The 72,089-nt window shown below is 42.9% G+C and overlaps 1 protein-coding gene across 3 annotated transcripts; it reads right to left on the bottom strand.

The window, feature by feature from the left end:
• Window positions 1-31,827: 31,827 nt before the first annotated feature.
• On the bottom strand, window positions 31,828-59,922 carry LOC100054358 (solute carrier family 28 member 3). 3 transcript variants are annotated; one of them, XM_070248517.1, is made up of 18 exons: window positions 59,523-59,813; window positions 57,876-57,968; window positions 53,696-53,844; window positions 52,570-52,661; window positions 51,684-51,873; window positions 50,473-50,617; window positions 49,106-49,219; window positions 48,412-48,489; window positions 46,266-46,346; window positions 44,559-44,639; window positions 42,514-42,639; window positions 41,244-41,374; window positions 38,333-38,501; window positions 37,735-37,932; window positions 34,626-34,707; window positions 33,807-33,905; window positions 33,460-33,580; window positions 31,828-32,579 (listed from the first exon to the last, which is right to left on the bottom strand). In XM_070248517.1, the coding sequence occupies exons 3-18, from the start codon at window positions 53,785-53,787 to the stop codon at window positions 32,453-32,455; spliced, it is 1,926 nt and encodes a 641-aa protein (XP_070104618.1). In that variant the 5' UTR covers window positions 53,788-53,844; window positions 57,876-57,968; window positions 59,523-59,813; the 3' UTR covers window positions 31,828-32,452. The 3 variants fall into 3 exon arrangements, with proteins under 3 accessions (XP_070104618.1, XP_070104619.1, XP_014590883.2); XM_070248518.1 differs by lacking the exon at window positions 57,876-57,968 and adding an exon at window positions 55,916-56,064; XM_014735397.3 differs by lacking the exon at window positions 57,876-57,968 and having other exon boundaries at window positions 59,523-59,922.
• Window positions 59,923-72,089: the final 12,167 nt, after the last annotated feature.

Here is a 72,089-nt window from a genome sequence, read left to right as displayed (position 1 = left end):
GAACCACCATTGATCCAGCAGTGCCACTTCTTGGAATACAACTGAAGGAAGTGGAATTATCATAGATGTCTGAGTCCCCATGTTCATTGCAGCATTATTTACAATAGCGAAGACATGGAAATAACGTAAGTATCCATGTATGGATGAATGGACAAATAAAATGCGTATATATAATGCAATGGAATATTATTCAGCTATAAAAAAGAAGGAAATCCTGCCATTTGTGAGAACATGGAGGACCCTTGAGGGCATTATGCTGGGTGAAATAAGCCAGTCAGAGAAAGACATATACTGTATTATTTCATCTATATGGGGAATCTAAAAAAAGTTAACTCAGAGAATCAGAGTAGATTGGTGGTTGCCAGGATTGGGGGTGGAGGTGGGGAACGGGTGAAGGCGGTCAAAGGGTACAAACTTCCAGATGTAAGATGAATAAGACCTGGGGATGCGATGTACAGCATGGTGACTACAGTTGACAATACTGTATTGTATACAGTATACATTGTATACTTACACTTGCTAAGAGAGTAGATCTTAAAAGTTCTCACCACACACACAAAAGCTTAACTATGGAGGTGATGGATGTGAACTAAGCTTATTGTGTAACCATTTTGCAGTACACACGTCTATCAAATCATCACCTTCTGCATGTTAAACCTGCACATTGTTATGGGTCAATTATATCCCAATGAAGCTGGAAAAAAAAGATGCTCGCTTAATGGCAGAGAGCAGTTATTCAAAGACTAACAACAAAATAATATTCATCAGACATTGAGCACCTTGAAAAACTTTAATATATGTCCAGGCCATGGGTTGATTTTCTTTTGATTTTACCATGTTTATAGTAAAATGTTGTATTTCCAAATATGACATTTCATTCATTTTCTCATATTTGTGTAAAATATAGTGTATATATCTGAACATACACATGTATTTATGATTACCTGTATCTCACCTTCTGGCAATCGGTTTTACTGCGACGCCCTTGGCATAAAATTCTGTAATATCCCCATGCCTCCACTAGAGGGTGGTCTGTACACATTTAACAGTAATTCGGCGTGGACAGGGGATAAGGTCATCCTCACTCAGAGCTTTGTCATAAAGATTAGTGGCTTAATCTCAACAAGTAAAGTCTGACCTTGATCATAGTTTCTCCTTTTTTTCTCCTCCAGAAATTCTACACTGGACAGGACCTCAAAAAAAAAAAAAATCACCTTGACCAAGAGAATATAGTGTCCATCCTTCCAAAATTAACTATAGCTCAACCACGTAAAACGGGGGTTCTTTTTCTTTAAATTTTTTATTAAATAAGCAATACTCACCTGGTTCAAAATGTGGAAAGGCATATACCATGAAGCTCCCTCCCAATCCCTTCTCCACCCTTTTTATACTAACTGTATCTGTTCACGCTGTTTATCCCGTTCCCTCCCTTTTTTTGTAAGAGTATATTGTGGAGACTGTTCATCAGCCCGTAAGGAACCTCCTCGTTCCTTCAGATGGCTCCTCAGTACCCGCTGTATGGATCTATCTTGCTTCGTTTTGCTCCTCTCCTGTTGGTGGTCATTTAGTTGTTTCCAGTCTTTGCTGTTTCAGATAAGGCTGCCCTGACCGGGAAGAGAAAAGGTGCTTTCTCAGCCTGCTCTTACAGACGTGCGAGGACACAGGGTTTTCCTGCGAGCCTCCCCCAGGAAAACCACTTGGCACCACAGGAACGTGCATAATTGTTGGAGAAGTCTCCATGGCTGAATTTCCTCCCAGTCTTTCCCCTCGGGCGCCCGCTGACATTTTATGCGGTGGTCGTGTGTCGTCGGCGTCGTCCTCGTCGTCCACCCAGGCCCCCGCCCCGGCATCGCTCTCTCAGGACCTCTGCATCCCCGCTTGCTCTCGCTGCCGCTGCCCAGCTTCTTGGCTTGGATTCTGGTCACGGAGACTCCTGATTGGCTGTGACGGCCTTCTCCTCCCTCTGGCCCTGTGATCTCCTGTGACTTGAAACTTCCGCCGTCGTCGCTCCTGCAGGGGGCTCTTCACCAAAGATGGGCTTGCAGTGGGCACAGGCTCTTTTTTATTAAAAGAAATAAAGTCTTTTTTAAAAAATACATTAAGGATAAAGAGGGAGGTAAACTTTTATAGATAATTTTACCACTCAGAAATATCTTCTGTGTATATTTGTTTACATAGATTTCCCATCTTTATATCGAATATGTGAGTATAATAACGTATGTGTATATATGCGTGTAGCCATTTACATCGTCTACGTATGTTATACCAACCCTACATTTTGCCTTTAACATTATAAATCTTATAGGCATTTTCTCTTGTCCTTAAAATTCATCATGAACGTTATTTTTAATGGTTTGTGTATTTATTTGCGTGGACTATAACTCTCTTAATTTTTCTTTTGTTACACTTTTAGATTGCTCCCCTCCCTTTTTTGTTTATTATAAATAGAGCTGTCAGCATCTTCGCAAGTACACACTCTTGGTTGAGTCGAGACTCTGCCTGACTGCTGGGCATCCCAACGGACCATTAGTTGCCGCCTTCCTCCTGGGATTGTCTCTCCCAGACGTGTATTACTCTCTAGGCCCCACACTGCCTTCTCTCATGAGCTAGGGAGGCTGTTTTGAAAGTGACCCAGTGTTTCCTGTGGTGAAACTGGACCAGGTAAAGGGTTAGGGAACAGATTACCTTTTACTGTGTCGTATTACGTGCGGGGAGCTCTATATGTGTTCTCTCATGTAATTCTCAACATGACCTTGTGTGAGGTAGTTTCACCTTCTCATTTTATAGACGAGGAAACTGCGGCTCAGAGAGGACGAGTAACTTGTTCAAGGTCACACAGCTAGTAAAGAACGGAGCCAGGAGCTGAACTCAGGTGGGCCTAACTCTGAAGCCTACATCCACCGGAGAGACGTTTCAGTAATTAAGGTGGATTTTAAAATAGTTTGGTAGAGGCCAAAGCAGTGCAGTGCTGGTAAAATGGCTTTTTGGAAAACAAAGCAAAACAAAAAGCGGATCTGAAGTGTTTGCCAATTCCCAGGGTCTAAATACTCTCATCATCGCTGATTTCAAGCTGCCAATGGTTTAAAGATCCGCTTATGAAATTCCTGGATATGTAAGAATCAGGGCGCCTGGACACACCTGGCTCCTTCGTACCGTGGGGCAAACGTTTAATTACTTACTTCCCCAGAGGCGTGTGTTTCTGCACTCTGAGTTCTGATTGGTTAAGTAAGTAAAATGATGTCCTCGTTTCTAAGTGAGGCAACTGTAGACATCCACAAAGTCCTTCTAAAACTCAGATTTTCGTGGCATCTTTAAAGTTCTCTAAACTTCAGTTACTATCAGGCAACATATCTCCCCACTGTTGAGAATTTCTTTTCCACACGTGAGTGGCTCTCAGTGTGTGTGACTGACTCTGAGATTTCAGTCTCTCTCAGAGCATAGGAATTAAGATCAAAAGACAGGCTAGTGATAAATTGTAGGATGTGGTCAAAGCAAAAAGTTAGTTCACCGAGTCCGCACTTCGTAGATCAGACTATCCACAGACTGTGTAGTTAGAGCCTGCACAAACATGGTTTCAGTCAGTGATGGAAATAGGTGCGTGGGGGAATGTGCAGGAATTATTCCTAGGACTTTCCAGCACTACCAGGGGGAACCCACTTGAGAAAATCCAAGTGATTGAACGGTAATCCAGTAAACAGTTTCCGTTCCCAGCAGTGGTTTCTGGAAACCAGCTGGAGCCAATATCTTCGTTCAAGGCCCGTGGTCTGCCCCGTTGAACATTTCCACGCATGGTGGGTCCGTGTGATGCCCGAGGCCCTGCTGAAGCCATCGCAGCCTGTTTAACACTGGTTCTGTCACTGCCGTGTAGGGACACTGGATTAAGTAATGGTCACAATAGCTTAGTGACTGGGGCAGGGGTCTGGGCATGGTCTGTACTTTTGTGCAGTGACTTTCTGGTGGTGGGAAGAACAGAGAGCCGAACAGCCATCTTTGGCGATTACTGGATCTTGGCTGGAGGATTTCCAGGCGTGGGCTGACGTGTAGGGAAATCTCCGTCCTGGACAGGGTAGGAGGAACTCCCACTCTACCGGCGGCTGACAGAATGGGGGCCTCTCATCATTGCCCCCCTCCTGGTGATTGGCCACCTTATTGGAAGAGGAGTCAATGAACTGGTTGGATTTTATTTCAAGAGTGTTTCCCCAGCACGTGCTGGCTAGACTCACAGGGTGGGTCACGGTCTGCGGCTGCGAGCGCCATCTTTTGTGCTGTACTTCACTGGGTGAAGGAATGGAACTCCCGTCTCACCTTTCCTACCTGGATCTGAATCCATGTCGAAAGCAACAGCAACAAAGCCTTGCTGGTACCACCCAGGCAGCCACCTTCTCTCATGAACACTCTGTGGTTTGTCTGGGCCCCTCTAACTAGACCCAGGAGGACTGCAATCTGCTTTCCATCCTCTTCAGGGTGTAGCCCTTTCATGCTTGCTCTCTGGAACCCTCCGCTCTCCTACCAGACTCTCAACCTTGTTTGTAAGGAAAGAAGGCAGGGGAAAGACGTGGGGACGGCTCCCATCCTCCCAGGGCCTTATGGAGTGTGAGTCCCGTTCACTGTCCATTTCAGCGGTGCCTAAACTGTGCGGGGGAAGCTGAGCTATGGCCTTACCCTGCTCAGTGAAGAAACAGCCTTTTCTCTGTGTTAACAGCCTGCGTGTCTTATTTCCTAGATCGCGGGAATGGAAAAGTGCACCCCCATCATGGACTTGATTGCGTTTGTCCAGCCACGAGAAACATTCCCATCTGCTCCCAGAATCCCTTATTAGTGCAATTGGAGTGACCCCTTCTCTCTTCAAAAGCATTCCTTTTTTATTTATTTAATTAAACTTTATTGAGGTAACATTGGTTTACAACGTTATATAAGTTTCAGGTGTACATCATTGTATTTCTACTGTGTAGACTACACCGTGTTCCCCACCCAAAGTCTAATTGCCACTGGTCACCGAACACATGTGTCCTTTTACCCCTTTCGCCTTCCCCTCCCCCACTCTGGTAACCACCAGTCTCCTCTCTGTGTCTATGTGTGTCTGTTGTTTTTGATTTTTGATAGCAGAAAATGCAGAGGGGAGGTGTGTTGTTTTGACAAAGGGGAACAATCACAGCCTGATTTCTGCTTGCGACATGCGGAGTCCAGTTGAAAGGGACGTGTAATCACTTGGGAATCAAGTCTGCTCTGACTCTTGGCTCCCTGGACCTTTTCATCATCTGGACGCCAGGTAAAATACACATGTTCTGAGCTAGAAACACAGCACCAGACTATTGTCCTCTTGGCTGGCGCTGCCCCTCAAATGCCTGAATGCCAGAGAAACTCATTTCAGCATTTTGGTTCAGCCATAATTCACGGAAGTGTCCCAATCTGGATTGAATGACTTTCTTCCCTGCTATGTCTCTGAAGTCAGCCCCTTGTTCTCTGTGTGGTTTGGCTGCTGCGTCTGTGACCGTCTCTGAGCTGTTCTTCCTTTCAGTTGCATGTGCTACACTATCGCAGTAGACAGCAGCCATGACATCCTTCCTCTGAGACCCAGCAGGAGCCTTTTGTCCCACCCCAGATCTCTCTCTCTCCAGCCCTTAGAAGACTCCCCCTGAGCAGACCTCCTTTCAGCTGCTGTGGCTTCTGCTCTGAAATGACCTTTTCCACCAATCCTTGCCTCAGAATTAAAGAAGATGATTTTGTTTTTACCCACCTCAGACAAGGAGAGGACCCCGAAAGATTGTAATTACCTTGCAAGGAAGCCTGTGACCCAAGCTCCAGAGAGAGGGGACCAATCGTGCAGACTCAGGTAGGAGTGAATACGTGCAGTCTTACTGTTAGAGTCCAGGCTCTGGCACTTTCCTCCTTCCTGCCCCCTCTCAAGCCCTCCCCTTCCTCATCTGCAGCTGGAGAGGGCAACTTTTAAAAGGCAAGCTTGCATGATGGTGAGTTCTAATCATCCAGCCAGAAAGAGCAGCTGTTTTCGCTTCAGTTCCAATACTTTAGAGCAGGTCTTTCTTGTCTAACTGGAAAAGCCGACCCTACCAGTAATGTTGTCCTTTATCATAATGAAGAGGAAGATGAATGTGATAGAAGCTATGCTGAAATCTTAGAGAAAATAGTAGTCTGGGCATTCCCCTATATGACTCTCTCTACCTGCTCCAAGTTCTATGCCAGCCAGGTGGAAACTCAAGTGGCCAGGCCAATTGTTACATTGCCCTTTGGATTCTCCCTCCTGACCAAATGCCAACCAACCACAGCCTCCTGCCCTCTCCCACTGTGAGCGTCAAAGAGGCCCCAGGAGTGGCCCAAACTTGATTCTCACTCCAAACATTTGTTTCACTGCCCAGCCTTCATCTCTTGGAGATCCCAAAGGCAAGACTTAAAAGCGGAGGGAGGCAAGGAAGGCAGCTAGACGCCTGGATGTCTCTCTTGGGAAATACATACCATTCGAGAATTTTCCTTCCACCTGGGTCTGGGCAGGACCCACACGTCCCATGCAGCAGCTGCAGTCCTTCTCGGCAGCTGCTGCACTTGTCATAGCCAAGGCCTGTGCGGGTTTCCTAAGCTTGGTGGCAGGGCTCACATTCTCCCACCTCTGGGTCCCCGTGGAGGCCAGGGCCACAGTTCCTCACACACTGCCGCCTACCCAGGAACACAGAGAGGAAGCACAAAGGCGGAACTCTGGCTGGCTTAGCTCGGTGCTCTAGGCAAGGCCACGTTCTAAACAGGCTGAAGAGAATCTCAGGAACACTTTTATTTGAGTTTATTTTAAAGAAACTTGCATTAGTTTGTTTCATCCAAGAAATGTGTCTTAACAAGTCCAACACTTTAACTCCTCTTTCAACTGAGAATTTAAATCAAGTATCAGCTGGAAGGGGTAAGAGCATACAATAAAGAACTTTACATTCTCAAGGCCTCGAAAAACTACACATAATGAATCTCTACATAGAGAACCAGTGGAGAAGATCGTGAGCTGTCTGCTCTGCTCTCTCTCCCACAAACATTCGAGCGCACTGCCCTATTATTCTTCAGTTCACTCAGTCTGTTTTTTCCTAATCAGTAATTTCTATCAAAGTTAATGAACTGACCAAAATTGAATCCAAATCTGCATTTTAACAAATCCCTCACATGATTTGTATGCAAATTAAAGTTTTAGAGGCATGACTTAACCAATCACAGGGCTTCAAGGAAACTCTATGAAGAGAAAATATTCCGTCCATCTTTAATTTAGGTTGAGTTTTCTTTCAAAATTCCAAAGACCCAAGTGCTAATTATTTTCCATATCTTGCATAAATTTACATTAAGATAAATCTTGGGATTTGGTGGCCTCCCTACTTTTCATTTTACATCCAATCCATTGGTGCTGTGTGGTACAGACTGTCCCCACCACCCACCACAGGAGAGCCATCTGTGAGAGAGGGGAGAAAGGAGGAGCCAATGGTTTGAATTAGAGAATCACATGGAAGACTGGCAAGTGCTTTTCCTTGTATGGTGGGATTTCAAAATCTACTGTCACCAGGTTCTTTTTTCTCAAAGGATTGTCTTAGGCTCCAAGCAATAGAGTCACTTTTGCAAAGGAAGATTCCCCAAGCTCCTGACAAGCTTTTGTCTTTCACATACAGAGTGAGTTGGAACCGTCAGGCGTTTCTTTGCTTGAGTTCATTTCTCTCCCACCATTTCCCATCTTCAAATTTGTCACCGTGAGAAGCTAAGGAGAGGCAGAGTCCCAGGCACCCTGAAACACAGCAGTAGGCATCCCCTGCCAACCAGCTGACAGCCAGAGGAAAAGGTGACACTGTCCCTTCCTAAACTTGAGTTTCACGGAGACAAGCGACCTAGCCATTGTCTCAAAAGGGAACGTCTTTCACTGTGACCCTGTTTGTGTGGGAGTGAGCCTACTTAAGGGATGTTGATGGTGACACTGATGGAGACAGCAATGACAAGAGTCCCTGCTGAAGCCATGACAGCGTGAGGATGTGTGGAAAAGCACACAGCTATTTCCACTCTTTAAGTAATAAAGGAAAATGGCATACCCACCCTGCATCTGAGACATCCTTCTGCACAAGGCATGCGTTCTTCATAGGCTGGGTCTTGGACTTCCCCTATGCAGTGAGAGGAGTGAGAAACACAATTCTTTTCTCTCTCTCTCTCTTTTTTTTTTGCAGGGAAAGATTCGCCCCAAACTAACAAATAGTTGCCAATTTTCCTCTTTTATTTTTTCCTCCCCAAAGCCCCAGTAAATGGTTATATAGCCCAGTTGTAAGTCATTCTAGTTCTTCTATGTGAGCTGCTGCCACAGCATGGCAACTGACAGACAGATGGTGTGGTTCTGCGACTGGGGAAAAAACCTGGGCCACCGAAGTGGAGGGCGCCAAACTTTAACCACCAGGCCATCAGAGCCGGTTCCACAATTCATTCTAACTGAGTGGAGACACATTAATTGCTATGAAAATATGTGAGTGTGTAGCTTATTTTCAAGTAAATCATAGAGTAATTATGAAACCCAAAGCTATCCTTGAGGATATATGTGTCAGAACTGTTTTTATCTCCTTCTATTAATTTAATAGATTGCATCAGCTTGATTGGGTACACGTAGAACAAGGTTTTAACTCTATGCCATGCAACTAGTTTTGAAGTCCGGCTTCTTGTGCCAGCTACTGGTACAGGGCGGTGGCCCCAGAGCAGCCTTACCTCATCCACACTCTACCTTCTGGCAGGTGGGGTTGGTGGGCACTCTGAAGTGGCCGCCCATGCATCGCGTGCAGACATGTGCACTGTGGCAAAGCTCACAGGTGTCTGGGCCGGGCAGCCAGGCGTGCCCCTTGGCAGAGTGGTGGCCTGCTGGGCAGCTCTCCAAACACTCTTGCTGGGACAGGTAGTGCACCTGGCCATGCTTATCTGAACAGATGGAGGGGCAACCAAAAGAGGGGAAATGTAGCAAATTAACCATGAGGCTAATATAATACAAGATATTTTGTTAAAAAAAGATATAATCAAGTGCTTTGCCCCCCAGGGGACCAGGAGTATAGGAATGCATTTAATGAAAAGTGCAATATCTATATACTTATAGTTGAATAGGGAATCGGTTTCTAATATTTAATATATTGGAGTGAACAGCGACTACTCTCTGGGATGTCACCGCAAAAGCACGAACCACGCCTTGTGGATAACTCAAGTCACAATGTGGGTGACTTTCCCAAGGGCTGCTTTCTGTGTCTGTGGAAGCCCGCAGACTTGGGGGCTACAGAGATCCCATGAGAATAAACAAATGCTCACCGATAGACATGTTTTTATGACAGAATAATCTTTTAGACTGATTCTGAATTCTGTTCTCGATATCGCGTGCTTGTGTTAACTGTCTAAGGTCTGAACTTTGGCACAGCCGCCAATTCCAATGATGACAGCCTACCGAAGCACAGGACCAAGCACACCCCTCTGACTCCTTTACATGCATTCCAGAAAGTTCCTGAGCTTCTGTCAACACTGGACTCTACGAGGAAAGAATCAGCAGTACCCCCAGAGGGAGACTATGGGAATTTGCTCCTGGAGGGAATGGAAAATTCTAATCAAGTATAAACTATCACAATTAGTGGAAAACGATTATAATCAGCTACATATATAGATCAACAAGATCAACATAGATGCACCTAGAGGTCTCCTACCCCCACCCCCTCCTGGGGTTTTTGTTAGTGCTGAGTGTGTTTAGGGTACACGTCTTCTCTGAATCAGGTCTCTCATGTGCCGCTGCCTCTGAAGAGCAGCCGATCTGTGTTACCCAAAACAACTGGGGTCGAGTGTTCACTCATCACGTGATCTACCACATGAAGATCCCCAGACACTGATCTTCAAGATGCAAGGCTGCTGAGTCTGTGGGTAAAGATAGCGCTAATCCTGTGTTGCAAGCGCAAAAACTGAAAAGTTCATTTAATATTAAATTGAGCCACATGAAATTGCCAACACTGGGCCGTTTTTTACCCATAAACTCAGCACTCTCAAATGGTCTAACCTAATGTTTCTTATTTAATTAAAGCCCTAGTTCAAATGTGAGTTGAAGAGCACACCCTTGGATTATGGCTCTGAAGCTACCTCTTTTCTGTTGGTGATTTCACGCCAGAAGTCTGCTGGTTCCCGTGGGACAGAGAAAATAAAGAGGGCTTCCACAGAGGTGGGGGAAACAGCGTCTGCTGCTTCCAAGTTTGACTTAGAACATCATCCTCTAAGGGAGGGAGAGTGTTCGGGAGGACGTAATCACCAAGATGCTTGGTGATTCTACAGCTAAAGGTCAATGCTGTGGAGGACGAAACCCTGGTCTGGTGGAACCTGGAATCTAGGAGCCCACAGAGGATCACCCTTCCAAGTTGTGTTCTTCTCAGGCACTTTACGAAACCCTAGACAGCCCATTTCCACCAAGACTCAATCAGAAAAGATCCTGTCTTTCAGAGGGCAAACTTCTCAGACGTCAGTGGGAAGATCTGAGGGAGAGCGGGGGGAGTCCTCCCCTCTCCTCCATCCAGCAGTTGCTGTACCTCCCCACCCCCTCACATGACGTCAACTCAGGCTCCAGAGGCCAGGGGCAGCCTGGCCTAGAGCGAGCTCTAAATACCCGGCTGATGAATGATGAGTGAATGAGTGAGTGAGTGAGTGAATTACTATTTGGCAATATTCCTATTTTTCCAACATATCCAACAGACTCAACAATCTTAAAATAAAAATGAAGGATGCCTTCAGATATCAGAGGAAATGCTCTCCAATCCCATTTTTATTGTTCAGCTGCGGCTTTATTATTTGGACCGCTGTGGGTATTGTAATTTGGATTTGAAAGACTGAGATTTGAAGGGTCTTGGTATTTAAAATATACGGACTCTGCAAAAGGAGGTCCCTTAGATGGCTTGACCATAGCCACCTTTTGCCACAAGTTTGTTCCAGGATTATAGATTTGGTCACACTGCTAATAGCCTGAGTAGTATAGTGGCTCACTTTTGGCTGATAATTTGGATACTCCATTGAATTAAATACTTGAATAAATTTTTGACTACTTGCCCAGAGTCTCAGAATTTAAATTATTCTAATGATCTGTAGGAAAGGTGGTTGTAGTAGTAGAAGGGCTGATATTTTTGTTAGGTGCCAACCCTTCCATGTGATAATATGAGACGAGAGTTAAAATGTAAGGAACTCCAAAAGAGGTTCAGATCGGCTTCATTTATACTGAAGAGTAATTAACTGTTTCCAGAGCATTTCTTGGCAGCTGGTTTTGTTAGGAGAGAAGGTGGACTGATGTGAAGGCATTGGATGTCTGCAGGAGGAAAGGAGGGATGAGAGAGGAAGGGAGGAAGGGATAAAGATTGCTGGAAGGGATGAAAGGAAGAAAGGCCGAGGGACTCTGAACATAAACTCGATAAAGTTTACTTTAGCATGCTGCTTACTGTAGCTGGTGTGCGACTGGTAGAGTCTAGCTTTGGGTCCAGGTTGGTAGAGGATACATCTGGAAGAGAATTCAGAGTGAATCTTCACCAACATTGCTGGAGGTCTGCATTTCCAAAAGGATTCGGATCTGAATCTTAACAAAATGACAATTAAGCAGGAGGGGAAATTCCTACTGATGGGAGAGGCGTGTGTGTGTAGATGGGACTCCCTCGCCAGAGGATCCAGCCTTTGATTAAAGCCTGTTGATGTGGAACTGCCTCATTCAGTCGTCTTCTTTAGCGCTGTCTGCTGTACGATAGCTGTGCTAACACGTGACCTAGGGACATCGTGCTCTCAGGAGGAGAGAACCCTGCTAATCGGAGCTTCTCAGCGACACCCTCTCCAGGAAGCCTCCTCTGCTCACTACAGCTGAAAGCCATGTTTCCTCTCTGACCTGCGGTAGGATTCCCAACATCCATTTGGTCTTTAATATTTTCTTGTTTTATCACACGAGGACTCACCCCTCTGTCAGACTGTAAACTCCTTGAAGCAAGTATCGTGTTATCATTTCTTACATTTTTACGGCAACTGTTTATAGAACTTGTACATGGGAGCGGCACAATAAGTTTTTGTGAAGAGAGTGGATTAGACACATACGTGCAAACAGAAAGTACAGAAGAAGTGTCAAAGCATCTATGTGTGGATTGTCCAAGTAGCTGTGGGATGCCTAGAACATTTTAGACATTTATTTAGCATTCAACCCACTCCTTAATTTTGTCCTATGCATGAAGATTGAGTGTGTTTTAAATGTGAAAGGAATTTAAGATGCCATCTTGCCTATGCTCCCCTTTCTACAGCCAAAGAGAGACATAAAGCGGCAAAGTGCCTGGTTTGACATGGATGTACTTTGTTTACATAGGAAATATAAAGAAATAATTTTAATTTATACAAAGAAATGTTTTCTCCCATTTTTCTGAAAATGGCTGATACTCTCAATTTGTTTTTCATTTTTCTGGGTTTTACTACAAGAAGAATAAAGATAAATGGTTCTCCTCCACCAGCAAAACCATGTAAGTATGATGATGGTGGTAACTGACAGCCTCAGGATCAGTGAGACAACTGGGAAAGGTGAGGACCATGGAGAAATGGAGAGAAGCCACCTCTGGTCTCCAGCTAACCACTTGGGGAATGTAGGCCCAGGTGCAGATCTTCCATGCCTTTAAGAGAAACAAAAACCCACGTTTTAATTTGAAATGTCCCAATTTGTAAATTTGGTTCAAATTTTAAAAGTATTGCATAGGTAAAATAAAATATGAATCTGTCCCACAAGAAGTCAAACTGGGGACAGACATATGAAGGGCTGCTGGAGAGGAGTCAAGGATCAAATGATAGAGGACCTTTGAGATCATGGAATATAATCCAATGACTGCAAAAATGTTCAGAGTTTTTAAAACGGTCACAGGGCTGGTCCAGTTGCATAGTGGTTAATTTCATGTGCTCTCCTTCAGCAGCCTGGGGTTCACGGGTTCAGATCCCGAGTGTGGACCTACACTGCTCATCAAGCCAGGCTGTGGTGGCATCCCACATACAAAATAGAGGAAGACTGGCACAGATGTTAGCTCAGGGACCATCTTCCTCAAGCAAAAAAAGAGGAAGATTGGCAATAGATGTTACCTCAGGGAAAATCTTCCTCACAATAAATAAATAAATTAATAAATAAATTAATTAATTAATAAATCTCGGACAGAAAAGGTGATTTGAGATGATTACTTGTTCCCACAGGGCTCTGATAATTTCTAAATGGCGTAGCTCAGGGCTGAGGAGACGCTGACACAGCCTCTATTAGGATAGTTCTCTTAAAGACCGAATGGGTCTGCCTTAATTTCCTAGCTTTTCACTTTTACCTCAACCAGTCTTAGCTTTACTGTCCACCTCGTGTCTGCATCACGTTTGCCTGCTGTTTCTTTCTCCTTCTCTGGAAAGACAGCTCTTAGCACCTCTCTCATCTCCTCAGGGTCCGTGAGTCTGTGTCCACAATCATGTGAACCTGTGTCCTGTCAACAGGCAGAAACGTCAAGGTTGTACACACTCTCTAATGAATAGCTTTCTAATCGCAACCCCTCGTCCCCCGAGATGAAGCTCTGAGTCAAACCAAATAAGCTTCAGCGGGAGAACAGGTTTGAACCAAGGAAGGACGAGCGAGCACCAGACTCCCTCACCTGCCCCACGGGAGGAGCAGCTGGAAGGCTCGTTTCCTTGGCATCCTTGGCAGGTGCAGTGGCGTGGATGGCATGGGCTCTTAAATTCAAATTCGGCTGAGGGACAATTCCAAACAGAGTGGGCCTCATCAAAAATCCTAGGGGAAAGGCAGACTTTTCGAGTTTGTAAGGGTGACTTTCTGGAATGGCCTTAAGTATAAACACGTGGTGCTCATGTTTTGCTGCGCAGACGTGGTTTCATTGTTCCAGGATCAAGGTGAGTGCCTGGGACTGACCATCCTAGAATATGTGGAATATTAGTCACGTGCCCATCCTTGGACCAAGGTTTGAAGCCACCAGCAGGCCTGCCAGAACCGGCTGGGGATGCAGTCCTGACTCTGGTTCCAGAGGAGCTAACTGGTGCCTGTGGGGACTGAGCCCATACTGTAGGCCGCAGCCACACACAGCGACAGGCAGATGGAGGCCTATGACCTTCCAAGACACTGAGTGGGCTTTTGAATCCAGGGGCCTTGGAGAAAATATTCTCCCTTTAGTTATCAGCAAGCCTGCACTTTGCAAGGGCACTGTCAACTCCAAGGGCTCTCGAAGGGTAGAAGGAAGAAGTATCCTATAGCTTAGGCGCTACTTATAAACCTGGGCTGTGCATTGGCAAGTAATCAATGAACTCTGGTTTTGAGGGTCATTTTTGCAAGTGTTTCTCATCATCATAATTGCTGAAATTTATGAGCCAAGCATTCCACATTCATTTAATTCTTTTTCTTTGATTTTTTACATTTTATTTTATTGCAGTAACATTGGATTATAACATTATATAGCTTTCAGATGTACATCGTAATATATTTCAAATTCTGTGTAGACTACATCATGTTCACCACCCAAAAACTAATTATAGTCCATCACCTCACATGTGAGCCTAATCACCCCTTTTGCCCTCCCCAATTGGCAACCACCAATCCAATCTCGTTGCTATGTGTTTGTCTGTGATTGTTTTTATCTTCTACTTATGAGTGAGATCATACGATATATGACTTTCTCCTTCTGACTTATAGCACTTCGCATAATAACCTCAAGGTCCATCCATGTTGTCACAAATGGCCAGATTTCATCATTTCTTATGGCTGAGTAGTATTCCATTATGTATAGATACCTCATCTTCTTTATCCATTCGTCCCTTCATGGGCACCTAGGTTGCTTCCAAGTCTTGGCTATTGTGAATAATGCTGCAACGAGCATAGGGGTGCAGGTATCTTTATGCCTTTGCGTTTTCAAGTTCCTTGGATAAATACCCAGCAGTGGGATAGCTGGATCATATGGTAGATCTATTCTTAATTTTCGGAGGAATCTCCATACTGCTTTCCATAGTGGCTGCACCAGTTTGCACTCTCACCAGCAGTGTACATCCATCTCTCCACATCCTCTCCAACACTTGTTTCCTGTCTTGTTAATCATAGCCATTCTGACCAGAGCGATGTGATACCTCATTGTAGTTTTGATTTGCATTTCCCTGATAGTTAATGATGTTGAGCATCTTTTCATATGCCTGTTGGCCCTCCGTATATCTTCTTTGGAGAAACCTCTGTTAAGATCTTTTGCCCATTTTTTAATTGGGTTGTTGGTTTTCTTGTTGTTGAGATGTATGCGTTCTTTGTAAATTTGGGGTATTAACCCCTCATCTGATATATGGTTTGCAAATATCTTCTCCCGATGTTAGATTTTTTGTTTTGTTGATGGTTTCCTTTGCTGTGCAGAAGCTTTTCAGTTTGATGTAGTCCCATTTGTTCATTTTTCCTTTTGTTTCCCTTGCCAGGCCAGACATGGGACTTGAAAATATGCTGCTCAGACTGATGTCAAAGAGCATACTGCCTGTGTTTTCTTCTAGACGTTTCATGGTTTCGGGTCTTACATTCAAGTCTTTAATCCATTTTGAGTTGATTTTTGTGCACGGTGTAAGGTAATGGTCTACTTTCATTCTTTTGCATGTGGCTGTCCACTTTTCCCAACACCATTTCTTGAAGAGACTCTCCTTTCTGCACTGTATGCTCTTAGCTCCCTTGTCGAATATTAGCTGTCCATCAATGTGTGGGTTTATTTCTGTGCTCTTGATTCTGTTCCATTGATCCATGTGTTTGTTTATGTGCCAGTACCATGCTGTTTTGGTTACTATGGCTTCGTAGTATATTTTGAAATCAGGGAATGTGATACCTCCAGCTTTGTTCTTTTTTCTCAGGAATCCTTCGGCTATTTGGGGTCTTTTGTTGTTCCATATACATTTTAAGATTCTTTGTTCTATTTCTGTGAAGAATGTTGTTGGAACTTTGATAGGGATTGCATTGAATCTGTAGATTGCTTTAGGAAGTATGGACATTTTCACTATGTTAATTCTTCCAATCTAAGAGCATGGAATATCTTTCCATTTCTTTGTGTCTTCTTCGATTTCTTTCAACAATGGTTTATAGTTTTCAGTATACAGATCTTTCACCTCTTTGGTTAAGTTTATTCCTAGGTATTTTATTCTTTTTGTTGCAATTTTAAATGGCATTGTATTCTTAATTTCTCTTTCTGCTACTTCGTTGTTAGTGTATAGAAACGCAACCAGTTTTTCTATGTTGATTTTGTATCCTACGACTTGACTGTATTCATTTATGTTTTCTAAAAATTTTAGTGGATTCTTTAGGTTTTTCTACATATAAAATCATGTCATCTGCAAAGAGTGACAGTTTCACTTCTTCTTTTCCAATGTGGATCCCTTTTATTTCTTTTTCTTGCCTGATTGCTCTGGCTAGAACTTCCAATACTATGTTAAATAAGAGTGGGGACAGTGGGCATCCTTGTCTGGTTCCTGTTCTTAGAGGGATAGCTTTCAGTTTTTCTCCGTTGAGAATGATATTTGCTGTGGGTTTGTCATATATGGCCTTTATTATGTTGAGGTATTTTCTTTCTATACCCATTTTATTTAGAGGTTTTATCATAAATGTATGCTGTATCTTGTCAAATGCTTTCTCTGCATGTATTGAGATGATCATGTGATTTTTATTCTTCATTTTGTTAATGTGGTGTATCGCATTGATAGATTTGCAGGTGTTGAACCATCTCTGCATCCCTGGAATGAAACCAACTTGATCATGATGTATGATCTTTTCAATGTATTGTTGTATTCGTTTTGCTGGTATTTTGTTGAGGATTTTTGCATCAACGTTCATCAGTGATATTGGCCTGTAATTTTCTTTTTTTGTGTTGTCCTTGTCTTGTTTTGGTATCAGGATAATGTCGGCTTTGTAGAATGAGTTAGGAAGCCTCCCCTTCTCTTAAATCTTTTGGAAGAGTTTGAGAAGGATAGGTACTAAGTCCTCTTTCAGTGTTTGATAGAATTCACCAGGGAAGCCGTCTGGTCCTGGACTTTTATTTTTTGGTGGATTTTGGATTACTGTTTCGATCTCCTTACTGGTGATTGGTCTATTCACACTCTCCACTTCTTCTTGGTCCAATTTTGGAAGGTTGTATGTTTCTAAGAATTTATCCATTTCTTCTAGATTATCCAATTTGCTGGTGTATAGCTTTTCATAGTATTCTCTTATTATCTTTTGTGTTTCTGAGGTGTCTGTTGTAATTTCTCCTCTTTCATTTCTGATTTTATTTATTTGAGCCGTCTCTCTTTTATTTTTTTTGGTGAGTCTGGCTAAGGGTTTGTCAATTTTGTTTATCTTTTCAAAGAACCAGCTCTTGGCTTCATTAATTTTTTCTATTGTTGTTTTAGTCTCTATTTCACTTATTTCTGCTCTGATTTTTATTATTTCCTCCTTCTGCTGATTTTGGGATTTGTTCGTTCTTCTTTTTCCAGCACCCTTAGATGCGCAGTTACCTTGTTTATTTGTGATTTTTCTTCTTTGTTGAGTTAGGCCTGAATTGCTATGAACTTCCCTCTTAGAACCGCTTTTGTTGTATCCCATAGATTTTGGCATGTCATATTTTCATTTTCATTTGTCTCCAGGAATTTTTTTATTTCTCCTTTGATTTATTCATTGACCCAAGCGTTGTTCTGTAGCATTTTGTTTAATCTCCACATTTTTGTGGCTTTCCTGGCTTTCTTCCTGTAGTTGATTTCTAGTTCATACCTTTGTGGTCAGAAAAGATGATGGTATTATTTCAATCTTCTTAAATTTATTGAGACCTTTTTGTGCTCTACTATATGATCCGTCCTGGAGAATGTTCCTTGTGGATTTGAAGAGAATGTGTATTCTGTGGTTTTTGGATGGAACGTTCTCTATATATCCACTAAGTCCGTCTGGTCAATGGTGTCATTTAAGGCCAGTGTTTCTGTATTGATCTTCTGTTTGGATGATCTATCCATTGGTGTAAGTGGAGAGTTAAAGCCCCCTACTATTATTGTGTTACTATCTGATTCTCCTTTTATGTCTGTTAATAATTGCTTTATAGATTTAGGTGCTTCTATGTTAGGTGCATAGATATTTACAAGTGTTATATCTTCTTGTTGGATTGTTCCCTTTATCATTATGCAGTGCCCTTCTTTGTCTCTTGTTACAGTTTTTATTTTAAAGTCTATTTTGTCTGATGTAACTATTGCTATCCTCGCTTTCTTTTCTTTACCATTTGCATGGAATATCATTTTCCATCCTTCCACTTTCAGTTTGTGAGTGTCTTTAGGTCTTAAGTGTGTCTCTTGTATGCAGCATATATATGAGTCTTGCTTTTTATCAAATTGGCCACCTTATGCCTTTTGATTGGAGCATTTAGTCCGTTGACATTTAAAGTAGCTATTGATAAATATGTATTTATTGCCATTTTGTTACTTTTTTCCTGGGTGTTTTAGTAGTTCTTCTCTGTTCCTTTCTTTTTCTCTTGCTCTCTTCCCTTGTGCTTTGATGGCTTTCTTTAGTAACATGTTTGATTTCTTTTGTCTTACTTATTTGCCAGCTTATTATAGGTTTCTGATTTGTGATTACCGTGAGGATCCTATGTAATATTCTATGTATATAACAGCTCATATCTAGTTGATAGACTCTTTAGCTTAACCTCTTTCTAAAAGCTCTACTTTTTCACTCCCGTCTTCCCACATTTTATGTTTTTGAAATCATATCTGATCTCTTGTTTTGTGTGTGTCTATCCGTTACCCTCTTCTCATTGAAATAGGTAGTTTTAGCGCTTTTGTCTTTTAACCTTCATTTTACATTCACAGGTGGTTGATCTGCTACCTTTACTACATTTTTACTTTTACCAGTGATTTTATTGCCTGGTTTTTCTCAGGGGGTTATTTTTTTGATAATTTTTTTATCCCTATTTGTGGTCATTGCTTTCCCACTTAAGTAGGTCCCTTCAGCGTTTCTTGCAGAACTGGTTTCTTGCTGATAAACTCCTGTAATTTTTGCTTGTCTGGGAAGCTCTTTATCTCACCTTCCATTCTGAATGACAAGCTTGATGGATAGTGTATTGTTGGCTATAGGTTTTTTCCTTTTAGCACTTTAAATATGTCATGCCACTCTCTTCTCGCCTGTAAGGTTTCGGCGGAGAAGTCCACTGATATCCTTATGGGCTTTCCTGTGTATATCACTTGTGGCCTTTCTCTTGCCGCTTTTAGGAGTCTGTCTTTAGCTTTAATTTTGGACACTTTAATTATAATGTGTCGTGGTGTGGGCCTTTTGGGGCTTATCTTGTTTGGAGCCCTCTGTGCTTCCTGTACTTGAATGTCTGCTTCCTTAGATTAGGAAAATTTTCATCTATTAGTTCTTCAAATAAATTTTCTGCCCCTTTGTCTCTCTCTTCTCCTTCTGGGACACCTATAATACGAATATTAGTGCACTTGATATTGTCCCATAGTTCCCTTAGACTGTTCTCATTCTGTCTAATTCTTCTTTTTTCTGTTCTGCTTGGGTGATTTCCTCTAGTCTTTAGTCTAGCTCACTGATCTGTTCTTCTGTATCCTCTACTCTGCTATTGAGTCCCTCTAGTGAATATTTCATTTCCAGTATTGTATTCTTCATTTCTGATTGGTTCTTTTTTATATTTTCCAGTTCTTTGTTGATGAGCTCACTGTGTTCATCCATTCTTCTCCTAATATCTGTGAGCATCCTTATGAGATTTTGTTTGAACTCTTTGTCAGGTGGCTCACTTATTTCTATTTCATTTACTCCTGTTTATGGGGTTTTGTCCTACTCCCTTGCTTGGAATGTATTCCTTTGTGTCCTCATTATGCCTCTTTCTCTGTGCTGATTTCTATGTATTAGGTGAGTCAGCTATGTCTCTCGATCTTGGAGAAGTGGCCTTATGTAAGAGATGCCTTTTGAGGCCCAACAGTGTGCTTCCCTCTCATCACCAGTCCAAGAGATCCAGGAGTGACCCCTTTGTGGGCTACTTGTCCCCTTCTGCTGTGACAGGATTGCTCTTAATGCAGGTACCCAGGGAGTCTAGTCTTTCCTTCCATGGCCAGCTGTTTGTAAATCCGGTTTGGGGAGCCTCAGCACTGTTGGCGACAAGGTCTAACAGCACAGTCCTGTTGCAGTTTTCCTGTTAATTGGGTAGGTACCCAGTGTAGCTGGTTGCTAGGCTCAGGGGCTTACAGTGGCTATAGGCCTCAGGCCTACAAGGCTGTTGTCAGTTCTCTTAGGAGTGCAGCTGAGCGAGGCTGGCCCTAGGCACAGGAGCACTCAATTGTTTCAGGCTAGTTCTCTGGGGTAGATATTATAACCTCCAATTTAGAGATTGTCAGGGAGGGAAAGAATCTTTTTCTTACCCTTTTAGGTTTGTGACTAGGACCCACGAATTAAACTAAGATATGCATTAACAGGAGAAAAGGTTTATTTAGCATGTATATGGGAGCTTCACAAGAAAGAAATGAAAACTCAAAGAAGTGATTAGACTCGGGGACTTATATACCATTTTAACAAAGATTGATAAATTGTGGCATAAAAGACAAAGTAATTGGGGTAAATTGTGGGAAATAGATTGTGCTCCCAGGCTCCCAGGGGCAGTAAATTGTGGGAAGGTAAATATATGGGGGAACAATAGGAAGAGAATATTTAGTGAGGTGTGTCATACAGACTCCAGTTGGTGCCTTCTCCTTTGATGAATCATCTACAGTGATTAAGCAGGAGGCCAGAGAGCTAACTGCTTTCAGCTCAAAACAGTCCTTACACCCAAGTGGCATCCTTGGGGGCAGCACACTTTTATCCCCTCAAGATAAAACAACTGATCCTCACTGGAGTAGATTAACAGGTAACAGAACAGAAAAGAAAGTCCACATGCACTCCAATAAATGAGGCTTTAGTATGAGATAAAAGTGGCATCTCAAGTAAATAGGGAAAATAGAAATTACCAGTATTTGATGAGTGATGTACGGCCAACTTCTATATGGCAAAAAAGCACCACAAAAAAAAGTAAAACTACAAGTGACAATATGGGGATAATATGTGCAATTCTTATCACAGACAAAGGGTTATGTTCCCCAACAGACAAATGGCCCCTATAAATGTCTGAGGAAAAGACAACTTATCCAACAGAGAAATGGGTGAAGGATAAAAAGACACTATTCCTAGAAGAAGAATGCACATGGCTCTTAAAAGGTCCTCAGCCTCGTTAAACAAGAGAAATGTGAATTACAGCAACACTGAGAGGCCATTTCCTTTGCATTCGCAAAAATCCAAAAGTTTCATAAAATAGTCCACTGTGCTTGGCTAGTGAGAATATCAGTCAATCAAATCCCCATGGAGGATAATTTGTCAACATCCTCCAAAATTATAAATGTACATGGCCTACGTTTCAGCAATTCCATTTCTAGAAATTTCTCCTGTAAGTGTCCTCACACATGTCTGCAGTGACATAGGTAGAGGCTGTTTACTGCAGCACTTGTTTTGTTTGTTTAGAGAACATGGGGTACAATATAAATAGAAGAGCACAAAATAAGTTATATGATGTAAATCCACATGATATGTACAAAAGAACGAAGTCTTTATGTAGTGATTTAGAAAGGGCCCTAGAATATATTATTAAGCAAAAAAGAGCCCAGATACAGAACAGCGTACAGTACGCTGCCATTTGTGAGCCATGAGTACAGGGAGTTGAGCCCCTGTCCACACAAACGGGAACCCATGGCTGCTGTCCTGGGCAACCTGAAGATATGTGACACACACTTCCGGATCCTGCTTTTGCTGGCAAAATTGCTGGCCCTCCTTGATGGAGTGAACAGACCCAGTTCATCAGCAACCCATGCAGTGCTCACCCCTCCTCTGCTGTCACCTCGCCCTGTATCCAACTGTGCTGGTGGGGGCCATACCTTTTGGCTGAGGAGGATTTGCCCGGAGCTAACATCTATTGCCAATCTTCCTCTATTTTGTATGTGGGTCACTGCCTCAGCATGGTTGATGAATGGTGTAGGTCCATGCCCAGGATCCGAACCCACGAACTTGTGCCACCAAAGCAGAGTGCACCAAACTTAACCACTAGGCCGCTGCATCGGGCCCAGTGGGACCATACTTCTTGATTCCCTGTGGACTAGGACTTCTTTCCTCCTGGACTGGGTCTAAGGATGGTTGGGAGTTAGCATTCAGACTTACTCTTTTTTAATTCATATCAATGAATCTGTGTGGGCAGGATAAAAGCCAACTGAAGAAACAGAGAAATCAATTTTAATTCCAACTCTGGAACTAGAAAATGCATCTTTAAGCAGATGAAGATAACTTGGTATGTCATGTACCAAGGGTTTTTACAAAGTAATTGTATGAAATCCCACACAACCCAAGGCTTGCTATCGTGTTTCAACCACCTTCTTGACGGCCAGCAGAATCTAGGATTTTGATCATGAGTAGACTGGCTTTGTGCTGGAGAAATGTCCATTCAAAGATGGATCATTGGCTTCGCCCTGAGGCTTAGTATAAGACAGGAAACATTCTCTTGGGAGATAAATCGCTATGTGTCTCCAGCACTTTTTTCTATTTTACAAGGAACCAATCGTGAATTTGTGTAAAGACTTGGCTGCAAGAATGTTTATTGCAGATGTGTTAATAATCATAAAAAATGGGAAACGTCCATAACAGGCAACTATAGGAGACGGGATAAATTATGGTACAGTCACACACAGGACGCCGTGGAGCCACTTAAAAATGATGATGTAGAAGAATATTTAACAACCTGCAAATGTGTTCATGATATATTAAAGGGGGAAAAGCTGGCCTCAAAATTGGGGCTGGCTCAGTGGCCAAGTGGTTAAATTCGCATGTTCTGCTTTGGTGGCCCAGGGTTTCTCAGGTTCAGATGCTGGGCGTGGACATGGCACCACTCATCAGGCCATGCTGAGGCGGCATCCCACACAGCACAACCAGAGGCACTCACAAGGAGAATATACAGCTATGTACTGGGGGGCTTTGGGAAGGAGGAGAAGAAGAAGAAAAGAGAGATTCGCAACAGATGTTAGCTCAGGTGCCAATCTTTAAAAAGAAAAAATCGTAATAGTGATCTCATTTTAAAAGTAGTATACACACACACGCACACACACACATTGAATGGCTCTACACCACAGATTGTTAGCACTTGTTATATTTTTGTGCAGGGATACAGGTAAAGCTTTTAATTTCTTAAGATTATGAATATTATTCTACAACAAATATGACTGATTACTTTTACAGTAAAGCATCTTATAAAAGCTATTACGAGAGGAGCAGAGACAAGAATGCCTCTGAGCGCCTGCCCCGGTACAGTCGCAGCGGCCAACGCAGGGAGCCTCCTCCAGAACCTGGACCCCTGCCTTGTCCTCTGAGGCCTACACGGGCTCTGGTCAGTTGCTGGGGAAGCTCTCTGGGTCTTCCCTCTTCCTCGCTATTGATGTCTGGACTGCGTCTGTGCCATCCACCTGAGCAGAGGCGCTTGTAAAAACCTATAACCGCAATAAAATTCCCCTCAAGCATGTTACTGGTAAGAGGGAGAAGAAAGCATTTAAGAAATTCACTTTATCTTCAGGTCATCTAGATGCTCACCCCTTGTGAATTTTAGACGGAATGTTGACTGAATTCTTTCTGAATACTCCAGTGGCTTTTAAGAAAGAATTTTCTTGAGGGTCCAGCGGCAGCCTCTGTGACCACATTGTGCTTGTCTGCGGACTTTGGATTCTGTAGCTATGAAAACAAGTCAGACTGCAACAGGAGGACCTTTCCTGAATCCCCGAAACATAGTTTCCTTCTGTTTGGTTCCGTTTGGTTTAAGCAGATGCAGAAACCCTCGCTTTCTGGATAAGCTGTTCTCCATGGCCAGACATTGATGAATGGATGGTCAAAGACAGCAAACACTTCTCAACTGTTTCAGATGTCCCTCTCAGAAAGGGCAGGCGGGAGCTGGCCTGGAGGCATAGTGGTTAGGTTTGCACACTCCACTTTGGAGGCCCAGAGTTTGGGGATTCGGATCCCGGGCATGGACCTACACACCATTCCTCAAGCCGTGCTGCGGTGGCACCCCATATAGAAGAACTTACAACTAGGGTGTGCAAGTATGTACTGGGGCTTTGGGAAGAAAAAAGAAAAGGAAAAAAGGACAACTATGTACTGGGGCTTTGGGAAGATTGGCAACAGATGTTAGCTCAGGGCCAATATTCCTCACCAAAAAAAAAGTCCAGGTTGAATTTTGATTGGTGACTTCTAGTGAAAATTAGAGTCTTTGCTATACACAAGTGCTTTTAAGAACTTGCCAACCTTTTCCATAAATGGAATTAAATTTATTATAGCTCCTAAGTGCCAAAGTTCCCAGCTGACGGATGTTGCTATACCTTGCAAGTCTGTTATGAGCAGAGCTCAGCTTGCACGCGCATCAGGCTTTCCTACACTGCTTTCAAACTATGAAGAGTTTCTTTTACATTTCTTGTATTTTTTTATTCACGTGCCTGCTCTATAGCCCTGTGGAGTCAAATGCTAATGTAACTCTTACTTTTATTGGAGACTTAGAAAAGCCAGGTGATTTTCTCAAAATGTAGCACAGTGAAAGGGCCATTATGCAGAGTGTAGGGGCAGGCTGATCAACATGCCAGTCAACTGAGAGTGGTCTCGGGGTGCTCCAGCTTCCCTGGTGTTCCCTTTGAGGCTCCAGCATCACTGATCTTCCAGTTTGTGGCCTGAAGCCAATGAACAATCTTGAAAATCCCTGTGAAGAACAACATGTAAGTGAAGAGACTGGGCAAAATCACGAGGGAGAGAAAGGGCAATAAGTAGCAGCCCCCATGAGGGAACCACGCCTTTTTCACGTTCCAGTTACATTTCCAAAGCTCAAAATATTCTGAAACAGCCAAACAATGGTGGCAAATAGAAGCTTCTTTCAAAAACTGAAAACAACCTAAATGTCCATCACGAGTAGAATGGATTCATAAATGGTGGATTCTTCATACAATGGGATAACACTCAGCAATAGAAACAGAATGACCTACTGGATAAAACTTAAATACGTTGCACTGAGAAAAATGAGAGATAAAAGAGCACATGTGACTCCATTTCTATGAAGTTCTCTCTGAACCATTTATCTGAACTGATTTCTGGGAGAAAGAAAGTCAATCAGGCTTATGTGGGAGGATGGGGGTGAGATTGCCTGGGAAGGGGCGCCAGGGGACTTCCTAAAATGATGGGAATGTGCTGCAGCTTGATTGGGGTGATGGTCACACGGGTGTAGACATTTGTCATAATGCATCAAACTGTATGCTTAAAATCTGCATTTACTGTGTATAAATTATACCTCAGTGAAGAGTGTATGTTACAGCCTTTCTATGTGAGGCGTTCTTCCAAGTGCTCTACATGATTTAACTTATTTAATTCTCACAGAAATATAGAAGAAGAGATATGTTTATTTGCATTTTACAGATAGGGAAACTGAGGCACAGAGAGGTTACATAAATATCTAAGGTTATGGATCTCTTGTTTGGGGCAAGGGTTTGAACATTAGCAGTTCAGCTCCAGAGCTGGACTCTTAGCTGCTGAGTTATACTTCCACACCTGCCAGAAGTGGCCACCAGCGTGTGGTTTTGCATTTCCTATTAAGAGCTTTTCCAAATGTGAGAGAACAATTGCTCATCTAGACAGAAAGAATCTGGATATTTAAAATACACTTATTTATGTTGGGTGTTGGGATGCTTTTAAAGATTCCATTTAGCTTCAGTGTAGACAATACTACTAAGCTGCAGGCTGGCTTTATAGATTATCAGGAAAGCCAGTCTCCTGAAGTGTGTTTACTGATCACTGTGTAACCCAGTTAATGTTGTAGACAAGAAAAACCACGGGCCTGAGGTTGCCAAGAAATGGAAGGTGGCAGTGATTGAGGCATTGGGCTGGAAAGAAGACTCATCCACTCCAGCTTGATAGCTGTAGCTTACTGTGTTGTTTATAAGATGGAGAGAAAATTAATAGTGACGCCAAAGTGTTAACAGTGGCCAACTATGGGGAATGAGATTGACGAGAGAGGAAATTTCCAATTGCAATTTTTATTATGACTATGGATTTTAGATGAGATTTTTAAAAAGTTTTTAACAGTTAACCAATTAAATTTTCCTGAATATCTGAAGGTTGGCCATTTTGCAATATTCATTCATTCATTAATTGAGTAAACATTTACCGAATGTCTGCTAGATGCCAGATTCTAGGTAGAGGAGACACATAGGAATAAGTAGCCTAATGGTCAGACAGACATATGGACAATTGTGGAATGAGGCAGGCACTCTGCAGTTGAAGAGATTCAGATTAGACCAAGGGACTCTGCCCCAGCTCTGCTTTTACCCATGCGTTTGGCAGCTCCAGATGACTGTGGGGTGAGAAGCATTTCTAAATGACCTAAGGTTCTGCCATCCTCTTATTTCATGAATATTCCAGAAGCATGCCCAGAGCATGGAAGATGTAGGGCTGATTCTACGGGTTAACGTGGCTTGTAAGGCATCAGTTTTTTCCTGATCCTAGTTTCTCATTGTAAAGCAGTTGGTTGTCAGTTGCCAGAGGACCACACTTCAAGGTTGTCATTTGAGGGCTTGTCTCAGTTCCGTGGCTACACGCTGATCCCTAAAATCAGTCACTGTCTTCGCATTCTGCAAAAGGCATAATGGGTAAGAGGGCTGGCTTGGAGCAGACTCTTTGTTTACTTTCTAGAGTCTCTTGAAATGAAATTGCCAAGTAGCTCACTAATGACCAGGGTTGAAAGCAGTCCCCCTGCATCCAGGGGGCAGTCACACTGCCTTTGTAATGTAAAGGAAAGGATAATTATTATCATAAGCTTGTGCTGTCTTTAGAGCCAGAAAAAGAATGGGAAATGTATACTTTTCTTCTTGCTCAACCTAAAACAAGGGTTTTTTTTAACTTTTATTTTTTTAATTAAGTAACAGTGGCAAAAAGTAGCTTTTCTCAGGACCATATGGCTCATTAGCTCCCCATGGTGCCCCTGTACCAGGCATTCCTTCCTTAAGTCCTGTGCTCCTGCCTGTTTAAATGTGCGTGGTTGCCTCCCTTCCCCTGCTCCAGTGCACTCGGGTAGTTTAACCCTTCCCGGCACACTGTCCTGCAGCACTTTCCTCATGAGCGTGCCTGATTCAGAATTTGTCTGTAATTGGAAGTCAGCCTCACTGGGCAAGTACGTGTCTTCAGCTCTTTACAGTGGCCTGCTAGCCTAAACTACAGAAATATAGAAGCCATTAGTTGGAGGTATTTGTAAAATGAATGCATGTTAGTGATCTGTGTAGTTACAGAGACCTTCTCACTCAGATCGAACTGTGTGGATGTGCTGATTTGACCAATGGAAAAAAAAATCAAAGAAAATTCTCCATATCCCATGATGGCAGTCTATTTTTGGCTGAAACCCTAAGGCCTCTGGAGGGTCAGAGAATTTGTTAATTACCATGGTTTCTGGACTGGGGAGAGAAATACCATTTCCACCTCCATCTCCTTTTGCAAATGAATGGAGAACAACAAGGAGAACAGAAGCAGTAAAGAAACTTCCTTCTTCACTGAAATTAGGAAAAATTCATATCTGGACCCATAATACTATGCTTGAAGAAGGGTTTTCAGATTAGTGGAAACTGTACCAGTGTGAAGATAGACACAGGGAGAAAGCTGGGGTCTTCAAATGTTATGGGCAGACTAGACAAAGTACAGAATTCTTCAAAATACATGTCACAGTCTTGGCTTGAAACACGGTCGGGGTGCATAGACGGATAGCAACCTGCTGTCAGCCCTGAGTGACCTCAGACAAAACCCGAACAAACACACAGGAACCACACACACACTCCATCTTTGCCATCCTAGGAGACTATGGGTGGGTGGGTAGAGGATGACCTGCGGGGAGCAAACAGCCTTCCACCCTCTGTGTCTACTAAAGAAGAGCGAGGACATCACCACCACCAAAAACCTCCCTCAAGTGGTTTCACTGGGAGGAGGGAAACTTCCAGCTAGCCCAGAGCCACTCACAACATGCACAGGGGACTGAGAATGTTCTGGAGGCGACAACCCTAAAGTGCTCACCAGCTCACTCATCTAGTCCTTACCCTTACTATCTTTTCTCATATGGCTCAAGAATAGTAACCCCATCCTCGGCTCAAGGATGGATAATATTAACAAAAAAAAAAAACCATCATGGGACTTATGTGAACATGTTGCATTAAAAATATCACACATACACACAGAGGTAGATGAATAAAACACATCAGAAAGATTATACCACGAAGCAGATGAAAATTAAGACTACATATTTTTCTAAGAAGCAATCTTGCAACATATATTAATACCAAATATACACACACTTCAATTCACCTAGGAAATCATCCTATCAAATTTCACTGTCCAATATGGTAGCCACTGATACTTGAAATATGGAACTATTTTGTATATGGAACTGAGGACCTAAAATTTAATTTAAAAATGATACGCATTTCAGTTGGAAATGGAAGTTTCCACTGGAAAACTTTTAAGCATGTTTGGAACAACCTTGGTATATAAATTTACTTTTCAACTGCAAATTTTATGCAATCTAAGTACAGATCAAGTATTGCCAATGAAAAGTTAGTGTCTCAAGGTATGCTCTATGTATAAAATACACATTAGATTTTAAAGACTTAATTCAACAAATAGAATGTAAAATATCTCATCAAAATAATATCTTGGATATATTGGGTTAAATATATTTTTAAAATTAACTTTACAAATCTCTTTGTACTTTTTAACGTGGCTACTGTAAAATTGTAAATTACATGTGACTTGCCTTATATCCATCAGACAGCACTGCTAAAGAAAATAAAAGCAGCTGTATGTACAGTAAATGGCCACCACCATTCAAATAAGTCAAAAACAAACTTTAAACAAAGTGAGTGCTTCTCCATAGAGGAATGGCTCAGACAAATACATAACATGTCATGGGCTGTTATGAAGCCTGTGAAAAGAAGAAAGTTTTTCCAATGGACCTCACTATCCACAAAGTATTATTATCGGAGAAAAATAAACTGCATAGAAATGTGAGTAATCTTAGTACAGACAGTGGCCAACTTAATGATGGTTCAACGTATGATTTTTGGCTTTAAGATGGTGTGAAAGCGATATGCATTCCGTAGAAACTGTACTTTGAATTTTAATCTTTTCCTGGGCCAGCAATACTCTATGTGGTATGACACTCTCTCATGATGCTGAGCAGCAGCAGCAAGCCACAGTTCCCAGCCAGCCCCGCGATCACAAGGGTAAACCACCAATACACTCACGACCATGCTATACCCATAAACCACTCTGTTTCTCACTTTCAGTACAGTATTCAACAAATTACATGAGATATTCAACCCTTTATTATAAAATAGGCTTTGTGTTAGGTGAGTATTTCCTAACTGTAGGCTAATGTAAGTGTTCTGCGCATGTTTAAGGTAGGCTGGGCTGTTATAATGTTTGGTAGGTTAAGTGTATTAAATGCATTTTTGACTTACGATATTTTCAACTTACAATGGGATTTATTAGGATGTAACCCCATTGTAAGTCAAGGAAGATCTGCACTGTAAACTATCATCCGAATGCTCAATAGATGGATATGTTTGTAAAATACAACCTGAACATGAAAAGAGTACAGGAAAAAGTACAATGATGTTAAAAAAACATCAAGTTATTTAACCTGGGATACCTGTGTGTTGTGGGCCAGGGACAGGAGAGAGGAGGAGGGAAGCAAGTAGAAAGACAATAAAAATGTCTAACTTCCTCCCATCTCCAGTATGTATATTATCTCATTTACGTAGAATCGTACATACACACACACACACACACACACACACTAGGAGGAAGGGAAGGATAGAGCTAGAACTATATATAATGACTTGTAGAAAGTGTACCGCCAAGTGAAAAGAAGTTGAAGGTGGTATGTAAAGAGGCTCATTCTATTTGTGTAGAAACAACAAATTCCCCATCTTCTTATATAATTTTGGAGAAAGGTACATATGCTAATTGACAATCTCTGGGGTGTGTGGTACTAGAAAGAGAGATGCGGTGAACAGGGTAGGGAGAAAGATATGTGTGTGTGTAAAATATTGTCACTTTTTATTACAAATGGAAATTACCTTTTAATGAAAAAGAAGAAAATAGTAAAAAAAAAAAGAAAAAAGGCATTAATTAAGTTTTCCTTGAAATAAAAAAAAAAGCTCCCAGAAGAGCCACAAACATCCAAGGAACAGTAATGGCAACAGGCAGAATTTGAAAATTAGTTGGCCAGAGAAGCATGCTAGAAACAACAAAGAGATTCTCTGAGAAAGAGATTCTTAGAAATAAAACAGAATAGAAAAATACACAGAGTTAAAAGGAGAAAAAAAATCGTTAGAAAAATAATAGCGATAACAGACAATGGAGAATCAACTTATGAATAACTGGAGTCCCTGACACACTGTGCCACAGGCTTTAATGAAGGCTGACACCAGAGCACTGAGAACGGAGGGAAAGACAGGTAAATATATTTTCCTAAAACAAAGTCTAAATACTGAAGGGACACATTGAGTTCCAAGAAAAATTTGATACAAATGATCAATAACTAGAAATATCCTAATATATAGTGCTTCAGAGATTAAGAGTCCTGTAGGCATTTAACTCCCTCCTTCACCACCACCACCACCATCACACACACAAGAAGCAGCTATTCACACAGGGATTTAAAAAAAATTACTCTTGTGCATGAACAAAGAGGAAAATATATAAATAAATTACTTAAAGTATTCCAAAACCTTTTTCACTTGCTTTCTTTTGTATGAGTCACCTTTTAATCCAATCATTACTGTTTGTGTTTTCTCACAAAATGTGGTCCTTATGCTTTTAAGGGTGTTGACAATGAATATTTCATTAAAGAGCATCCCATCCTTATTTCTGGAATTTCTTCTGAGACACATTTAGTGTCAGAACACATTAAGGTTCTTCTTTGATACCCATTAAGCAAGTTTGATGCTGATGCTCTTCTGGAAGTATCAATGGAAGATTTTTCTCCTTCAAATGGTCCTTACATGGCTGTCTGTCTAAAGACTAGCACCATTTTCCAGTCTTGTCACCAGGAACATAATCAAATTCGCACATGAATAGGCTTACAGTTATGCCCTATAACAGGTTGGTTTCTTGAAGGGAGACATGGATATTATGTACCCATGTGGTATATCATATTATTTCTTCAAAATATTTGCTATCCCTGGGGCTGGCCCCGTGGCCGAGTGGTTAAGTTCGCATGCTCCGCTGCAGGCAGCTCAGTGTTTCCTCGGTTCATATCCTGGGCACAGTCATGGTACCACTCATCAAGCCACACTGAGGCAGCATCCCACATGCCACAACTAGAAGGACCCACAACTAAGAATATACAGCTATGTACCGGGGGGCTTTGGGGAGAAAAAGGAAAAAAATAAAATCTTAAAAAAAAAAATATTTGCTATCCCTCCCTATGACAGGATAAAACATCTATGGTCATTGATTCATGCTTGTCATGTGACTATCCTTGGATAATGGAATGTAGTGAAATTGAAGGGTGTCACTTCCTAGCAGAAGTTTTAAGCGCCATCATGTGGTCCCCACCTTTCATTTCCCTCTCCAGTAAGACCAACATGCCCTCACACAGGGGCTGCTCCTTTAGCCTGGGTCCTGGAAATAAAGACAACCTAGAGTATGGCCAAAGTTGACCCTGAATAAACACATAATATGACTGAAAAACAAACTTGTAAGCCACCAAGTTTTGTGAATTATTTGTTATTGCAGCACAGTTCAGCACAAGCTGACTGATATAACTCAAAGCACACGGGAATTAAAACCTAGCTTTGGACTGGTCTAGGCACTCTCCTGAAGGATGCCTGATTTCTGCGGGACTTCCTCAGGGCAGGTAATGAGTGGGTGATATGTGACTGGTCCTCGTCCACCTGAGATTCCCTGTTAGGCTATTTCAGCTCAGCCAGGGTGAATGCAGAGAGACCTCACCTGAGATGTTCTTGAAGTGGTTCACTCTAGGCTACTTAGAGACTCACACTAATAAGTATGGCTGAGTCACAGCCCAGTTGTTGTGAGCTGTCATTTATACCTGCACTCTGGTTAAATGTCCTGAAATTCCAAGGTCAGAAGACATTTTGGGGACTGGAGACAACACCTCACTTTGGGGACACTATAGTAGTTCTCAGCGGGAAGGGGCTGAGGAGGGCAGGAAGATGACCTAGATGTGAAAAGTTCACTCCTGTGTTTCTTCTTTCCAGTTAAAGCTGACTCCATGATGGAAGTACTAATCTGTGGACAATAGCTTTTATTTTTCTCCCAGAAGCAGAAAGTTCAGCATCTGTACTTGGAGTTCTGTTGGAGAAGTGGCTGAGCTCAGAGTTCGTCAGGGATCCAAGTGCAGTTCAGTGTTGATGGCTTCAACAATTCACAGCAGGTCTTCAAAGAAGACAGGCTGTGGTACCCTCCTGGGATGACCTCCCCGGGACCCACGGCAACAGTGCTGGTAGAAAGTGGAATGAAACAGTTATCTGAGCCTTAGAAGACAGAAAGTGTAGATGAGCAGAAGATGACACATTAAAAATAGCATAGGACAGCAAGCTGACTTCCCCCCCTCACATTCAGGTTAGGGTGGGTTAAGGAAAGAGGCACCAAAGAATTAGTTTTGACTCTCAAATCCTGTTCGGCCTCAGGACTCCCCCTATTTCCTCCAGAATAAACAAAGAAAGATAGAACTAATCCTTATAAAACACCTGCATATTAAGAAGGGCAGATGGGGTGGGAGTATTAATTTTGCAAATAGAAACGGTACAGGGATGGGGTGGCTGGCATGGGGCCCTGGCAACCCCTCATCCACCATGGCCCATCACCATCACCGTGTCAGGACAGCCTGCATTGCTTGATCCCCTTGAAAGGGAGGCAGCACCTCGTAACTAGTACTAGAGTACTACAGTACTAGTTAAGCACATGGGCTCTGTGAGCAGAAAGACCTTGATTTTCTGGGGTCTTTCTATCTTAATTGTGCTTGCACTCATTTTGCTTGGGTCAGTGACAAAGCCTCCCTAAGCCCTGATTTTATATAACGCTTCAAAAAGCAACAGTGCCTAACTTACACAGTGTCTGCAAGGTGCGAGCAAGCTAATTCACACCAAGTGCCCAACACACAGAGGGGGCATGTGAAATGCTTGAGCGACACTAGATGGCTATGGGTCCTAGTCTTAGCCAAGAAACGTCAAAATGAAAGGAGGTTAGAATTGCCACAAAGGTTCTCATATTTAAATAAAGTAAGAGTTATGAAGTTTAAAAATAAGTCCAAGGGGTCTTTAGGTCTAATTTTTAAATTAATGATGGATATAAAGAGGTTATGATCAAGAATACAATACCTGCTCAATAGGCTCTGACAACACACCACCACATCGGTTGTGTTTTGAGGTAAGCTGGAGTTGAAGGCGTTCTCTAAAATGTGGTGGCAGTTGATGTCTACAGGAGTGCTGGAGAGGATGCCTAGAAGTGCAACAGAGCACCGCTGATTTTATTAATTCACAAGTTCACTGACGTCTCCTTCTTTTCTTAGCTTGTCCACCATGCTCCACACATTTCACTTCACGGCATGCTTAACACGGCTCTGCCTCTCAGCTCTCTGCACAGCATATGCTGCATGTGCAGGTTAGAGGCACCGCCCCCCTGAGAGCTGTGGGCACAGGGGGACAGGACACAGTGGAAACGGTACCTGCGATGCAGCCCATCATGAAGGAGGAGATGATTCCTGCAATCAGAGCTCTCACTGCCACTGCAGTGATGTCATCCCTTCTGAAAAACGCTATAAGTGCTGGGAAATATGGAAGCAGATATGAGAGGTTAATGTTGAAGCTCATTGATTAAAATTCCAAATTCCCAACCTCTGAGAATTGTTCTGGGGCTGGAGTCTCAGATCAGCTGAATTTTCCTTTTTTTATTCAAACTTAGTTGGGAAATTCAAGATTTACGAGCTTAGTGATGAGTTCCACATCCAGAGAAGTTCCCTGGTGTGGGAGGAAAAGCAGTTTGTCCACACCTAGAGGCCCAGAGGCTTCCATTCTCTACAGAAGAAACGAGTCCTAAGGTTCACCCAAGGGGTGCACACAGCATGTTGAGGGCACAGCAGGGCAAATGCTACGCAAGGGAGGATCCCAAACATCTGCAACTCATCTGTCATCATCCATGTCTGTGCCCATGGCAGACATCACTCATTAATCACAGCGTTTCCCAACAACTTCCAGTGGACCTCAGAATCCTTCTCCACGTGGCTGTTATAAGTCTATTGGAATTGGCATGTGAAGTGAAAGCCATGTGTCATCCCTGGCTGGAGAAGCACCTGTGCATTTGGGCAGATCCTTCCTGATGTTAGCTTGGGTCTAACAGGGAACTACACTGCAGAGCAGGGATAACAAATAGACCCCAAAGGATTTACTGCCCTTGCAGGGCCTTCTTTTCCTGACATGAATAATGTTACAGAGCAACATGGAGATTTACAGCACATCTGTTGTTGAAGAATATTCTTTTTACTTACTGAGAGTCTTGATTGCTAACCCTAGGGCATTGGCTCTGCCAAAACCACAGAGAGCATAAGTGGCAATTGTCTCAGAACGAATCTGTAAATAAGCATAAACACACAGATGCATACATGGCGTGACCCAGCTTAGTAAATCTGACATCCTAACTGGGCTTCCCATTCTTATGCCAGAATCAATACTGACAAATAAGTGTACAGTGCACAGTGTCAAACACCTGCTGCAAACACGTGTCCTAGACTCTTTTTTCCATTTCCCCTTGAATTTCAATGGAGAGAAAGGGGCTGTGCGGATTGAGAGACTCTCTACAAAGGACTTGGAATTCTATTCTGAAGTCAAGAGGTGCTGCTCAGGCCAGATGGTTCTTTCTCAGGGTGAAAGACTGACTACAGAGGCTTGGAAGAGCCAGGGCACTTCACTGTTGACCAGAGACACACCCAATATGGCAAAGGCACCAACACAATTGAGGCAATTATTATTTTCCCCCAAATTTTGAAAAATCTATGATTTAGTGCAGAGAACAAACCAGGCCAATGCAACATTCAAAACTGGTGGCGCCTTTTTTTCTTTCACTGACTGGATTTTTTAAAGCTCACATTCAAGACTCAAGTGGTCACGGTAAGTTTTGGTTGAGCAAGCACCTCTTCTTTTCATGGTTTCTGAGAACTCCTTTGTTGATGCTTTCAGTCAGCGTGCATATAGCAGGCAGGGAAAAAATATGTAAAGTATTTGAGCAGTCCACTGTTTCTGGAAAAGCTCATCCTCGTCCCCTGCTCTGTCTAGTGCATTTCATTTAGTTCAATTGGCTTCAAAAACAGGCAAGTTTATTAGGAGACCATGGGGAGGGAGAGGGCATGAAGTGCTCGAGAGTCCTCTTTCTCCTTTCGGGGGGATCTGCGGAGGGGGCACACAGATGGGGCCACGTAGGGTTTTATAAGAAGAGGAAAAGGAGGCTGGGATGATTACACTCTGTCTTTGCCCATAAATGTGCAAGACTACCTGATGGAAAGAACTGAACTAGGAAATTAATAGGACATCCTACAGCTCTCCTAGCACATGAGCAAAGATGCCCTATGTACAGGGACGTTCATTGTAGCACTACTTCCAATAGCAAAAAATCGATAAGAGTGTTCATCAACAGGGGACTGGCTAAAATAAACTATGGTGTGTTTGTGCATAGAGTACTGTGTCACAGGCACTGGTGTGGAAAGGCATTTGAGATGTGTTATTAAGTACAAAGAGTAAGGCTAAGAACAATGAGCATAATATGGCACAGGGAGAGGAGCTAGCGCCAGAGAAATAGGAAGAATGACTCACTTTTCCCTCTATAGCTTTTTGTACGTTTTGAATTCTGTGCCATGAAATATATTGCATGTAAACAAACAAACATGCAAAGTATCATCTTTAAGAAAGAGAAAATGGAGTAATAAAGTGCAATATACACATTCCGACCTCTTACCTCAGATGGAGGTCAGCATTGGGCATAATTTAATGGATAACACAGGGTTTTTGCCTGTGGACCCAGATCTTACGCTTCAGTCACGTGGTACCTTTTCCAGGAGACTACTGGGACACCCCCACCACTTCTTGGTTGGTAAGCAGAAATTGCAGGGACTCATCCCCATTTTGTTGATTAGAAATAAGAAATTGGGAAGAAAAACAAAGTGCTTTTCTATTGTAAGTCATCAATTACAGAAGCCATTGAGCTCATATTCCTAAATGTCCTCTGTGCACCTGCCCTGCTTGGGCTCATCCCCAACCCGAATCAGCTCTACTGGCCTGTCTCTCTCCTCTTACTAACCTGCTCACAAACCTGCTCAGCACTGCCAGACCTGTGAGCTTGCTTTGCTTGTTAATAAAACTACCCTCTCCTGGCAACTGGCAGTTGAGGATGAGAAACATTTCACTTAATTGAGCCTATTGTTTGCTTTTGGCAGGGAAGCAAGCTGGTTTGTGGTGGCAACCAGACAATGAGGACATTTGGCCAAGCCCCACTGTGTGCTCAGCTGAAGAATGAACATTTGAGAAACAGGAGACCTACAGAGCCACTGTGCACATCAGATGTGTGAGTCAAATGACCTGATTAGAACATACAAATCAACACTCTCCTGGGGTGTGCTGTCATTTTGTGTAACACGTGGGAGTAAATGTGCATGTTTCCTCTCTGGGAGGCTGAAGAGTGGGGCTATTCAGAGGTGGGCCATCTCAGTTAGAAGCTTGGGCAGCATGTTTTCCCTCCCCTTTCATTTTAAAGCCCAATATGTGCCTAGGACATTAATTCCAAATGGATTGTTTCCAGGAGTAATGGTGGCAGTCAGAAATGTTCACCATTTCCCTGGGAGTTTCCGTGTGTGACAATTCTGTTCATTAGGAAAATAGAAGTTGGAGACTCAGCTGCAAATATGGCCCAAGTAAGAGCCTCACCTGAGCTTCCTTATCCCATCCAAGGCCAAGGGGACATGAGCATCTCCTTGCAGGCTATTGACCTGAAGTCCTGGCATAGTTCTAGGGCGCTTGTCTCAAAGGTTCAGAACACAGACCCTGCGCTGCTTCTCTTCCCTCATCTACGTGGAGAGCAGCGATTGTGTCTCACTACTTCGTTAGGATGTCCAGGCTCTAGGTTACATTTAGGCAGTCTCTCAGAGTCCATAGATTTACTTAAGCTGAAAGGGAGAGAGCTTCCTGATCATTAGACTCTGAGCCTCACGAAGGCAGAGGCCTCATCACTTGTTCAACGCTGTGGCCTCAGTTCCTGGGTACATTGCACACAGAAGGCATTCGATAATTGTTGATGGATTGATTCCAGTCCCAGCTCATACGACTCTGGGATTGCATCCATGGTGCTCAACAGTAAATAATCATAGTGGTAAGGATTAGCTGTGCTTCTAAACACACACACACACACACACACAATTATTAATATAGTGTAACTGAGAATTATGAGGTGTTCTGTTCATTATGCGTTCCATGAGCTCTGAGATTTGGGATCTGTTTTGTCATTTGATTTATCCCAAGTGCCTGGCCTCACAAACAGAGTCACCAGTAACTATTCGATGGGTGTATATATGTGATAAAGAAGTGCACTGAAAAATCAACCTATTTACTCACCGACATATATTGCTGCACACCATCCACAAATTTGGGTCCAGCCTCTTTCCTTAAATACACCAATTTTGAGAGCTGCTCATAGGCTATAAATTCAGAGAAGAATGTCTTATAACCTATGAGTTTGGCAACCATAAAGCAGTCTTGCCAGTCCACTCCCATCATGAAGGAAACGGGCATGAAGATGTAGGAGCATATCATCTACAAAAACCAAAAATAGATACTTTATTAGAGTAGTGTTTTACTCCCATTCTTCTGCCTCACCCTCCTGACGAGATTGTTCCCACCCCCTCTGTGTGTCCTGCAGGCATAGAAATCCCTTCACATGCCCTTGTCCATCTTCATCCATTAGAAGTCAAGGCGGGAATTGAGTCATTGGAAATAACCTGGATTCTCGGGATGGAGACAATGACTGTATGATGGGGAAATGAGGGCGACAGGAGACAGAGAAAGAGCTGTGGGAAGATAGAGGATACATTATAGGTTTGTGCTGGTGTAAGAGTGCACTAGAGGCAATTAGGGAAGGCGATTCACAAACCTCTTTTATTTTTAACCAAAGATGGGCAGAAATTAAATACGGGAGAAATGTGATAGAATATACCTCAAAACTCAGTTGTGGGTAGTCAAACATGTTTCCAAACCAGGACAGGGCTGCATTCACAAAAGACAATAGGGCCAGGAAGGCAATCATATTCACAGTGATGTTTGTCACCAGAAAGATGCATGAGGATGCTCCATGTGATGCTGCTTCTAGGAGATTCCTCGAATCACTTTATCAAAAAATAGCAATGGCAGAATTAACAAGGAGCTGTCAGTGGATGGACATCACAGGTGTAGATATGGGGTAATCAGAGCTCATTCACACAGAGAGACAAACACTCAGGCCCATGCCTTGGTCAAAACCCTCACCTGGATTCCATGAAATCATGACAAGTTTATAATTCCTGAGTGTATGTGATGGGCATTTGGGTGTCTAACCGTTTTACTACTCTTTTAATTGGGGACATTTATAATTTAAAGATTGGGAAAAGATAGAAATATTATAGGTTTTAAAAATTGTATTTAATTAAAAGTAGCTACCAGAGAATATTTATAAAACATTCGTGGTATAAGAACTAATAATTCAAGGAAGCCCTGGATATCCATCACCTAAGAAATGTAACGTCACTCTCACCTTTGAATCTCCCTGCCCCCCAGTGCCCTTCCTTAATCTCATCCTCTCTAATCTCAGAGGTACCTGGCTCCCTAGAAGTTGCTTATCATTCCCATTCTTTTCAATTTCCCTATATGTCTGCATCCCTAAATAATATGTTGTGTAGGTTCACACATTTGCTAACTTTATAAGTGGAATCACACATATTCCATATACATATTCTTTGACAACCTGCTTTTTCATTCACGGTAATGACTTCACCTCCATACAAACAAGGGGCGAATCTCAGAAACATGCTAGTTGATGGATTTGGTTATTTAATGAAATACTTTTGTACATCCTAAGTCCCTTAGTCTTTTCCACCCTTTTCACTTTGTTTTTCACAGGGCAAAAGAAAATGAACTGAAGAGGGGTTAAGGATACCTATATCACACCTTCTTTCTCTATTATATAAGACACTTCCAGAAATGGTCATGCTGTGGTTTTGCAAGTTTTAAATCAAGGCCAAATGAACACTACACTATATTTAAAATAAAATATCTACATTGAAGTCAAGGAAATGTAATGACATGCAGGTATTTAGAAAGGTTTTCAGCCAAAGCAATCTTGAGAAAGAAGAACAAACCTGGAGGCATCACATTCCCTAATTTCAAACTATACCACAAATCTATAGTAATCAAAACAGTATGGTACTGGCACAAAAACAGACACAGAGATCAATGGAACAGAATAGAGAGCCCAGAAATAAACCACTGCTTATATGATCAATTAATCTATGACAAAGGAGGCAAGAATATACAATGGGGAAAAGACAATCTCTTTGACAAATGTTGTTGAGAAAACTAGACCGCTACATGCAAAAGAATGAATTGAGGCCACTTTCTTAGACCATATGCAATAATAGATTCAAAATGGATTAAAAACTTGAATGTAAGACCCAAAACCATAAAACTTCTAGAAGAAAACTTAGGCAGTCAGCTCTTAGACATTGGTCTTAGCAATATTTTTATGGATCTCTTTCCTGGGGCAAAGGCAACAAAAGCAAAAGTAAACAAATGGAATTAAATCAAACTAAAAAGCTCTTGCACAATGAAGGAAACCATCAACAAAACGAAAAGACAACCTACTGAATGGGAGAAGATATTTGCAAAGGATATATCCAATTTGGGGTTAACATTCAAAATATATAAAGAACTCATACAACTCAATAGCACACAAACAAGAAATCCAATTAGAAAATGGGCACAGGACCTGAATAGACATTTTTCCAAAGAAGACATACAGATGGTCAACAGACTCATAAAAAGATGCTCAACATCACTAATCATCATGGAAATGCAAATTAAAACTACAATGAGTTATTACCTCACACTTGTCATAATGGCTATTATCAAAAGACAAGAAATAAGTGTAGGCAAGGATATGAGGAAAAGGGAACTCTTGTACACTGTTGTTGGCAATGTAAATTGGTGCAGCAATCATGGAAAACAGTATGGAGATTCCTCAAAAAATTAAAAATAGAACTACCATACAATTCAGCACTTCTACTTCTGAGTGTTTATTCAAAGAAAATGAAAACACTAATTCAAAAAGATATATGCGCTCCTATGTTCATTGTAGCATTATTTACAATAGCCAAGATATAGAAATCAACCTAAGTGCCCATCCATAGATGAATGGATAAAGAAAATGTGATATATATATATATACAACAGAATATTACTCTGCCATAAAAAATGAAATCTTGCCATTGGCAACAACATGGATAGACCTAGAGGGTATTATGCTAAGTGAAATAAGTCAGACAGAGAAAGACAAATACTGTATGATTTCATTTATATGTGGAACCTAAAAAATAAATAAACAACAAAACAGAAACAAACTCATAGATATAGAGAACAAAGTGGTAGTCACTGGAGGGAAGAGAGGTGGGTGAAACAGGTGAAGGGGATTAAGAAGTACAAGTTTCTAGTTATACCATAAATAAATCATGGGGATGTAATGTACAGCAGAAGGAATATAGTCAATAATATGGTAATAACTTTGTATGGTGACACATGGTTACTAGACTTACCATGGTCATCATTTCGTAATGTATATAAATGGTGAATCATTGTGTTGTACTCCTAAAACTAATATTGTGTGTCAACTATGCTTCAGTTAAAAAAAAAAAAGGTTTTCAAGTGTTGAAACAAGATTTTTTGGAATGAAGTCTAATACATTGGGAAATCAAATTCACTTTAATCACATAATTCATTATGCTCTTTTTATCAATTTTTTGCTGTTTTTTGAAAGTGGACCCGGCCCCGCCCCCCCGCAGCTTGTATAGTCGTTAATGAGGTGAATGTATCTCACTTACCCCATTTCCATTTTCATGGCATCCCTGATGGTTGTTTTAGATATTTCTGTCTCAGGCCAAAAGAGTTTAGCCAAAGCCAATGACGTGGGCGCAGACATAATTAAAGCAGTTAATAAATGCGTGGGTGAAATCTGTGATTTTAGGAGAAAGAAGGCCAACTTAGGTTTTGCTTTTCTGTTGTGTTCAGAAAGAATGACCCAAAAGCCTTACAAGGGAAAAGAAGGGCAGGAATTGCAACTATGCCAGAAAACAATGTTTCTTAGGAGGCTTGGAGGAGCTCAGGGAGCCAAGTTGGCATCATCGTGACAGTCAGAGGGAGGAATTTGTGAGAAATGACCACATCCCTGGAGAGAGGCACAAAACCAAAGTCTGATTATTTTAGAAGAGAATTAATCTTGTACTGTAGGAACTTTCAAAGATTTCTCTACCTTTCTTTTGCCTTTGGAATTTTCAAATAGTTCCTAAAGCCCATATTTCATTACATCTCGATTTAGATGGGGATGTCTGGGGCTGCAGGCATGGATACAACCCTCTCTGTCTTCCTTGTGCTCTTCCGAAAGTTTGTGCCTTTATGTAATACTCCTTTACGCAGAGTCCCTGTGATCTGCAAGCATCTCTGCTCTTCTCACTGCAGGTCTACTTAAACTCTTTCCCCTCCCCTCCCCACACCCTTATTGTTTCTGGATTCTCTTCCCTTTCTTTTCAGAATTCCAGAATCAGCACCCCACCCCCACTCCCATTCCACCCAGCACATTTCTGCAGGCGGTGTTCCCACAGTGGTGGAGAGTGGGTCATCTGGGGATCCAGTGACAGACCTTCTCAACTCTGTAGCATGAAAGCTGCCATAGAGAAACAAATAGGAGCAGCTGGTTTCCAGTATAAATTCAGTTACAAGAAGAGCAGTGATCTAGAATTGGCCCATGGGTCATTCTTTGCTGATCTCTGGTTTAGATTGCCTTTACTAGTGTAATAGGGTGTGTGTTTTTTTACATATTTATATTTTCAGCCAAAGTAGCCTCATAATATGATTGCATTCTGCCATGGTTGGATCTGATTCACATTTAGGTGGCAGGGATATAAAAGTGAAGCCCCAAAGCTCCTTTGGGGACTCCATTCAAATGCCAAAGGAACTGTGACCAACCATCCAGCAAAAAGGACACTCTTTTGGCCTCCTCATCCAGAAGCAATGGTAAAGAAAAAGAAAGGAAATGACAATAGCAAAGAAAGAAGAGGTTGTATTTTCCAAAAATTGATCCCCAAATATTCTTACTCCAAAAGAAATGTATAGGCCTAAGACATTTCCAGCCATGGTAGCGAACCCAGTTGTCATGATTGCATGGAGTTCAGACTTGGTGGCGTATTGTATACACGGTCGGACCAGCAGTGGAGACTCCGTCTGGAAACAGACAGAAGATTAAGTGTTCCCTTTTAAGTCTAAGGAGGGTATGCCAATCTACTCAAAATTCCATCCTCTAAAGCAGTGTTTCTAAGAAAAGACATCAGACCAGATCCATCAGCATCACCTGGGAACTCCATGCAAATTCTCAGACTTACTGAATCAGAAACTCTGGGGGTGAGGCCAGCAATCCTGTTTTAACCTCCTTCCAAGTGATTCTGAGGCATGCACAAGTTTGAAAGCCCTGGCTGTCTGAGTCATTTGAACTCTAGGTCAGTGTGTGGACAGAATCATGTGTAAAGTTTGCAGAGTTTGCAAGGCCGATTCACACAAGGCCCCCACCTAGCCTGGGACTGGACTCTGCTGGCTGGGGACACTTTTCTAAGGTTGGAAAATCATTGGCCAAGAACCTTTGCCCAGTGGCCTGGCCTTGAGAACTGGGGATTCCCAAGCCTCTGTGACTTCCCATCTTCCAGCTTCATCTCGACTGACCTTAAACCTCTTTGCTGACACTGCAGGGAAATAGAGACACAAGCAGAAAAAATAAACAAGGACAGGTGCCCAGAGGCTTTTCCCTAATTGAGAATCAGAGACCCCTTTTTCCCCTTGGGTGGAAAGGAATCAGGTAGAATGTAGTTGTAAAGGCTTGAGTCCCATCAAGGAGGGCAGGCGGCCTGCAGCCTGGGGCTCTTCATAAATAATAGCTGAACTTTAGCATATTAGGTATCAAATTGAGCATGTGTGCAATTTTACAATTTCTCCTTATTATTTCTAATTGTTCTGTAAGAGTGAATGTGTTGAGCGTCTATTTATGGACTGAATAGAAATTCAGTACATGAGCCCTCTTACCCCGCAGGTAGGAGGAATCAACTCAAGATGGTGCCCTAATTAGTCCAGAGAGATCTTACTACTGTAATTATAATAATCTCAACTCCTAGGGAAGGAAGCATGGGCCCTGCTCTGAACGCTGTGCCCCAGGTTAGCAAGCTGGGCTGGCCGATAAGAAGGCTCAGCTGCCTGGAGCAGTCGTAAGCCTGGGATCCAGGGCCATGTGTTTTTCTGGGGACTATTTTTGCTTCAAATCCAACTTCCTTGGGCAGCCATGCTGGTGAGCACTCACACTTGGTTTCCTTGGTATGTGACTCCCTTCTGCCTGAAGTTCCATGTGTAGAGTGATGATGAGGATGATTATTACTATTTCTCACTCATCCGTCCCTTAGGAATACCGCTGTTTTCAGAGATACTCCTTTTGCATCATACTTCTTTGCTTAAATGGACTTCAGGCAAAAGAGCATCTAACCATGGGATGGATCAGCGAGTGAAAATGCTTTTGCTCCTCAGCATTGTTCCTCAGGCTCAGCAAAGACAGACTGTTGGCCAGTTCAGTCAAGTTGAGAATGAACTCAGGCATCTATACAGCTGCACGGTTGTCGGTGGGAGCCTTTCCTGGTCTCTTTCATCGCCCCAGCCTTACACTACAGCATGTGAGGCTGCCTGTTACGGGTTTTCGGGCTCAAGACAGCAGTGAACTCCATGTGAGTAAATGAGCTGCTCGCCTCTGAAGGGTGGGCCAGAGGCCTCAACAATTCTATAAATTCAGAAAAGATTGGTTGAGCATCTGTGCATGAGAACTCTGATGCTTTGACAAAATGCCTCAATCTTTCGTCCTCTCCATCAAATTTCCAGAACCCCAATGCCGCGTTCGTGCACTGAGACTCTTGGAAGGGATCTCTCTCTCTCTCTCTCTCTTATTCTCTCTCTCTGGAATCTAGACTTTGTCAATGTTAAGGGATCCTTATTTTAACAGTCTTCCCTCTACACTAAGAGAAATAAAATCATCATATTTTTTTATTTGGCTTTCTGGAAAGCTTATCCATTTTAACAGGTGTTTGTTTTTGTTTTTTGATATTACAACTTACAAATCCAACAAATATACCGCCGGCTGCAACTACAGATTCAACAGGAGATGATCCCATAGTAACCAGCATGACCCATCCAATCTAAAAGGGGACAAGGGACAAAGTCAGTGAAGAGCTATTTGTACACACAAAACTTCAAAGTAGGGATAAAAGTCTTTGGAGGAAAATGCTGAGGCCTTCAACAACTGTCGGCAGGCCAGCAATGTCCTAACTGTGAGGACATCTTATCTAGTCCTTAGAGCAGGCCAATCACACCCTCCTATTGGAGGGGTAAGTCTGAGTCATTGCACATACTTTCAACATCATGCGAATGAATTTCTACTGAAACGTTGTGGACAAGTCATAAGTTATAATAATTGCTGACAGTCACGGCAGGCTTACTGCATTCCAGGCAGTTTTGAGCCCTTGATCTGAGTAATGCTTTAATCCACACAATAACCCTTTGAGGGAGGTCCTATAATTATGCCCATTTGACAGAAGAGGAAACTGAGGCACAGAAGAGTTTAACTGTTTTGTCAAAAACCACCCAGCTAACAAGTAGTGGAGTGTAGTTGACATCTGGCCTTTTCTACTTAACTCTCAGTCAAACACGGTTTATGGTCCCACTTTCATAGTGGCCCTTCCAACCAGAGACTGTGGTGCCCACCTCAGGATGGGGACTTCCTGTGGCATTCTTTCTCCTTAGACATGGGCACAGTAATTCTGAATGCTTAAATCTACAATTGGAAAATTGCGGGCCCTGGTGCTCTTGCTGTAATTCTGAATTCTGCTGAAATTCTGGTTCTCTCTCTCTCCATTTTATTTATTGACAGGGATCAAAGGAGGGCTGGGTTGTGCACGAACCCTGTGTGCACGGCCTCACTCTCGTGTGTGTTCAAACCGGCTTACACCTTTCATAGTTCTCTGGTCTAACGAGACTGTAGGACTGACAGTTCCTGGGACAGCAGGAAAGAGATTAACTTTTTAGACTTAAAAAAAAAAAATCTGTGTGCTTATAAAATTCCCTGAGGAGCGAAAAGCAGCTTCCCCTTCTTGCTCTGATTCCCTAGCAGCTTCCAGCCGAGAGTGCCCCCTTTAGGAACCTCCTGCAGATAATCAGTGACTCTGTGTAAGGCACAGGGCTGTCACCAAGATGGAGGACAGTGCTGTTTTCCCAGGCAGGTGTGGGACCTGTGGGAGTCAATTCTGTGGCTAAAGAAGTAATTGCTGGGGCCGGCCCGGTGGCGCAGGGGTTAAGTTCGCACGTTCCGCTTCTCCACCGCCCGGGGTTCGCCAGTTCAGATCCCAGGTGCAGACAAAGTACCACTTGGCAAGCCATGCTGTGGTAGGCATCCCACATATAAAGTAGAGGAAGATGGGCACAATGTTAGCTCAGGGCCAGGCTTCCTCAGCAAAAAGAGGAGGACTGGCAGTAGTTAGCTCAGGGCTAATCTTCCTCAAAAAAAAAAAAAAAAGAAGAAGTAATTGCTAAGGTTTCATGAAGATATCAGTGGGTTGCAAGTCAAAGCCCTGTCAGAAGTCCCAAGATAAACCTCCCTCTAGGGACACATGTAGGATTTTGGGGTTTGAATCTAATAACTTGGGGAGGGGGTTGGATCTTAGCATGAAGAGAGAGGCACTTTGGAAAACTCTGGATGAAAGGTATTTAGGACTTTGTCCCTGAAAGAATCAGCTCAACACCTGTCACCCATCCCTCTGGTACCGTACCTTTCTAATGATCCACTGCATCAGTCCTAGGTAGTAGAGCATGTACATGATGGCGCTGAAGAAAACCAGCATAGGCAGGTACTGGAGGGGGAGATGGAAGCAATCATGGGCAATGTTGGCCTCAGGAGTATTAGTAGGTTTCAGATCAGTCTCCTTCTTTCTAGCTCCTTTTTCCCCTCTGAAACGTCATAAAAATACTGGAATCTTCTGGCACTAAACAACACTTTATCAGGCAGCTACCCCATCTACAGTCTCTTATTCTAATTTGCTTGGATAAGCTTGAGTATATTTCACAGGAAAGATGACATTTTTTCCCCTCTGCTATAATGATCTTTTCTTCCTTTAGTGTCTCAGAGAAGGAATAAAGTTTTGGGGGAATATGTAATAATTAGGCTCACTAAACTGAAGGCCACTGGCAGATGTTCTTGTTCTGATATTAAATAGACATGAGCTTCACCACTTATTAGCAGAGTAACCTGGGTCGCGATTAAGTGCGAGCAACCTCAGATCCTTATTCAAAGTGGCTGCACAGATCAGATAGAGCACAGTAGGTCCACACACACAGTGCCTCCTACAGAGGAAGCATCCACTCTTTTAGCTTTTAGAATGAAAATTATTTTACTTATAAACTTTTGATCACTAACAAATGGTTAAATTTTGGAAACTAGCTTACATCTGTGTTCACAAAGGTTGTCCTTTCCTAGGTCCTATTTTCCAGATGCTCTTTGGGTGCCTTCAGTGCAGCCTGTGTGTCTACAGGGAGCTGTGTCTCCCCTGCAGAGACCACACAGAGCTGCGGTCTCAGTCCCTCCCCACCCATACCCCTCCCCACCCCTTCCCTTCCCCCCCAGCTAAAGGGCCAGGGACAAGCTGCCACCAGAGGCTCAGAATGACGGAGGACAATTTGTACAGGATCCAATTTAGGAAACTCTATTAATACCATATATTAAAAGACTTTCTGCGCCGTCATTCAGAGCTCACACTCTTACGTGCTTTTGTTGGCTTTAATGGGCAGGCAGAGCCTTCCTGAAAGCCTCAGGAAGTCGAAGGGGCTCATCCCTCGAATGTGCCCACAGGGATTCTGTGCTGGCAGAGAGGATGGAGGCTACTGCCCTGGGGGGAGCGGGCGGGAGGGCTGAGACACTGCTGCAGTCTGGGCAGCAAGTCACACCTTCTTTGTGACTTTATTTTTTCCCATGTGGATTCAGATCACGATATGAGCATATTTCCATCTTAATTTGTAAACACTCAACCTTTCAGAGATGGCTTAGTTATCTCAGCACCAAAGCATCAAAACAGCAGTTGAAAAAAATATAGAGCCTAACAGTTAGCCTAACTGAAACTGGGGTAATTTGGAGGTAAATTTGGAGTCCCTACGTGAGAAGACAGTTTAGAAGTGTAGGAACAATAATACACCACAAAAATAAAAACTGAAGAAAAAGCCAAATGCATCTTTCTGACTCATTGACCAGCATCTGTAGGGACTTCCCAGAGGACAGTGACTTCCTGGGGCTTGTGGGAGCCCCGGGGGAATCAATGAGGCCCGGGCATGGGGCCAGGCTGCCTTTCCCCTGTAAAATAACATCCCTCTTTGGCTCAGAGAAGGCCCAGTCCCCAGGCTTCCCTAGGCAAAGGCTGTGCTGAAGGAAAATGGGAACGGTTTAGCACGAGGTTGGTTCTGGAAGAACAGAGGCTGATGTGGGTGACCAGCTGTCCTGGTTGGCCTGGGACTGAGGATTTCCTGAGGGTGCACCTGTCACTGATCCTGGACCTAGCAGCCATTATTGGCCATATGCCTGTTCATGGCCAGGTACCAAATGATCTTTTCCCTGAAATCTCAGATACTGTTTCCCCACATGATTTTTCATGAGTATCTCAGACAACACTACAAGCCCTCCAAAAGTATTTGAACATTTCTGTGTCCTCTAGATGTTTCCCTTAATGCTATAGTAACAAATTAAAACATTTACACTGCAATGACTTCAGATAAAATTGTCATAAGAAAGGACAGTGGTGTGCTGTGCACCTATGATGTGCCCAGCAGCTGTACGCCTGGTTTCTGGCAGTTGGGTTCTATCCAAACATCCACAAAGACTGAGAATTTACTGAAAAGGACGTGACTCCGTAGAAAAGGGTTTGACTTTACCTTAAATGCCAAGTAGTGGTCTGTGTAGTTCTCACCAAAGACAAAGGAAGTACCAGCGTCAGTGTGCTCCAGGAAGGTCTGAGATAAAGAAAGGACAAGAGCAGATCATCATAACCCCTGAAGCGGTGGTTACGGTTCCCAGGACCCACCAGGCTCTGCGGAGGGTGAGGACCCAGCTCACTTGTTGGATAGACTTAGAGAGTTAGTTTTCTCAGCTTTTCTCCCTCCAGTGGGTGGCATGGAAGTGTATTTTTGAACTATAACTGCGCACAGATTTCCCGGCGTTTCTAACATTCAATATGACTCTAGGGTGCTGAAGAGTAAGCTGGGTGTGGTAATTTGCTCCAGAAGCAATAAATGGCACATGGGTGGCACTGCTGACCACTAGATACAAAGAAAACCTGTCTCTCTGTTTGTGGAACCATCTTAGAAGTGTGACATCCCTTGGGCAGGATGAAGGGGGCAACCGGGATAGGGGAGAGATGTAGTGGATGGTATGGGTGAGAGGCAACAATAGTATCAATGAACTGGACAGATTAACATTTTCTACACAAAATTGTCTAACTCATGCTATAAAATTAAAGTTTATGTCAACTCATGGAGATAAATAAACCTATTTTTGATATATCTTAAGGGTTATATCCAAATGTTAGAAGCACTGTAAAAGCAAGATGTTCTTTTGAACCCAACTTACCTGAACTTGTTTGCCCAACCACTGGAAGGCCATAAATCCAGGGCCAGTCCTTAGTATTATGAGCCCAAGAAGAAACTGTAACCCAATTCCCCAAAAGACAGGCCTCCAGCGAACCTATGCAGAAAGATGGAGAGAGATGTATCTTATTAGAGGATGAATGCTGACCTCAGCATAAACACCCAGAGGATCACAATTTCCTTGGCAGCTTCTCACTCGTGGCCTGTGACCCACCTTCTCTGGGATGCCCAAGCAGTCACAAGCAGAGAGTCCCTTGATAGACTCATACCCAGAAATCTCAGGGTTGTATTCCCTCTTTCTAAACCTGAGTTTGAAGCCTTCATTCTCAGGGGAGTCTGTAACCATGATGTCATGATAAAACAACTCAGACCCAAAGAGTAGTCTTAGCAGGGCCATAAGGAGGAAGGATCTATCCTTGATGGTCACAGTGTAAATATTCGATACCTATAATTATTTCCCCTTCTGGAAGATGGAGAGGCAGAACAGGACTTTTCTGTGCATCCTAGGTTTGTTGATCTGACAAACTGTAAGTGAATTAAGTGAAAGACATTCCATGCTGTTAAGGGGCTCTCATTTCACTGTAAAAGGAACCAATTATCTCTAACCCAGACCCAGGGAAAGCAGAGTCATGGACAATCAGCTGCTTTCATTTTTGGTGCAGAGAGGAGTGGCCTGCAAAGAACTATGGTATTGGAGGCATAGAACACAGCAGAGATGTTCACAGGGCAAAGAATTTGGATCACATTAGGTTGCTTTGGTCTCTGACTAATGCTTGTTCTGAGGGGTGAAGCTTTCAGTCAGTAAAGTCTTCCAGGATTTGCCATTATGAGTCATTTGTGAACAACTGATGTCTCAGAATATTTGCCCATGTGTTGGGTTACTGACTAACAGAACAAGGATGAAGCTGGAATTCAATGTGAACAAAACTATTTAAGGACAAAGTTTTGGAGTAAAATAGCCAAGATTGCAAACATAAATTTGATAAACTGCAGAATCCCATCGTAGAATATTAGATTATTTACTGGTCTGGGAAATCTGGATCAAAATGGATGAGTTTTCTTTGAATGTGTATGTGATGGGGAGAGGAAGGTACACGAGTAGAAGCTGGACTTGACAGGACAGAACATCTCACTGATTATGTGACTGGAAAATGACTGAGAATGAACAATGAGAAACTGACAATTCTATGAAAGTTCAGAAAGAAGGGCCCCTAGCCACTCAAAGTATCAAAACAAGGTAAGAAAAAACACTGAATAACAGTTCAATTCTCTCACACTCATTATTTTGAGCAATTTACACACGAGAAAAAAAGAGAGAGAAAAACCAAAAAAGATCAAATCGATACTTACTTTGGTTGGGTGCTTGGAAAATAGAAACATCAGGATAATGAACATTATGAGCCCACCGAAGGACACCAGCTGCTGTTGGCCCAATTTGGCGGTGTCAAAGATCAGCCAGAAAACAACTCCCAGGATCAGAGAGCTCCAAATCACCCTGAGAGAACCAGAAATGGGGCATCATTTGTTGTATTTGTGGCAACATTTGTCGCATTTAAGTGCTAGCCTGAAAATCATAATCAGGTTTAAACTAACAAACAAAACATATTAAGATTAACACACTCTGGCACCAGAAGTTATGCTTCTAGAAATTGCAACAGACCCTCTTTTGTTGTGGCTATAAAGGCAAATAGCCAAAAGATTAAGCAATGTGTCACCCTCATTCCACAACCCTTGGACCCTTCAAGGATATATAAAGGGGTGAGAGAGAAGAAAGGATGTTTGGAGAGAAGTCTAGTGATTTCTTTGAGAGATCTATGGGTAGTCCTCATCTCCATTTTGGAAGATGGCTGAGGTGCTACTTTCTTCCCTTTAAGGGAGAGCCGTCACCTGAGCCCCAGAGAACCAAGTTGAACTTTAGAGTGGATTCAACTCCCTGGGGAATCAGGTGGGCACGACAAGGCTGACTCACAGCTTGGATGGCAGAACCAGAAAGGGTGCTGTGTTGGGATTGCACAACCCTGGTTTATTAGGCCAAGGATGTGTGAAGTTTCCTGGTAGGTCCCAGGTGGGCCATACTGAGGAGAATGGGTCCTGCGTCCCACCCAGCAGGGCCACCTGGAGAGAGAGGAGGTCCCACAAAGAGAGGCTGTGGGAAACACTCTGAGTGGTCACCTGCAGGCCATGGGCTCCTGTAGGAGAGGGTTGGCTTTAATAATTCACAGACCTTTCCTCCCAAGGGGGCCAGCTTCATGCCTAGAGCAGAGGGTCACCTCCCCAAGTAAGAACCATCCCATCCTTTGGAGAACATCTTATCATTTAGTGGCAGTTGAAATTAAGGCAGTTTGTAGGGACATTTGAACACATCTCGAACGACTCCTCACCTTATCCAGGCCTTGATTTCCTGTTTGTAAAAGGAAAGGATTTTAACAGATTATTCCCTAGGTTGTCTCTAGCTTCAATATCCCCTAAATGAGGAAGGAATTTCAGAACACAGTTTTGGAAGAGTGTTCGAAAAGACTAAGCTCCCTCTCAATGGCAGTAAGAGAACCAACTGCATTTACCACTTCAGCCAGGACCAATGGCTGTCCAGAAGCCTTCTGCCAGGAGACAGGAGCTCTTTGATTCGATGCTCATATTTGGCCATAAAGTGATCCCAGACCACAAAGAAGATGGCAGCCACGGTGATCACAAAGAGAGGAAGGGCTCGGTGAAAGTTGAGGGCACACGCGGCGATCACCATAGCCAGGTAACCTGCCAGGAAGCAGACACAGATGGGGACCATCAGCACCAGCTGGAGACCAGCCACAGCACCAATCGGCTCAGCCAAGGGGAGGTTCAGTCAAGGGAGCATTGAAGGCGGGAGAGCTCGTGATAGGGCTGTGGGCTCCTCTGATTATAAGTAGTGGATTTGGGGGGCTTCCGTTGTTTTTCCAAGCAAGTCCCTAACAATGTCACCATGAAGACTAGGAGGACAGCGTGCTAGATCTTCTTCTCTCATAGAACCTTCTGAGTTCTCGAATCCTGATGCTTCATCCCTGGGCCTCTCACTCAGTACTAACCACTTTTTTCTGGCCTTCAGACTCGGCAGGTGAGCTTCCGTCAGAGAAAGGCCAGGAGTTGAAGCCACCACTCACTAAAGGTATTGATTTTGCTGGTTTGCCGCTCAGATTTGGCCTAATCTTGAATAGGAAAACAGACCCACCAACAATATCTAAGTGTCCTGGGATCTCTACAGGAAAGGGGAAGGGGTGGGGCAATTACCAAGGGGGCTGCTTTTGAAGAGGAAGTTGTAGGATAAGAACAGCAAGGTTTCCTGCTAAAGGTCAGCAAACATGGTCTGCAGGTTAAATGTGGCCTGCCACTTGTTTTTGTAGGAGGCAAGTACAGCTAATATTTGGGGGATCTGCAAAAAGAGACACTTCTATCTCATCCCCCTTTGTTATTTACCTGCTAATAAGATGCCCCAGAAGATGTACCAAAGGGTGGTTTTGTGTTTCTGAGAAAAATCCCGAACTGTACCATACTTCCTTTCCAGATACCTGTAAGAAGACAAAAGCAAAAATGCAGGCAGAAGTCAACACCAAAATCATGAAATAAACTGGCAGCTAAGGGTGGATGGGGCTTTGTAAATCAAGCAAGCAAATGACCAAACTCAAGAAGTGCGTGTCCTACAATGTAGAAACGGGAAACTCTTTTCATTTTAGACTAAAAGCAGCCGTGGCTTGGATCTGCCTTTGCTGAATGGATGTGATTTGCTGAATTGTATGTGCCAGCCCTTGAGGGGTTACAGAGATGAGAAAACGTGCTCCTGGAAATGGAGCAGGGAGATGGAGAACTAACCAAAAGCTGAAAATAAATCACAGGACGAGGGTGTTTCTCACCGGACTATGAGGGCCTACATTAGCTTTTAAGACACTGTTATTAAATGTTGAGATTTAAAAGACAAAAAAAATCCAATGAACTGTCATCCCTTCTGGTTACACAAAGTTTGAGGAAGCTGGTTGTCCCCTGTCCTCGCTCATCGTACTTTTTAGCGGGAGGCTGACAGACCTCACTGGGTGCTTGAATATAAAGTAGGATCTGTGGATCTGAGAGCTATTAACCAGTATGTTGTAACATAGCTTCCTCAGAAAGTTCTAGAATTGTTGGCAGGTCTTTGCTTCTGTCCAGAGTTTCGTTATGAGTATGGAGTTTGTTTATGGTGGGTATGTTTCCAGACTAAACATGTGTCCCCTACTTGGCAAGTTAATCAATCTACACCAGAAGTAGTTGTCACACAAAGCAGAAATTTTGTTTGCAGCATGCAGGAAAGAAAACAGAGACCATAGGGAATAATTCACAAAGCCATGGCTCCCTGAGCACAGTGTGGTGGGTACCTTTATTTGGGGTAGGGAATGAACATTCAAAGGGGAAGTTTTATCATCGCATGTAGAGGTGGGCAGAAGCTTGCACATGCGTAGTTTGAAATCATGCATTTACATGCATCACGTGATCTAAAAATGGCTGCTTTGTCCCTCCCAGAGGAGAATTTGCGATGTTAGTGATGGCAGATTACTTTAGAACAACTCCCCACCTGTCTGCGTAGGTGTCATTCCTGTCAGTCTTATCTGATTCAGAGCTATTGGGTCCAGGGCAGTTGTCTCTTAGAGCTTCTTCCTCGTACATAGCTGAAAGCGCATAAGCTCAAGACCCCAAAGTTGTTGGAGAGAAGAATGCCTGCACCTTTCAAGAAGACAAGAGAATTAGGTCAAACACAAAAGGTTAGAATTTAGGCAGGACAAGAGAAGCAGGCTACAGTCCAGGGCTGGTGACAGAATCCCTCCTCTACTTTTATCCTGCTCCTCATTCTTGAGGGCATGAGTCAAAGGTCCATCTTCTGTAATTACTTCTTCCTGAGCATGAGTGTTGTCATAGGGGCCAGTAGAGGAGTAGAATTTTTCCCGCTGGTCGGAGGTAAGTCTGCGGGTCACCAGGCATAGCTCTAAGTTGTTCATATCCTTGGTTAACAGGGAGGTGGCAGTTACAGCTCTCAGGCATGAAGGCCATCTTTTTGCCACGGTGTCTAGCTGCTTTGAGAAACAGGCTATCACTCTCTTTAAGGGTCCCAATATTTGGGATAATACTCCCAGAGTTATTCCTTCTCTTTCATGAATGTGGAAGTCAGATGGTTTGCTCAGGTCTGGTAAGGCCAGTGCAGGTGCTTCTATTAGTAAGTTTCTAAGCTTATTGAAAGCTTGGTCACATAGCTTATTCCTTTCAAAGGGGTCCATTTCTGGCCCCTGTAATTTGTCATAGAAAGGCTTAGCAATCAACCCCAATTAGGGATCCACATGTGGCAGAACCCAGCCATCTCAAGAGTCCTCATAGCTACTTACATCTTCTTGATGGAGAAGTTGATATATTACCATTTTCTTCTCTTGGGGAAGGCTGTGCTGCCCTTTTGAAATAATAAGCCCCAAATACTTTACAGTCTCTTTAGATATCAGTGTTTTTCCCTTAGAAAATTTATATTCCTTACTAGCTAAGAGGTTTAACATGGTCCCTATGTTCTCATCAGAGATTTTCTTACAAGGACTGCCTGCTAGGATGTCAGCCACATACTATAATATAGTCCTTTGCTTTAATTTTAATTCCCTTAAATCTCAGCCAAGGATTTCCCCCCAAAATTGTAGGGGAGTTTTTAAATCCTTGGGGGAAGACAGCCCAGCAGTATTGTTGTTTCCGGTAGGAGTCTGGGTCCTCCCATTCAAAGGCAAAAATCTCTTGGGACTCAGGGTCCAATGGGACGTAAAATAAAGCATCTTTTAAATCTCGCACTGTCTGAAACATGCTGCCCCAGGGCGATTAGCCAGCAGGTGTAAGGATTAGGTCCTACAGGATGTGGGTCTTGGACTGATTTGTTGACAGCTCTAAGGTCTTCAACAAATCTGTACTCCCTTTTTCCCAGCTTTTTAATGGATAAAATGGGAGTGTTACATGGGGATCTATGTGGCCGGCTTATTCCTTGTTTTAAAAGTTTGTCAACTACAGGAGGGATTTTTCTTATGGCTTCTGACTTTAGGGGGCATAGTTATGTGAGAGGCCAGTGGCCTATCTGCTTTAAGACCACATTTACAGGAATGGCAATGACTGCCTGTCCCATTTGTCCTTGTGTCCATATCTCTGAGCTGACTCAGCCTAGAATGTTTGGGGAATTTCTTCCTTTTCAGGTACTGGTGTGTTTTGTAACAAGGCCATGAGCTCGACCTCACAATTTTTGGGAGCTTGGATTTCTATTTTGTCTTGTTCCCAGTTTATCAAGGCCGCCAGTTTTGATAACATGTCTCTCCTGAGGAGAGGAACAGGGCATTCTGATATATATAATAAAGAACATCTTAATGTTTTTGATCCCATTTCACAGGCCAAGGGCTCCAGAAACCTTCTGGTCTCTCCTCTACCGATACTCCTTGTCTGTCACATTTTCTTTTTTGAAAGGTTTCCTTTTTGGGTATTTAACACCGGGCGTGTGGCCCAGTATCGAGCAAAAATTCAACATGCTCTTCTCCCACTGCTAAGGTTACCCAGAGATGAGGATCTAGTTGCCTGGAGCCAACCTTGGAGGTCCACGGCCCCATCATATCTCATCTGTAGTCATGGGCAATTGCCATGGCTTGGTCTTGTCTGATCCCTTCCCTCTCTCGGGTTGGTTTGGACAATCCCAATGCACTTCTTGTCTATAGTTACACACTGATTAGGCCCCAACTTCATTGGTGGCCTCTGGTCCTGTGGGGGTGGGGGAGTCAGCGTCACTCACCCTTGGCGTCTTCTTCTTCTCCCTCGGGTGACCTCGAGCTGACTGGAGAGCCACTGTGAGCAGAATAGCTTGCCTCTGCATCTCCTGGTCATCTGTAATTTCTTCTGTCATATCTCAGATGTTGAGCGCCCTGAAGGCTAGCTCCCTAACTGCACAGAACTGGTATCAGGCCCTATTGTCAGTTTTTGGAGTTTCCTACAGATATCTGGAGCACTTTGAGATGTGAAACAGGTATCAAGAACCATTTATATCAGTAACATTTACCCACCTGATATAACCTAAGAAGGTTTATTCTTATTTATTTGACAATTTTGTGTAATTTAATACAACAAATAAGCCTAACTAGTCTAATATTGCCCTCTTTATAGAAAGAGAGAACAGGAGCTGGCCCAGTGCATGGTGGTTAAATTTGCACACTCCGCTTTGGCAGCCTGGGGTTCACAGGTTCAGTTCCTGGGCTTGGACCTAGCACTGGTCATCAAGCCATGCTTTGGTGGCACCCCACATAAAATAGAGGAAGATTGGCACAGATGTTAGCTCAGCAACAATCTTCCTCAAACATACAGAGGAAGATTGGCAACAAGATGATAGCTCAGGGGCAATCTTCCTCACAAAATAAAGAGAACAAATTCTTTGAGAAGTCCTCAGGGCCCCACTGGGAACCCCTCAAAAGAAAGACTTTACTTAGGGTTTGAACCTCAGGGAAATTTGTCAAAAAATATCAAAAGGTTTTAAAACACTTGGTCAAATAGGAAATAATGTTTCATTATCCATTTAATCAAGGTGACAACAGAAAATGTCACAGGCAAACAGAGAGAGTGAAACAGTCTAAAAAGAAAACCCTAATAGAGAGACTTCAGCTTCCTTGAGCATAGCAAATTATTTTAACCAAACATAGATTGTCTGTGTTGTTAGTAGACTCACTCAAAAGTAAAGAAAAAAAACCTTTCATAATCTCTTTATCAAGAGTGGACCAAACTTTAAGATTATCCTTTTAAGAGAGAGCGCGCCACATTTTTAATTTTGTAAATTACTTTTGATACAGAAACTCGTTTATTTAATTGAATTTATTTTAACCTTAGTAAACTTGAGTATGTATAAAACTCTTTTCTTGGGGTTTTTACTTTCACAAACCTTGTGTCACTTGCTTCTTACATTTAGAATTTGTTCCATGTCTTCCTCCTTTTTTTCCCTAGTACTGTAAGACAAATTTATCTTTTTGATGAAACAAGTAAAAATATCCCTAGTCTTTATGTATCCTTTACTGAAAACATACCTTTCACTTTCCTTGACTACAAAGATGTTTCCCTTCTAACTTTTGGTAACTGTGTTTTGCTGGTAAGATTCGCCCTGTGCTACATCTGTGCCAATCTTCCTCCACATTTTGTATGTGCAACACCTCCACAGTGTGGCTGGTGAGTGGAGTGGGTCCATGCCCGGGATCCAAACCCGAGAACCTGGGCCACCAGAGCAGAGAGCGTGGAACTTTAATCACTCGGCCATGGGGCCAGGCCCAACTTTTAGTAGCTTTAATCACATGTATTAATCAGAATTTTAGCCCTTACAGACTTTGATTTTGTTTGTGAAAACTAAGAGATAAGTAATTACATATTGTCTTTTACATTAGTATTCTGTAGCCTGGTATATTTATAAAAAATTTTTATAATTTTTAGAAACATGCTCCTTCATGGTACAATCTTTTAATAAAATATAGGACGAGTTTACTAATAGACTTGAGCATCTTTTAGTTTTTTTGTAATAAGAAGCCAGAAGTAGATTAACCTTTATCTGATATTTTATCTTACTTGGAAATTATCCTGCTATTTAATGAATTTTTATCATTTAATTTAATCGAGTAAAACTTAAAAGTTTTAACTTACCAAAAAGATTTTGGAAGTTATTCTAAATAGATATTTTATAAAATATAATTATTGTTAAAAGTCTATCCATAAACTCTTACCTTGCATTTAAGACATTTGTTGTTAAAGATCACGTCCAGATTACTCACAATGTCTTTATGTGACACCAGAGCAGTTCGCCGTCATTTTATGTTCTTGTATGTACATATATTAGAACACATGATTAACATTAAAAGTTCTCCCCAAAGCTTTTACGTTTTTACATCTGTTTAGTTTACCTGTTTCCAAAGATTGTTTAGATTACCTATAAAAACTTTATGAATTATCAGACAAAATTAGCTATTATTTTAAGTTATTAGTTTTGTTGACAAAGTCTGTAACAGAGACAACACGAGTTTGTTTGACTCATGAAGGCTGTGTGTTTACATTACATGCTATGTTGATAATTCTGAGGACATGTCTATTTTAATTAAACCAACAAACTTAAACATGTTTTTATTTACCAAAGATCATTTTAGATCAAGTCAACTTGAGAGAAATCTGGGCTAGTTTTTATCACATTTAGAAATAATTTATATTAAGCGCTTATTTTAAGTCAATTAAGTAGAGCTCTCTTTAGAAATGACACCATCTGGACACATACACAGAGACAGGTAGACAATCAGAAACAGAGATTTTTAAAAATTTCAGCCACGTCTCAGGCACAAAATTTAAAAGAATGCTGGATCCAAATTGTGACCTCTTCAGATGGCTAAAGATTTGTCTTAAAGATTGTTTTTCTTTTTGCTCTAAGGATCCTGTTTTATAGCTGGTTTTAAAGTTATTTTATCTTTAAGCAGCATCCGTGTATTAATCAAAGAATCCATGCCACTGTGAGAGGTTTGGAATGCTTTCTTTTAAGGTGGACTTTTCTGGAACAAAGTTTCCCCAAAATGACCATTACAATTTTAAAAAACTTTTAAAAGGTTACCTATTTTCACTTGCTTAGTTTCAGATGTGGAATTTTGGAGAAGGTGAAGTGGGGGAGCCCAGCTAGAGAGGAGGGAGGAGCAGCAGATTGGGTGTCCTTTCCCCAGCACATTTATTTAGTTATTTTTTCTTAAAGAGGCAGTACAGGATTTGGAACATGTTTAGAAGCCTCAAAAATCAAAATAGGCATGTCTGGCCCAGTGGTGTAGTGGTTAAGTTCACACACTCTGCTTTTGGTGGCTCGTGGTTCAAGGGTGTGTTTCCCAGGTGTGGACCTACACACTGCTCCTCAAGCCATGCTTTCGCAGCATCCCACATATGAAATAGAGGAAGACTGGCACAGATGTTGGCTCAGGATAATCTTCAGCACCAAAAAAAAAAAAAATTAAAATAGGCTTCCCATTGGTTTTTAATGTTTTATAGCCAGCTTTGTCTCCAATTCCGAATGCAAATACACCAGTTTCAGTCAACTGATCTTGCTCCATTTTGGCCAATTTAAGGAGAGGTCTCACTTAGCATGGTTAATTAACATTGCCTGAAGGGTGGATTTATATGTGCTCACAATCCCCACAGTGTAGTTTAAAATATAATTAGGCAAAAGAGATGTAATCATTTTACATAAATCCCATCATTTTTAGCCAGTCCTATTGGAAAAGGTTAGTGCAAAGATAAAAACAACAAAAAACCTCACAGATCCAATATCCAGTAAAACAAAAACCTGACCAAGTGCTGGGAGGGCAAGTACCTTGGCCCTGTCATCTACGAGTTCCGTGACTCACCTCAGATGTCTTCTCAAGTTCTGAGCCTCATTTCTTCCACCAGCAAAACCAAAGTCGCCCTCTTGAAGGAGGACAGTTAAGGAGACTAAGGACCCCAGGAAGGTCCGACCTGGGAGAGGAGAGGCCGACGGAACCTCTCCAGGAGGAAGTGCGAGGGAAAGAAGAATGGGGGCGTTGAGTTTCCCCAAGAACGGCTGGTAAGGAAACTGAGAGAGATCCGAGAGGCCTGGAAGCCCGTCTGTTGAGGAAACAGAGGTACGAGGATCCTCTGCTGGGCGTGCCCAGCCACTTTGTTCCAGATGGCTCAGCAGTTAAGACTCAGACTGCAGGGACTAACCCCACCTTGTACCACAGTTACAAGATAAGACTCAGACTCTGTGAGTCCAGATACCAGCTCCTTCTGTCACTGACACAGCACAAAACACCAAAGGGCCTTCAAACGGGCTTCAAGCCCCAGTGACAAACTCAAATGGGCTTCAAGCCCTCACTGCCCAATGACTAGTCAGCAGGGATGGCTCCTGTTGGCCAGAGCCGAGGATCGGTTCTTCCGGGGTGGTCGGGTCGCGCAATCCTTCCAACCACATGGGGACTCTTACTCCCTTGAGCCAGGCCACCTCCAGACAGAGATCTGAACCCTGAAGCCAGGCTCCAACACGCGGACCTTGGGACTCAAACTCAAGGCTGGGGCAGCCTTATACCCAAGGTTCAGGCAGCTGATTTTATGAGACAACTTAAAGAAATAATGCTTATAGTTGTGCCATGAGGTTGGCGCCACTGACCTCCTTTAGGAGATTCTCGGAGCAAAATGCTCAGAATGGCCAGTGGGTCTCCCAATGGGGAAGCCATGCCAAGCTGGCAGCATCAACACGGCGAGGAAAGTCCCTCCCCCTGAGGTCCAACTTCCTGTGGCATGAACGGGTTCTCTGTCCAGTGGAAACCAGATCATTGGAAGAATGAGGAACAGAGGGCCCATCTGGGTCACCAATTTGTACAGGTAGTATGGGAACAATGTTTGTATCTTATCATTTCTTCTGAGGAGGAAGGTGTCCACCAGTGAGTGAGTGTGGAGAGGCCACAGGGCTGTACCCACAACGATTGTCCTTTACTTTTCCTGGGATGTTCCTGGTCCCCTCCAGACCTCCTCTGAGACCTGGCTTTCCTGCAGGTGCCTCTGTCATCAATGATGCATCGAACAGAGGCCTCTCCTTCTTCTGCTTGAGGCTGGCTGGAAGGAATTTACTCTCACATTTAACCATTGCCACCGGACAGCATTTCTAAAACAAGCACTTCTCATCACCTATAGAAGGTTCTCAATCTCCAGGACCTCACAGGACCCTGGCCCTGGCTGGAAGCCCCCTTCCCCTTGGTTAAGGCTTCCAGTCCCCTCCTTCCCACAGTCATGCTCACGTGTCCAGGTCTTAGCTCACTTCAGGTTTCAGGGCACAGCTCAGGCCTTTGCTTCTACGAAGCCTTCTTGCATCTGCTCAGGCAGAGGCATCCTCTGCACATTCTTCCTACTGTCTTCTCTGATTGTGTTTTCTTATGAAGCCTTGACTGACTACAACTTCCTGGAAAATGGATGTCTGTGAGCCCTACAGCACCAGCACCTGGGACACTGAGGATGCTTGACAGGCATTTGTCGAATTACTGGATGCATGCAATGGGAGTGAACATTGCTTTTCTGGAACAGTATTTTACAGCTGTGGGTTGGGACCCTGTAGTGGGTTGTGAAGTCACATAGGACATGATAACCCTCATTAAAAGGGAGAAGTGGACATCTCAGAGTGTATCACACAGAGTGATGGCAGGTATATTTCATGAAACTGTTGTCATTATGATGTGTGAATATGTGTACCGAGAATTAGAAACACTATTCTAGAAGATATTGAAGGAATATAGTGTAAAAAAGACTAAGTTTTTCATGGTCTAATTTAGGAAAGGGTGATGATGCATTATCCTCAGTCGTGGACATAGTGTTAACAAGCAGCAGTGGTGAAGGGCAGCATTTAATAGGGAGCGCCCACCTGCTGTAGGGTGGATGTATCAGATTTCGTAATTTCAGGGAATGTGTGCAGTTCATTACTGCAAGCTGACACTGCACAAAATAAAATAGGCAGAAACAGACGCTTGGCCATTTGGTTTTCTAGAGTGAACACCTTCCAATCCCCTGGGAGTTGTTTCCATCCCATTGGCATTGGTGAAACCTGAGTGCCTCTGGCCACCCAAGAGAATCTCTCAGCCCCCAGCATCAGAGACTCAGAAAGTAAAGTGAAGGATGAAACTAAGCTCAGGTTTCTGACGTGGTAAATATTCTTGATGGTGTATATGTGATAAGAGAGTCCAATCCTAATTCTGACCAACTCCAGAGATATCTTCTGATACATGAAAACAAAGTTCCTCAGAGCCTGAGGAATTAAATCAAATTTAAATAGGAATTTAGAATATTGGCAAATACTTTGGTGTTTTGATGGAGTACCAGACAGTCTTGGACTAGGAATCAGAAGCTGATGTTGTAAGTTAGTTTTGTTCCACTCTAGCTAACTAACCTTGGGTAAGTCACTTCTTTGAGCTTCAATTTCCTCCTCTAAAAACTAAAGACAGTAATTTGCCTCTCCCACCTAATGGGTGATAAGGACCTGGAATACCTTCAGGGTACTACAAGGTAAGAGCAAGTTTGTTGGGATTTGAAATGGATGGGGTTTTGACAAATCAATTGCTTGTTGATTGACATTGATAAGATGAATTAACTACTTTGTATGGACTGGAGCAATTAGTCAGTAATTTACACCTTTAATTAGAAGACTGTCTGGATATTGGGTTCCAGGTAGGGGATCAGAATTGGCCACTCCCAAATGTATCTTTTTGGCTTGATTATTTTTAAGAACAAAAGACTCTGAAAGAAATTTTGACTTGCCCCCTAACTGCCTAAAAGAAACTTAAGATAAAAGGCCTGTCCCCAGGACAGACCTTCACCATAGATAACTCTGGGTATCAGTAGACTGTGAAGGGCCTTGCTAAGCCCATTCTTATCAAAGTTCTGTCTACCAAACATTTACTTTTCCATTTCCCTGTGAATTGCCTTCCACTCCTTTGAAGTCCCAAACCACTCCCCCCAACACCCTCCTTTATTTTTAGTTAAAGATGTTATTCGAGGTGGCGGCTTCAGCCATTCTGGCTGAGTTACCCAGTTTTCCTGGGTTCCTCCCATGTATTCATTTTATAAGCTCTGTTTGACTTTGTCTTGTTATTCTCTGATGTCAATTTAATATGTAGAACAGTCAGAAGGACCTAGAGTGTAGAGGCATTATTTTCTTCCTCTTTCTATGGACATCAGTTGTTTGAATTTTCCATGTTGATTATCCTAGAGCTGAATTAATTTTCTGAAAATGGTGCTGGGTGGGTAATGGGGAGGGGAGATTGGTGGTGGTGACTATCTCTGACAAACCATAATAAACATTAAAATTTAGATGAGGATAAAACAACCACTCTGTTTAGGAGGTAGGTGTGGTTATTTCTCTGGTTGAAATCTGTACCCTTTTGGATGCATCTCTTGATCGTCCTTTTCATCTTCTTTGTTTCCTGGAGAATCCGGCTCAATGGTGACCTGTTATTCATGCTGGAAATCAAACAGTGGAGCAGAGATGGAATAATGAGAATCCTGGGCATAATGGGCCCTGATCTCTTTTGCTCAGAATTTTGGCAAAGAACTTTTAAAAGGTCCTTTTAAATCGTTATGCAAGAAGATGGCTCCTACTATCTACTGCGCAGACTTTTTTCCCCTTGTCACAAAAAAACCGGATAACACATCTCTTCCTTTACTTCCAAAGGAGCCGTTGGTATTATCTCCTGTTCTTTAAGAACAGGCTCACATCTCTGTTTTTTGCTCCTGCCTCTACTGTAATCATGCAACTGTCACTCTGTTTTCAGGCAATTGCGAAACGAAGTTAACACCAGAGCTGTGTACATCTCTCTTTATACTCTGCCAGCCCCGGTTTTCAAAGGACTGAGATGAAGGCAAACAACATTTGCTGCCCCAAAATGTGTCTCTTCAACATGAGAATTACTTTAGGCTGACTATTTTTAGGAAACAAAAGACTCAGAAAGTTTTTCTTGTTACCTCCCCCTTAACTGCCTAAAAGAATTGAGAAAAAAATCTGTCTCAGGAAGCACACTATTGCCTTAGCATAACATGAACTAGGTGGTACACAGGGAGGAACCTAGAAAAGCCTGTTTGTTGGGCTCCCTCTGTGTTCTTCTGTTTCTATGTGGCCAAATAAACACTTCTTTTCTAAACGTTTGCTTCCTTCTTTTTCACCTACCTGTGAATTGCCTTCCTTCCCTTTGAAGTCCCTGACTCTCCCCACCCCCAACATTGTCTTTTGTCTTTAGCTGAGGGTTCACCTGAAGATGGTTACTCGGTTTTCCTGGGTTTCTCCCATGTATGCATGTTATTAAACTTTGTTAGATTTCCTCCTGTTAATCTGTCTCATGTCAATTTAATATTTCCCTTACTCACCTAGCCCTTGCTCTCATTAACTGAGTGAAGTGGATACCTGGGCCATCTTTCATGGACAATCTTTCTAGGTACTGTTTGAGCTCTTAAATATCCATGACCCATCCTACTCTTGGGATGGCCATAGGATTTCCCACCTCCCTCCATTCTGCAATAATGTCTCCAATAGGTCCAGTTATTGTAAGCAATGGTGAGGGGAGGTGGGGAGGAAGCATGAAGATGTGGAGCAGTTTTGAACACGCCCCAGGAGGCATAATGCTAAGTCTCAGCTTTAGTTTTCTGTCATATTCCATGAGTGCTTTGATTCTCTTCACTTCAACAAAAAATCATAGAAATAAGTCATTAGCATGTTTCTGAGCCAGAGGGATCCTCAAAGATCACATAGTCCTTTGATGCCAAACTCCACTACACTTATGACTTAGACGGCCTTCATTTTCTCCCTGGGCCTTGGGAACTAGGAAGGCGAGGGGACAACTGCAAGAGAGACCAGCTGAGTCCAAGCTGCAGCTACTAAGGTCCGGGCTGGAGACAAGCCTTATTCATTTTTCCCCCAAACATTTAGCTTGGGCAACAAAGTTTGGTAAAGTTTTTATTTAAATGATCATGATTATTATTTTCTTACAGTGAAATTGCCAAGCTACCTACTATCTATAGAATGTCTAACATTACTATTGTCTTCTTTCCTTCTTTTTTCCCAACATTCTCATCTTCAAAACAAGACAAAACAACAACAACAACACCTTCTTGACCCCACCTGTCATGGACATCTGCCCCTTCCTTCCCTTCACAGCCAGACCACCTGAAAGAGTTGCCTTTACTTTTCACGACCTGCTCCCTCACATCCTGCTCCCTCAACGCCATGTGATCAGGCTTCCACCGAGACGGCTTCTGCCAAGGTCACCCAAGGACCACTGTTGCCAAATCCAGCAGCTACTCCTCAGTCTTCATGCTTCTGTTTATGATACTAAAGCATTGAATTTTTGTTTTTGAGTTTTTTGTGAAACAATATTAAACAAAAAAATACTTTCTTTTACAGAGCAGTTGTAGGTTCACAGTAAAATTGAGTGGAAAGTAGAGATTTCCCATATATCTGCTGTCCCCACACACGCATTGCCCCCCCATCATCAATGTCTCCCACTAGAGTGGTACATCTGCTGCAACTGATGAATCTACGTTGACACATCATTATCTCTCAAAGTCCATAGTTTACATTAGGGTTCACTCTTAGTGTCCTACATTCTAGGGATTGGACAAATGTATAATGACACGTATCCACCATTATAGTACCACATAGAGTGGTTTCACTTTCCTAAAAATCCACTGTGCTCTTCCTATTCATCCCTCCCTCCCCTCTTGGTAACCACTGGTCTTTTTACGGTCTCCATAGTTTTGCCATTTCCAGAATGTCATATGGTTGGAATCATATGGTGTGTAGTCATTTCAGATGGCTTCTTTTTTTTTTTTTAAAGATTTTGTTTTTTCCTTTGTCTCCCCAAAGCCCCCCAGTACATAGTTGTATATTCTTTGTTGTGGGTCCTTCTAGTTGTGGCATGTGGGACGCTGCCTCAGCGTGGCTCCACAAGCAGTGCTACGTCCGCACCCAGGATTCAAACCAACGAAACACTGGGCTGCCTGCAGCAGAGTGCGCAAACCCAACCACTCGGCCACAGGGCCAGCCCCCTCAGATGGCTTCTTTTACTTAGCAATAGCATTTAATGTTCACCCCTGTCAACATTAGAGAGCGTCTCAGCCTGCTCTGTAAACTTAGATGTCACTGAGGAACCCTAGGGCACGATGGACACAGTTTTAGAACCATGTCTTAGAACCTTCCTCAACTGCCTCATTTACTTTAAAATTGAGATGCTTTTGTTTAAGACAATGCCTTCGGCTTTAGGATGGAGCTTGAGATTGGTAATAGTGAGGTGTCAGAGGAAGCCTGGGTACCCTCCCCATCAGAGAACTCTGAGGAAAGGTGTGTAAAAAAATCTTTTTTGGGATTATGTATTTTCTTCATGACTCTGCCTTACACACTCTAATGACCATTTAATTCATTCCTCCGAGTGCCAGCCGAGCGCTATGGTTTCTGTCCCCATAGCTCTCAGGTGCTTCTTGCACAGCTGTTCCCATGGTAACAGATTCACTCACTCCCTCCTCCCCTACCTGTTTGTCCTTTCCACGCTTTCTGTTCTGCACAGCTCTGCTCCTCAGCGAGTTGTCGTTTCCTGATACGTTCTGGTTTTCGCGAAAGTCTTCTTCACTCTAAGAAAAAAGTACAGATTGCAAAAATAAAATTTCATAACCAACAAAACAAATGTTCTTTCAATGAATGATACCTAGAAGAATTTTGAGGGATGGGGCGGCAAAGACGAGGAGCTTAGATGAGTCAGCTGGTTAAAGAAAGAACCAGTGAGCAGCTGTCCCAGTGGCGTAATGGTCAAGCTCACATGCTCCACTTCTGTGGCCTGGGATTCACAGGTTTGGATCCCAGGTGTGGACTACACACCACTCATCAAGCCATGCTCTGGCAGGTGTCCCACGTACAAAGTAGAGGAGGATTGGAAACATATGTTAGCTCAGGGCCCATCTTCCTCACAAAAAAACCCACAAGAACCGGTGAATCTTGGCTCATGAAGACATATAGATGATTTTTGCTTTGTTTTGTTCTGATAGAAAGATTGATGTGGTCCAAATTGAGGGAGAGAGCAAAGAGGACAATTGCCCTCATCTAGACCATAGGACTTTCTAATCAGCAGAGCTGAGACCAGGGGGCAGGTTTCCAGTCTTCTTTCCATCACATCACACAGGGTTTTAACTTATAAAATAAAACAAAATATAGTAACCCTAGGATGATATTATTCTTAGATGTTGGATTTATGGGATGTTAAAATGTGCTGTGTTTGGTTTTAAGCAGACTCTGGTAGTAATGAGCATAGGACAAATGCCTCCTCTTGTGAGGCTGGTTTTACTTTGAGGAACTGAGTGAGGTGTGCTCTGGGAGGGGTGTGCTGACCCCCAGCTGCTGTTTCCAGATGTGACAAACGCCTGGATCATTTCTCTTTTAACCTCTTTTGGAGGGGGGTCCAATTCTTCTCCCATCTCATCCCAGCTTGCCTTTTTATAAGATACTTTTTATATGGCAACAGACAGATACATGGTGTCAAGTGAGTCCCTATATCTTTTCAGGAAATGTCCCCTGATAGCCCTGTCGGCTGTGACCTTGTCTTTGAAAAACTAACAAGTATATGACTTGATTTTAACTTTAGGTCTCTGACTGGCCCCTAGAATCTGGGAGAAATTACAGTTCCAACTTATGTTGCATTTTCCATTTATTGAAACTGTTGGGGATTGGGAGAATTCCCCCATTTTCCTTAAGGTTCTTTTGGCTGGCCAAATAATTAAAAAGGCAGGTTAGCAGGAGAAAATCAAACAAAGTTTAATAACATGGGAGAAACTCAGGAGAAACTGACTAACTCAGCCCTCTGGCCAAGGCTGCCTGTTTAAATATCTTCAGTTACAGACAAGGAAGATGTTGGGGTAGTGGTTTGGGGCTTCAAAGGGGAGGAAGGCAACTCACGTGGAAATGGAAAAGCAAATGTTTGGTAAATAGAACTTTGGTAAGAGTGGACTTAGCAAGGCCCCTCCCAGTCTACCGATACCCAGAGTTGTCTATGGTGATGGTCTGTCCTGGGGACAGGCTGTTATTTTAAATTTCTTTTTGGCAGTTGCGGGGGAGGGTGGAATGTTCTTCCTGAATATTCTGAGCCTTTATTATCTTCAGCTCTAAATAATCCACATACCAGAGTGGCGCATCTTGGGGTTGCCTGCCCTGAACCCTATTGAAACACAAGGGTGCATAAGCGTGAATAAAATTGAACGTCAAGCACATACATGTGCGGGTCAGAGTGTGTCTCCCACCCCAAAATGTGTCTCTTTGGCTGATTATTTTTAAGGGAAAAAGACTCTGAAAGCAACTTGACCTTCCCCCTAACTGCCTAAAAGACTTTAAGGCAGAAGCCCTGTCCCAGGACAGGCCATCACCATGGCTAACTCTGGGTGTAACAGACTGGGAGGGTCCTTGCTGAGCCCATTCTTATCAATGGTCTCTCTCTCTGGGTAAACTTGTCTATAGATGGCCCAGCAAATATCTGTTTATCAAGCATTTGCTTTTCCGTCTCCATGTGAATTGCCTTCCTCCTCTGGAAGTCCCAAATCACTCCAACAACCTCCTTTGTCTTTAGCTGAAGATGGTATTTAAGGTGGTGGCTTCAGCTCTGGAAGCAGGAACCTAATTAAAAGCATTAATACACTAAACCACGGTCTCAATTTTATATAAATGTTTACTTCATGTGTTGTCTGGGTGGTTATATCTAAGGAATAAATTCAAATTTTGTCAAAAAGAATTCTAAGATCACTGGCCAAGATTGGGACAAATTGAACACCAAAAAGTGAAAAATATGAATAATGCCTGCAATTTACTTGTGTCAAAAAATAAGATGGATTGGTGGGTGGATAGAGGGTAGCATAGATGAATAAATATGTGAGAAAGCAAGTGTAGTAAAATATTACTACAGGATGTAGGTGGTGTTATATAGGTGTTCACCATGAAATTCTTTCAACTTTTCTGGGTTTGAAAATTTTCAAAATAAAATGTTGGAAGAAGCAAATAATGTTGGTAATTGATTACAAAAGATTGAAAGAAAGAGAATGTTAGTCCATAACGACACTTAAAAAGAGAGAGGAAGACAAAAAAGGGAAATCTATTCTTCTAGGAAGAATGTGAGGTAAGGAATTGTAAAGAAATGAAAATCATCAGTTTGCAGCTACCAAAGTAATAATTGATTCAGGAAAGGGTCCTCAATGGATGCTAAAACCATTGGGTGAAATGTGTTGGGGAATTGGATATTCACATAGCCTTGAAATATCACCCCCCAGGTTACCCACTAATTAGAAAGAGAAAAATGTACTTTGATACTGGAGCAGTCTGCTCATCGCAACCCCAACCAAGTCAGGACCAATGGTGGAGTTAAATTTCTCCAAATACACTTATGCACCTTTTTAAATTTCTTTTTTACATCCAGTTTCCAGAGCCCGGGGCTAAAAGTCAAGTAAATGTAGAATCACACATTCTACGACTTCACTGCCCCCTTCTGCTCAGTTGCCTTTCACTTTATGTAGTTTTTGATACTTGTGTTGATAGTTTGAGTATGATGTTATGCAATTATTTCAGCCTGGTTCTAATGTCCTGTTATTGTTTCTTGCCTTTGCTTGACTTAGGCGTGATACCGAACCTGAAGTGAGTTTGCTCAACCGTTGCACAGCAAGCCAATCTCTGACACCAGGTGTGGTGGAAGAAGGTAGGAGTTTTATTTTTGCACAGTGCTAAGCAAGGAGAGAGGGTAGCTAATGCTGAAATCCCAAACTTCCCAAAAAACTAAAAGGAAGGGTTTTTATTTGGGGTTTTAGGTAGGGGAGGGGCAGCATACAGCCTTGCTGGTCGGAGCTTTCCCACCAGCCTGTCTTTGGCCTTGAGACTGTTTGCAGAGAGGAGGAAGCCTGTGACCTTGCTGGTCAGCAGCTTTCCCACCAGCCTGTATCTCTTTTCGGGGAGGAGATAATCCAGGTGCTTGTCCTTGATGATGTCTGTCTCCATGGAGGATAGTGGATTCTGGAGCCAGGAAGCCAGAGGGTAAGCAGGGAATGAGTGTTTTGGTTTTAACCCCATATATGCCGGGTTTAATGTGGGGAAACTGATATCAGGGTCGGTATCAAGAACAGGCTGTTGCTTCACTGAGCAAGGTAAGGCCATAGCTCAGCTTCCCCCGCACAGTTTAGGCACCACTGAAATGGACAGTGAATGGGACTCACACTCCATAAGGCCCTGGGAGGATGTGAGCCGTCCCCACGTCTTTCCCCTGCCTTCTTTCCTTACAAACAAGGTTGAGAGTCTGGTAGGAGAGCGGAGGGTTCCAGAGAGCAAGCATGAAAGGGCTACACCCTGAAGAGGATGGAAAGCAGATTGCAGTCCTCCTGGGTCTAGTTAGAGGGGCCCAGACAAACCACAGAGTGTCCAGGAGAGAAGGTGGCTGCCTGGGAGGTAGCAGCAAGGCTTTGTTGCTGTTGCTTTCGACACAGATTCAGATCCAGGTAGGAAGGTGAGACGGGAGGTCCATTCCTTCACCCAGTGAAGTACAGCACAAAAGATGGCGCTCGCAGCCGCAGACCGTGACCCACCCTGTGAGTCTAGCCAGCACGTGCTGGGGAAACACTCTTGAAATAAAATCCAACCAGAGTTCACTGACTCCTCTTCCAATAAGGTGGCCAATCACCAGGAGGGGGGCAATGATGAGAGGCCCCCATTCTGTCAGCCGCCGGTAGAGTGGGAGTTCCTCCTACCCTGTCCAGGACGGAGATTTCCCTACACGTCAGCCCACGCCTGGAAATCCTCCAGCCAAGATCCAGTAATCGCCAAAGATGGCTGTTCAACTCTCTGTTCTTCCCACCACCAGAAAGTCACTGCACAAAAGTACAGACCATCCCCAGACCCCTGCCCCAGTCACTAAGCTGTTGTGACCATTACTTAATCCAGTGTCCCTACACGGCAGTGGCAGAACCAGTGTTAAACAGGCTGCGATGTCTTCAGCAGGGACTCGGGCATTACACGGAGCCAGCACAGGTGGAAATGTTCAGTGGGGCAGGCCACGGGCCTTGAACGAAGATAATGGCTCCAGCTGGTTTCCAGAAACCACTGCTGGGAAGGGAAACTGTTTACTCAATTACTCTTCAGTCATTTGGATTTTCTCAAATGGGTTCCCCCGGTAGTGCTGGAAAGTTCTAGGAATAATTCCTGCACATTTCCCCACCCACCCATTTCCATCACTGACTGAAACCATGTTTGTGCAGGCTCTAATTACACAGTCTGTGGATAGTCTAATCTATGAAGGGCAGACTCGGTGAATTAACTTTTTTCTTTGACCACATCCTACAATTTATCACTAGCCTGACTTTCGATCTTAATTCCTGTGCTCTGAGAATGACTAGAATCCCAGAATCAGTCACAAACACTGAAAGCCGCTCACATGTGGAAAATAAATTCTCAACAGCAGGGAGATATGTGCTCTGATAGTAACGGAAGTTTAGAGAACTTTAAAGATGCCACGAAAACCTGAGTTTTAGAAGGACTTTGTGGATGTCTACAGTTGCCTCACTTAACTTAGAAATGAGGTCATCATTTTTACTTAATTAACCAATCAGATCTCAGAGTGCAGAAAACACACGTCTCTGGGGAAGTAAGTAACTGAACCTTTGCCCTGTGGTATGAAGGAGCCTTGTGTGTCCCCGTGCCCCGATTGTTACATGTCCAGGAATTTTATAAGTGGATCGTTTAAACCATTGGCAGCTTGAAATCAGTGATGGTGGGAGTATTTAGACCACGGGAATTGGGAAACACTACAGATCCAGTTTTTGTTTTCTTTTCTTTTCCAAAGATCCATTTTACCAGCACCCCACTGCTTTGGCCTCTACCAAACGATTTTAGAATCCACCTTAATTACTGAAACTTCTCTCTAGTGGATGTAGGCTTTAGAGTGAGGCCCACCCGAGTTCAAATCCTGGCTCTGTTCTTTACTAGCTGTGTGACCCAGAACACGTTACTCATCGTCTCTGAGCCACAGTTTCCTCATCTATAAAATGAGAACGTGAAACTACCTCACACAAGGTCATTTTGAGAATTACATGAGAGAACACATATAAAGCTCCCAGCATGTAATATGACACAATAAAACTTAGTCTGTTCCCTAACCCCTTACCTGGTCTAATTTCACCATAGGAAACACTGGGTCACTTTCAAAACAGCCTCCCTAGCTCATGAGAGAAGGCAGTGTGGGGCCTAGAGAGTAATACACATCTGGGAGAGACAATCCCAAGAGGAAGGCAGCTGGGTCAGTTAATGGTCAGTTGGGATGCCCAGCAGTCAGGCAGAGTCCTGACTCAACCAAGAGTGTGTACTCACGAAGATGCTGACAGCTCTATTTATAATAACAAACAAAAAGTGAAGG

The sequence above is a fragment of the Equus caballus genome, chromosome 23 (genome assembly GCF_041296265.1).
Source record: "Equus caballus isolate H_3958 breed thoroughbred chromosome 23, TB-T2T, whole genome shotgun sequence".
Taxonomy (NCBI): domain Eukaryota; kingdom Metazoa; phylum Chordata; class Mammalia; order Perissodactyla; family Equidae; genus Equus; species Equus caballus.
Note: the sequence above shows the minus strand (reverse complement) of the source record. Positions and strands in the feature narration are given on the sequence as shown.

Excerpts from the sequence above, each read along its gene's own strand:
- LOC100054358 (XM_014735397.3), bottom strand. The coding sequence starts at position 53,787 with ATGTACGAGGAAGAAGCTCTAAGAGACAACTGCCCTGGACCCAATAGC. Across the intron at positions 52,662-53,695 it reads AATGACACCTACGCAGACAG|GTATCTGGAAAGGAAGTATG; the intron begins GTGGGGAGTTGT and ends GTCTTCTTACAG. Across the intron at positions 51,874-52,569 it reads CTGGGGCATCTTATTAGCAG|GTTACCTGGCTATGGTGATC; the intron begins GTAAATAACAAA and ends GCTTCCTGGCAG.